Source organism: Tenrec ecaudatus, chromosome 6, assembly GCF_050624435.1.
Source record: "Tenrec ecaudatus isolate mTenEca1 chromosome 6, mTenEca1.hap1, whole genome shotgun sequence".
NCBI classification, from domain to species: domain Eukaryota; kingdom Metazoa; phylum Chordata; class Mammalia; order Afrosoricida; family Tenrecidae; genus Tenrec; species Tenrec ecaudatus.
Window position 1 is genome coordinate 28,157,105 of NC_134535.1, and position 72,089 is coordinate 28,229,193.

Consider the following 72,089-nt stretch of genomic DNA (forward strand, 5'->3'; position numbering starts at 1 on the left):
TTCTTTTTTTTAAAAATAAAAAACATCATTGTATTGGTGCCTCATAAAACTTTTATCACAATCCATCCATCCATCCATTGTGCGTCAAGCACACTTGTACATTTGTTGCCATCATCATTGTTTCAAATCTGAAGCACCTACCTTTTGCTTAGACTTATGCTAAGGAAGAAAGACCCCAGACTCAAACATGTTCTGTAGAGAACTTTGTATGGAGCCCGCGACAGCTGTGGAGTAAGTACTGGACTGCTAACTCTAAGGCTCGCCTCTCAGACCCACCAGGTGCTCAAGAGAAAGACGAGGTTATCTGCTTTTGTAAAGATTTACAGGGTTTCAGCTATGCCATAGAATACAAAAGAAACCACAACGAGATATGCTTGGTGGCAGGTCAACCCATCACTGTTATGTGGTAGGCTGCAAGAAACAGGGAAAGAACCATGACTGCACTACATACATATTTGTAGGTTTTAAAAGGTTTCAGGATTGGTTCTAGGGTTTTGATTCGTAATTACATGGTGGTTGGGGCATGAATTATAGTCATGTGACTCTAAATCATAATCACAAGATGGGGACACTATGTTTAGTTAAAATTAGATAACATGTGTCTGATCAGATACTTGGGGTAAATGCCCAGGGAAGCTCCTTAGTTCTTAGAGCATCTTTCTGCACTAGTTAATTTGCTTTCAGTCACACTTGCCTTGAGGGCAAGCTGCCCCTCCCTGGCTTTGCCCCAGACTTGTCTAAGCATAGCCACGTTGCTGGTGTAATGGTCAGCAAGCCTGGGGGAAGTCACATAAAGAACTCAAATGGGGTCTGAACTTGTGTCAAGATTCACAATGGAGTTAGAGCTCTCTGGCAGAATGAAATTTCTTAATAATACCTTTCTATCCGTGTCTCTGTAACTCGTATCAAATGATTGGTGGGACTAAGCATATAGGACATGTGTAACAGGAATCAAGGTCAGTTTTATCTATCACTCCCTGGGCTGTCAGGATGAGCCTTCTTAAAAGGAAGAGAGAGAAATCTCAGCATCATCAGACATGGAGTATGTTTGAGATCTCAGAAGTGTCAAAGACTGAGGCCAGAGACACCAGGGGCTGTGGCATGGAGACCATGGGACAGGCCAAGACCTGAGGTTGAGTCAGGAGACCATGACACAGAGCACTGTTTTGTGGCAGTAGGGAAGCCAGAGGAGGTCAGGTATGGCTTCTGTGCTGTTTTTAGCAGGTGCTCATCGTAGACTGTAACCTTCCATAAACCAAATGCTTTAGAAATTAAACTCTAATGCAGCCTATTGCAGTTAACTTCTTGTCTTATTTCCCCCACTCTATTTATTTCATATCTAGTACCAGATATACTTCCTTGAAGTTCTCCTCTGATCAAGTCATTCTCCCGCTCAAACAACTTCCGTAGCGCCTTGTTGATTATGGAATAGAGTTTGAATGTCTTTGCGTGGCATCCAAGTCCCTTCATGATCTGGACCCAACAGATATTTTCACAGGAATTCTCCATTATGTTTTCCTTTTTATATGTTCGGTGTCTGCATCTTGTATTTCTTAGAGTGTTACTGTTGTGGGGGCTATTGAGTTGATTCCAATGCATAGTGTGTGATGTGCAGAGTAGAATGACCCTGTTGGCTTGGCTGCCATCTTTTACCGTAGTACAGTGCCAGGTCTTTCCTCCCAACTGAAATCCCCTCTAGAAAGAGACTGTGTGGCTGGGACCCAGAAAGTTGTACTGCAAACAGGACTCCCAGGCGATTATGATAAATCAAGAGTTACTGCTGCTGTGAGAGAAAGGAGGGTCTTCAGTCTCAGAAACGCTCCGGCCTAGGAGAGGCCAGGATGCTGCTTATGAGGTAACAGGGATTTGCCGATTTAACACATGCATCAATTGGCCTGTGCTTCTAATTCCTTAAGGCTGTGATTTTCCAGATGTGCTCTAGGGAGCACTCACAGTCCACGCAGGAGGTGAGCAGAACACTGGGCGAAGGGGCTGTTTACCTTCTTTGTCTCCCTTTTCACTAAATAACTTCATTTATCGATTTGATGGCAGTGAATTGAGTTGAGAGCTGAAGATTATTTTAGAAAATGTATTGTTTTGTAAAACAATCATTTTATTGGGGGCTCATACAGCTCTATCACAATCCATCCATTGTGTCAAGCACATTTGTACATTTGTTGCCATCATTATTTTCAAAACATTTTCCTTCTACTTGAGCCCTGGTATCAGCTATGCATTTTCTCCCTTCCCTCTCCCACTCTTCCTCCCTCATGAACCCTTGATAATGTATAAATTATTAATATTTTTTCATGTCATATACTGACTGATGTCTCCCTTCCCCCACTTTTCTGTTGTCTGTCCCCTAGGCAGGGAGTTATATGTAGATCATTGTGATCGGTTCCCCCTATCTCTCTCCATCTTCCCCTTACCCTCCTGGTATCGCTATTCTCATCATTGGCCCTGGGGGTGAGGGGAATGTATTCTGTTAAAAGGTTTTCTAAGTGTCTCTGTTGGGATCTTATTCACCCCTTTCCTCTTGCGTGCAACTTTCAAAATATATGAGAAGTCATGTTAGGTAGCTAGAAACAGGAACCAGGGGTTGTGCCTCTGCATGCCAAGTCCCCTTCCCCCTACTCTCCACACAGGAAGTTGGAAGTCGATAAAGGCTAAAGGGCCTACCCAATTCAGGCTCTTGACCCAGGAAGGAGGTACACCTGGATGAGCCCAAACTAGGCCATGTGGGCTTAATTCAGCCAGTGGGTCAACCAGTACCATCGACGACCACGCCTCCCAGCCAAAGGCCCTAAAGGTCTGAACCTGGAGACCACTGAGCTCTTTCCAGCTGCTCCTCCATGGCCAGCCTTCCGGCTGTGCCACGGTCTCTCTGGCATCAGGCGACCACATGTGGGTGTGTAGTCCCATGAGGCTGCCCGTGTTCCGTAACTGTAAAACCTGAAACTTCTTCTGTCCTTTGTAAAAACTCACTTGGATCGCAAACCAGTGGATCAGGCTTCAGCGTGAATACTGGCTTGTGTGAAGCCAAGAACCGAGGTGTTTCCCACTCGAGAAACCTCACAGTAAGTGTAGCAGACAGATGGCGATTTTAAACAATCAATCAGCCACGCTGATAGTCGCGACTCCCCAGCTTCTTCCGCTTTGTTACTTTTTAGTTTCCTACGTCCTGATGGTGACTCCTCTGGGTGATGGGGGAGATTGTTCTCCAACTGGTCCTCCTCCTTTCTTATTGAGATCACAGCCCTAATGGAAACTGTATCCTTTCAATATCTGCCCGTGATGACAGAGGGAGCTTATCTGACGTGGGACAGAAGAGGCCAAAGAATGAAATCCTCCGCAAGACTGTGCATTCTCTGCTGAAGGGGAATCCCCATTCCATTTCTCCATCGAGTGTGTGCCCTGCTACATGCTCCCTCGTGGCGTCCTGGGTTATGAGGTGGGGCTGCTGCAGTTTGAACCCATCAGGCGCTCCCCGGGAGAAAGAGGAGGCTGTCTGCTAGCGTCAAGATTTACAGTCAGGGAAACCCCGGGGAGCAGTTCTACTCGGTCCTCCAGGGTTGCGCTGAGTCGGAATTGTCTTGATGGCAGTAGCTGTGTTAGGCCCCAGTGCCACTGTAGTGAAAGGGCTCAGCTGCTTGCCACAGGTCGGCAGTTCAACCTACCATCCTCTCTGTGGGAGAAAGATGAGGCAGTTTGCTTCTGTATTAATTCGCCACCTCGAAAAACTTAGGGGGATAATTCTATGCAGTTCCATAGGGCCGGGACTGACTGAACAGCAGCTGTAAAAAGCTTTCCTTGTATCGCTGTGGGTCCGTGAGGGAAGTCTTGTCGCCTGGTGGGGCCGGCACTATGGTCCTCTCTGTGCATTGGCTGCTCTGAGCAGGAATATCGTCCTTAGGGTGTGGTGGGCCAGGAAGTGATCCACTCTCTCTCCTTCCCTCTTCCTTTGCTTCTTTGCGCTCTGATCAGACATGCCCCTCTCTCTGTGCCGTAGCTGCAGTGCTGTCCTCTGAAGTGCATTCTTCTGGGAGGAGAAGGGGGATGTCCATGTAGCTGGGATTGGGGCCGGCCCTGCAGACCTCTCTGTGGTTCCCTGCTTCATGCCGGTATGTAACATTCATGTTTTGGTACACTGGGTAGAAGTGTGGTCCCTCTCTCCCTCTCCTCAGCGGACTCATGGTGTACTTGTCTTTTTGTGCTTGGCTTACTTCACTTAGCATAATTTCCTCCAGTTCTTCCCATGCAGCAATGTGCGTCATGTGTCCATCACTGCTTTTTAGGGATGCAGAGTACTCCATTGTATGTATGCACCACGGTTTTTTAACCCACTCAACTGTTGATGGAAATTTGGGTTGTTTCCAACTCCTTGTGACTGTGAACTGTGCCGCGATAAACAATGGAGCACAGATGTCTGGCCATGCATCGTTTCTTGCCTCTCCTGGGTATATGTCTAGTAGGGGGATCGGTAGGTCATATGGTAGCTTTATTTCCATCTGTTTTAGATATCGCCAAATCAATTTCCACAGTCGCTGTAAATACCTACAGGTCCACCAACAGTGGACAAGAGTTCCTATCTTACCACAGTCCCTCCAACATTTGTTACTTTCTGACTTTTTGAATTGGCCTATCTTTGAGCATGTTAGGTGGTATCTCGTAGTTGTTTTAATTTGCATCTCTTATGGCTAATGATCAGGAACATTTTCTCATATGTTTATTGGCCTTTCAGATTTCTGCCCCGTGAAACTTCTGTTCAGGTCCTTTGCCACTTCCTCATGGGAGGCACAGTGCAGGAATTGTGCCTGATCTGACCCCAACACACTGAGGCAAAATACTTAGGGCGTGCAACAGAGCAGCAAGGGGAGAAGAGCAATGACATCCTGGAAAACACCAAAAATAGACTTTGGGGCCAGGGCATGGTACCCCATCACACTGGACTGGAAAACACTCCTAAAGTCCACAAACAGACCTGGAACTATTTATAGGCTTTTCTTTTTTTGTCGTTGGGTTTTTGTTGTTGTTTTGTTTTACTCTGTCTTGTTTTTGTGCTTATTATTGTCTCTGTATGTCTGTTTAGGTAAAATAGTCAGGATAAACAATCCAGAGGAGAAAACAATGGGACGTATGGTTCTGGGGGGACACAGGAGAGGGGGAGGCGAGGGATAGGAAGCAGGTGTTAACAAACCCAGAGATAAGGGAACAAGTGTTCTAAAATCAATAGCAAGGAGGGAATAGGATGCCTGGTAGGGCTTTATCAAGGGCAATGTAACTGAGAGGAATTACTGAAACCCGAATGAAGACCGAACATGATAGTGAGACAAGAGGAAAGTAAAAGGAAATAGAGGAAAGAACTAGGAGGCACAGGGCATTTATAGAGATCTAAATACAGGCATGTACATATGTAAATATATTTATATATAATGATAGGGAAATAGATTTATGCACATATATATTTATATGTTAAGTATTAAGGTAGCAGACAGACTTGGTCCTCTACTCAAGTACTTCCCCAATGCAAGAACACATTGTTCTAGTAACCTGGAATTCCATGATGCTCAGCTTCCCGACATGATCACTGAAGACAAAATGGGTGCATAAGCAAATGTGGTGAAGAAAGCTGATGGGGCCCAGCTATCAAAATATATAGCGTCTGGGTTCTTAAAGGATTGAAGGTAAACAAGCGGCCATCTAGCTCAGAAGTAATAACAAAGCCCACATGGAAGAAGTGCACCAGCCTGTATGATCATGAGGTGTCGATGGGATCAGGTATCAGGCATCAAACACCCAGAACAAAAAAAAACCAATTTGAATGAGGGGGGGTGTATACTTAAGACTCAAAGCTCATTTGTAGACAATTGTACATCCCCTTACAGAAGGGTCACAAGGAAGTGATGAGTCAGTCAGAGTACAGTATAGCACCAATGAAACATACAAATTTCCTCTAGTTCTTTAATGTCCCCCCCCAATATCATGACCCCAATTCTACCTTATAAATCTGCCTAGACCAGAGTATGTACATGGATACAGATAAGAGCCGGAAACACAGGGAATCCAAGACAGATAAATCCCTCAGGACCAATAATGAGAGTAGTGATACCAGGTGGGGAAGGGGAAGGTTGGAGGAGAAAGGGGGAACGAATCACAATCTACATATAGCCCCCTCCCAAGGGGGTGGACAGCAGAAAAGTGGGTAAAGGGAGATATCGGTCAGCGTAAGACATGAAAAATTTTTAAATAAATTATCAAGAGTTCATGAGGGAGGAACAGTGGGAGAGGGAGGGGAGAAAATGAAGAGCTGATACCCAGGGCTCAAGTAGAAAGGAAATGTTTTGAAAATGATGATGGCAACAAATGTACAAATGTGCTTGACACTATGCATGTAGGTATGGATTGTGATAATGATTTAAAAAAAGATAAAGAAAAAAAACTTTCCTTTTGCACTTGGTATGTGAATCTGTTATAGATTACCAGAGATCACACAGTATGCTCAGATAAAAACATTTAAATACTTTAATATATTGGCAATATAAAAATGTTCTCATTTTGAACAATATGAAACTTTCTTATTAAATTCACTGACAGAAACTGTAGGCCAATAATCAAATCTTTTTCCTTTTATAAGTTATAGTCCAAAGAAATGGAAGCTCGTACCAACTCCCCATCTGCTCACTCTGTTAGAGGGCAGAAGGTTCTCTCTTGACAATTGGGTGGAGTCAGGTTCCATGGGAACACATCTCGGTGGAGTTATGCAACCTTTAACTGCCATATATTTCCACATGTAATGTGTCATATAAATAACATGCATAGTTTGCACAGGAAACCAGAGCATGAAGTGCTTGTGTGGTTTGTAGAAATGGTGTAACATGTATTATGTGCTTAAAAATTGTGGGAAATATACACTAAATTGCAAGAGCCATCACTGTAGTCCTGAGAAGAAGGAGAATCTTCTTCATGTCCATATTTTGAAAGGAGAGGTCATTACATAGGCTCTCTCACCATTGCCACATGGTCAGGTCAGACTGTGCCCTATTTCCATCTGGCCAGTGACTAAGAAAGGTTTTCATATATTTTAGATAAGTGAAAAAAAATCAAGAGCATGATATGTGGGGAATGCATGAAAATTGTGTGTAATTCAATTTTGAAGTCCATACATAAAGTTTTGTTGGCGTGTAGCCATGCCCATTTGCTTATTTTTTTGAGTTTTTATTGATAGATAACCATTTTATTGACATATATTTCACATCTCATAAAATCAATGGTTTAAATATATTAAAAAGAGTTGTGCAACCATGACCACCATCATCAATATCGGAACACTGCATCCTATCTCCCTAAGCCCCCTGTCATAAACTCAGGAGGCGATGGCTCTGGTTGCTGTCTCCATAGGCATACGTGCCTGTTCATTTCTGTGTTGTCTATAGCTGTATTGCAAATGTTGTCTATGGCTTCTCTCTCACACTGGAGGGGAGCACTGAAAAGAGCACAGCAACAGATACAGAAAGGCCCCGAAACCCGAATACTTCACTGGCTGGCCCTTCACAGAAAAAGATCACTACGGCTGGCCTCTGAGTTCTGCCTCTTCAGCAGATCCCTAATTAAAAAAAAACAACCAACTGTCCATTGCCTCTGATGTGTTTCCAGGGGCCTGACAAAACTCAATACTTTAGTAGACTCTTCTGCAGATCTTGCTTTTCTTCAGTTTTTATATATTTTTTCTTCCGGCCTTGATGAACTTGATACTCCAGAGCAACCACTTCTTTTAGCTACATTTAAAAAAAGGTTTTATTAGCACTTCATCCACATGGTATATAATTCAAGAATTCAATCTTACCAAGAAGAGTTGTACAAGTGGCACCAGTCAATTCTAGAACATTTTCTTCTTTCTCGTAGTCATTGTTATTCAAGTAATATTTTTTCTTAATTGTGGCAAAAAATATATACACCTGCACATTCTCCAATTCCACAGACACTATATCTTTTAATAGCTGGGCACCATGAACTTTTTTCACATTTGCTTATGTACCTATTTTGTCTTCAGCGATCCTGTCAGGAAGGTAGGTTTAAGCTTATATTTTGAGACCCTGTCTTCTGCTCTTTCTATATGATATATAAAATGTACAAGAAAAATTCAAGTCAGAAATGTGTTAAAAAACAAAATGAACACATGCTTAGAACTAGGACAAAAATGCAAAGCAGTAAATGGTGTTGATGCCAGAGGTTCAGGCCAGATTCAGAAGAGGATGTGGAAAAAGGCATATCATTGCTGATGTCAGATGGATCTTGGTTCAAAGCAGAGAATACCAGAAAGGTGTTTACTTGTGTTTTATTTTCTATGTCAAGGCATTTGACTTGGTGGATCATAGCAAACTGTGGATAACCTTGAGAAGAATGAGAACTCCAGAACACTTCATTGTGCTCATGGATCAAGAGGTGGTTGTGGGACTTGAACAAGGAAATACTGTATAGTTTAAAATCATGAAAGATATATGCCAGGGTTGTATACTCTCATTATGTTTATTCAGTTTGTATGTTGAGTTAATACTTAGAAAAATTGGTTTATTTGAAGAAGAACGTAGCATTAGAATTTGAAGAAATCTTACTAGCAACATATGATGTACTTGTACAGAGGACACAGCTTTGCTGGCTGAAAGTGAGGAGAACTTGAAGCATTTGCTGTGAAGACCAGGGACTGGATTCTTCCATGTGGATTATAACTCAATGTACAGAAGACCAGAATCCTCACAAGTAGACCAATAGGTAACATCATAATAAATGGAGAAAAGATTGAAGTTTTAAGTATTTTGCCCTTGGATCCACAATGCTCATGAAAGCAGCAGTCAAGAGACCCAGAGACAAGCTGTGATAGGTAAATCTTCGGCACAAGACCTCTTCAGAGAATTGAAAAGCAAGCATGGTACATTAAGGACAAAGGTACCTGGCTGACCCAAGCCAGAGTACTTTCAGTTACCTCATCTGCATGTGAAAATAGAACATTGAATAAAGAACACCGAAGAATTGATGTATTTAAATTGTGGTGCTGGACAAGAGTATTGTGGGTACCATGGACTGCTAAAAGGACAAACCAATCTATGTTGGAAGAACTACAACCTGAGTGCTCCTTAGAGGCAAATATGATGAGACTTTATCTTACATACTGTGGCCATGTTGGTGGGAGAGACCAGTCCCTGGAGAAGGACATCATGTTCGGTAAAGTAGAAGGGCAGTAAAAAAGAGGAAGACCCAGAATTGACACAGTGGCTGCAGCAATGAGCTCACGTGTGGGAGCAATTGCGAGGATGGTCCAGGACCGGCAGGGTTTCATTCTGTTGGGCATAGGGTCGTTATGGTTTGGAACCAATTTGGTGGCACCTAACAATGGCACTGCCCTCCAAATTTCTTATCTGGTGTTTTGAGTTGCTGCTTTCAACTTGATCCTGTATAGATAGTTCTTAAAACTACACGTTGTTCAAGGTAGACAGTCTTGACTAATTAAGCTAAATTATTCTTTGCCATTGGAACTGACTGTAGAAGCAATTATAAATACTGCTTGATGTGATTCAGCTGTGGAATGGTCTGATATGTTAAAGACTTCCCAATAAAATCGTTTTGGGAAAAATAAAGACTTCGGGGATAGTTTTGCCTTAAGATTTCAACGTGATCTCAGGGCAATAGTTTTGGAGGTTCATCCAGTCTCTATGGCTGGAGAAATGTTGGATTCTCTGGGAATTTTAAGGTCTTCTATATTTCCCCTACTTTTGATGAGGGTTCTTTTATAGAATCTTCAATCAAGATGCTTAACAGTAGTAGTTGGGTCTCATGACAACGGAGGTTGTTGTTTATAAAAGCAGTTGGTTACATTCTATAAACTCCTCCTGTTCCCCACTCTCCTTCTTCCTCTGTTGCTCCTGGTAACAGAAACACACTGTATTCTGTATGGCTACTGGTGCACTACTTAAAAAAAAATCATTTTATTAGGGGCTCATACAACTCTTATCCCAATCCATGCATACATCAGTTGTGTAAAGCACATTTGTACATTCATTACCCTCATTATTCTCAAAACATTTGCTCCCTACCTAAGGCCCTGGCATGAGCTCCTCATTTTATCCCTCCCTCCCCCTTACCCCTCTATCATGAACCCTTGATAATTTATAACTTATTATTTGGTCATATCTTGCCCTCTCCGACGTCTCCCTTCACCCACTTTTCTGTTGTCCGTCCCCCAGGGAGGAGGTCGCATGTAGATCCTTGTAATCGGTTCCTCCTTTCCAAAGCACCTTCCCTCTTCCCTCCCAGGATTGCCGCTCACACCACTGGTCCTGAAGGGATCATCCACTCTGGATTCCCTGCGTTTCCAGTTCGTATCTGTACCAGTGTACATCCTCTGGTTTAGCGAGATTTTGTAAGGTAGAATTGGGATCATGATAGTGGGGGAGAAGGAAGCATTTAGGAGCTAGAGGAAAGTTGTATGTTTCATCGTTTCTATATCACACCTGACTGGCTCATCTCCTCCCTGAGACCCTTCTGTAAGGGGATGTCCAGTGACCTATAAATGGGCTTTGGGTCTTTACTCTGCACTTCCCCCTTCATTCACTATGGTAAGATTTTTTGTTCTGATGATGCCTTATACCTGATCCCTTTGACACCTCGTGATCACATAGGCTGGTGTGCTTCTTCCATGTGGGCTTTGTTGCTCCTGAGCTAGATGGCTGCTTGTTATCCTTTCAAAGAAGCAACTTTTAGCAGTATTAATTTTCCATTGTTTTCTTATTTTCCCTCTACTGACTAACACAACCTCCTGTGAGTTTCTCAGGAGAAAGGCTGTAAAGTTGTACGGCCTTGGATACCCACAGGGGCAGCTCAGCCTCGATTTTTAGAATTTTTTTTCTTTTGCTATTAGTAGGGTTGTCCTGCTGACTCTGCTCTAGTTGTTGTAAATTTTGCGCCAGCATATCAATCATGAGTCTCTCTTCCTTTCTCAGGTGTGCATGTATTGCTATGAAACTTCCTCTTATGACTGCCTTTGCTGTGTCCCATAAGTTTTGGTACGTCGTGTGCTCATTCTTGTTGATTACTAGGAATTTCCTAATTTAATCTCTGATCTGCACCAGTATGCACTCCTTTTGCAGTAGAGAGTTATTCAACCTCCAATTGTTTGCTCTTGTTTTCTTTGTCTTTCTTTTGTTGATTTTAAGCCTTATGGCACAGTCGTAAGAGAGAGAGAGGTCTGTATGATTTCAATGTGCTTAAATTTATGTAGATTCGCCTTATACACCAGCATGTGGTCTATCTTCAAATATGTGCTATATGGGCTTGAAAAGAATACGAATTTCTTTTGTATTTGGATGAAAAGCTCTGTAAATGTCTATCAGGTCAAATTGTCTAATTGTGGTGTTTAGATCTCTAGCCTCCTTGTTGAGTTTCTTTCCCTGTGATCGATCTTTCTCAGAGAGTGGTGTCTTGAAGTCACCACTATAATTGTTGAGGCTGTGATTTATTTTTTAATCTTTTGGAGTGTTTGGTTGACTTATTCAGCAAGTATCTCATTCAGGGAATATATGGTTACAATGCTTAGTGGTTCTTTGTCTACCATTATATGAGCATTATATAGTGTCCCTCCTTATCTCTTTTTATGGTTTGCACTTTGAGGTCACTTTTATCTGAGATTAGTATTGCAACTCCTGCTTTTTTTGAATTACTGTTTACTTGGTAGGTCCTTCTCCAGCCTTTGATTCTCAGCCTATTTTTGTCTGTAGCCTTGAGATGTGTGTCCTGTAGGCAGCAGATTGATGGGTTGTGTTTTCTAAGCCAGTCTGCTAGTCTCAGTCTTTTAATGCCTGAGTTCAGGCCATTGATATTCAGGGTTATTATCTCCATCTGTGGACTCTGTGATGTCATCTTATACCTTTTGTGTTGGGAGTTTTCCTACTTTCCTTTCTCACAATTATATGAGTTTTTGGTCTGATGATGCCTGATACCTGATCCCTTTGACACCTTGTGATCGCACAGGATGGTGTGCTTCTTTCATATGGGCTTTTTGTGGTGCACCACTTTTGAAAACATTTATTCCACTCAGTGGAGGAACCTGAAATAATGCATGTTACACTCAAACACTCACAAAGATGGGGAGATAGGAAAGAAATATGACTGAATTGTAGTGATTCACAATCTTGAAGCATTTTAGAATTTCATTTCATAGGATGTTTTTCTGAAAGTTTGATATTGGTTTTTTCCCTTCTCTTTTTAAAAACAAAGAGGTTTATGATGCAACTGTACTGACTTTTAAGTGCTCAGATTTGTCTAAGCAATAGTGAGCATTGAAACACTGCTCCAGTGGAAGTCCTCTCATGGGAACACCCCAGAAACTCACTGCCATGGCCTCAATGCTGATCACAGCGAGCTGCCCCTGTGGGTATCCAAGGCCATACAACTTTACATTCTTTCTCCTGAGCAACTCATAGGAGGTTGTGTTAGTCTGGGTACTTTAGAGAAACAAAGCCACAGAAACTCATGTATAAGAGAGAGTTTTATATAAAGGTTAAGTGAGCATCAAGAGAACATCCCAACCCAGTGCTGCCCAAGCCCACAAATTCAACATTAACCCGTTATTCCATATATCCGACACTAATTCACAAAGTCCTCCTCCATCTCACAAAACAGATGCAATGACACCAGGAGGAAAGCTGAGTCAGTGAATGTGTAAGCATCTCAGTGCTGGCAGGGGTCTCCACACGGGTACTCCAGCACCCAGAGCTGCATCCTGGTAGGTCCGTGTGGCTTCTCCTTGGGGATGTCTTTCAGGTAGTGAGCCTTGCCAGCCAAAGCAGGGAACTAGCTAAGGCATCTACACCCTGGTCTAACCATCAGAAAGCAAGAGACCCGAGAACTAGAAAGGCGAGGCTTACTGAGCCATTTATCCCCCTGCCCTTCAATTGACCCTGCAGGTGTGTATCCGCCAGGTTAGCATAATAAACTACCTCAGGTTCATATGGCTGACTTTGTAGTTAGCAGTCACAGGAGCGATTGGGTGGGCAGTGCAGGACTGAGCAGCATTTCCTTCTGTTGTGCATCAGTGGTTATGGGTTGAAACAGACTCAATGGCACCTAACAACAGCAGCAACAAGTCCACTACCAGAGATTCCCAAATTTATTTGGCCTAGCACCCCATTTCTAGAAAAAGATCCCCTACTGAATGTCCCCCGGGCTTTTGAAGGCTTTTGTGCTACAGCCCATCATCCAGCATCGAGTGGGGGTGTCTGCTTTGGCAGCCCCCCTGGATCATTAGTTTACATTTTTACATGAGAACATAAAATAGTTTGAGTTAGATTTTAAAGAAGCCTAAGACAATTCCAGATGACAGTCCTTTTACGTACAGACAAAAAGGGTAACTTCTCCCGCTCTCAGTCTCGAGTTTGGTGACTAGCTACAATGTCTCCTAGAACTCACGTGGCTTCTTAGGGAAGTGACGAGGGTACACTTTGGGACTGGGATCAACTTGGAAGTAACAACAACTTGGGACTCAGTTCCCCCCACAAAACAGTCAGGACAGTTTTTTCCTCACCCTGTCCTGCTGGGTCCTTCTTTGACTAGTTAAGAACTCGGCTCTGGGAGTCAGCAAACCCACAGCAGTCATCTCGGGCTGCTCTCTCCTGATACTGTTGTGCCATCTGTCTCAATATCAACCCCTTTTCAGAAAAAAATGACTCATTGCCTCCCTGACATTTAAAAAACAGTTGTACTATAGCCCGTCATCTAGGATAAAGTGTAGGTGTCTGCTTTGGCAGCCCCCTTGGATCACCCACACCCCTCTAAGACCAGGAGGTCTGGTAAGACTGAGCCATCCATTTGTTAGGGTTCCGTACACCAAAGCCTGATTTACATGGTGACACATGCAAAGGGTGCCTTGTCTTTTCTTTACATCATCAACAAACTACCTAATTCCATTGGGGCCTATAAACATCTTGTCTGCATATAGATGCCCCACCCCCACCCCACAGTCATTTGTTGGGGGGTTATAAAGACTATGGCTAAAAGCCAGATTAAGTAGTTTGTTGCGCTGTAGCTACTTACTTTTCGAAATTAAATATATAGAAAGACTTGGGATGTGTTTCTTTAACCAATCCTGCTGAGTTTCCTAAGTACTTTCCTCTACCTGAATAGTTGAATATATTCCTTTTGGATTATGATAACTGTTTTAAATGGTATGATTTCCTCAAGCGATCCTATGCTAGTTTTAGACTCTGACTCAAAAAGCAAACTGCTGTTGAATACTTTTGATTTGATTTGAAAGGACTATCTTTTAAGTAGCTTCCTATATGTCCCTGGGCACATTTGAAAAAAATTCTCATGGTGGTGCCTTAGTGCTGATTGTTTCATTCAGAATAACAACTTTACTCTAAAATGTAAAGCATTATCAAAATAAAGTATTAATAACTTAAGGAGGATGCCTCTACTTTTAAAGTCTGTGTGCTCACTGATAAGTAAAATATGCATTTAGCCGGATGATAATTCCCAGGGGCAAAATTAAGTGGACAATTAAGAAGGAAAGGAGTCTCGTTGACACAAGAGGTCCCATATTGGTCAATCTGGAGAACTGAAAGCGATCTGAAGGCAACCCAATTGTATGTTTTGAAGTATTTGCCACGGGGCATTTTATAATTTAAATTAAGAATTATTTAGACCTGTTTTGAGTTGCCAACGCACAGAAAAGGGCGTGGTGAAAAGGGAAAGAAAAAGGAAGATTTTTCATCCTGGGTCCCACAGTAGCTCATTGATTCAGAGAGAAATGAACTCTGTAGTCATTATAAAAGCAGATTTGTAGAACTGAAAATGAAAAAAATATATTACACTTGCATTCCTGCTATCCCACAATCAATCTGTTCTCATTACTCAACGTTTAGATTCCTTTGATTCCACTCGCTGTGTGGAATCCATCTGTTGGCATAGTGTTTGCAGGGGCTGCTCCCTCCAAGGCCCGCAGTTTGAAACCACCAGCTGCTCTTCAGGGGAAAGCCTAGGTTTTCTGCTCCCATCGGGGATCTCCCAGGGGCGGTGCAAAAATTGCAGTCTCAGAAACCCCCAGGGGAGGGGTGGTCTGGTCTTAGAGGTGCTCTGAGATGGAAGAGACTCCGTATGGGGCAGTGAGTTTTTTTAAAATGTGGAACATTGTTCATTTAGCCATTTCTAAGTGGTAAGGCATACAGATTAATCTTGTTTTTGATACTATAAAAATTGTGCAAATCTGTATGCACCCAGGTTGGTTTTTTTTTAAAGTCTAGAGATATTTTTTGGGTCTAATCCTTAGAAATAGAATTCTTGGAAGAAAGGACATGATATTTTGCTAATTCATTCTCTCTTGTGTTGTTGGTGCCATGAAGTCAGTTCTGACTCCTAGCACAACAGAACGATCACTGCCCGGTCCCGCACCATCCTCACGATCGTTCCTTGGCCTGCGCCCATTACTGTAGCCACCGTGTCAATCAATTCAATTCCCAGGAAGCCTTCTTCTCCTTCGCTGCCCGTCCACTTTACCAAATGTGATCTCCCTCTGCAGGGACTCATCTCTCCTGACAACATGTCCAAAGTATGTAAGATGAAGTTTTGCCATCCTCGCCTTTAAGGAGCAGTCTGGCCCTACTTCTTCAAAGACAGATCAGTCTGTCCTTTTTCCAGCCCATAGTACTTTCAACATTCTTCTCTGGTACCCAAATCAAATGTATCGATTCTTCTCCAGTGTTCTTATTTAATGCCCAACTTTCACATGCATATGACGCAATGAAAAATACCTTGGTGTGCCAGTCTGGGTTGACTACAGAAATAAATCCAGACACACTCATATATGTGTAAGAGAGAGCTACATATCAAAGAGCAATTGTATATTAAGAAACCATACCAGCCCAGTCCAAATCAAGTCCATAAGTGCAATATTAGCCCTTTGGTTCAATGCTAGTCTATAAATTCCTCTTCAGACTTACACAGCACATGCAATGATGTCAAAATCAGGAAGATAAGAGATTGGTGGGTGAAAAGTCTTGTGGATACAATGGCAGTGGAAGCCTCTCAAAGCTGATTTGGGTCTCCAAACGTCTCCTCCAGCTCTCTGAGTGTGGCTCTTCAATAGGAAGGTGAAGTAGAGAGAGAGGAAGTTCCCGGAATCCTCATGAGAAGACCATGCCCACAAGGAGGCATCATCAGGCTGTGACCTGGTTGGCAGGCTAGATTTCACCCCTACTGTTGAAGGCCATTAAGACTCAGCCTTGAAACAGCTGAGAAGTCTCATGACCTATGTGTCAGTGTTTGCTGATGTCTTCTGTGACTTTACATTTTGAACAGATGTTAAGAACAAGGACAAGAAAGTATGCAAGGTCTGGGAAAAACAGGTTGTTTAATTTTCTCAAGGATGTCTGGCTTGGCAAAAGATGGAGTTGTTATGTGTGTCAAATGTGCTTGCTTCACAATGAGATACTTAATCGCGGGTTGTTTCTGCATGGATATAAGGAGTGTGTAGAATGAACTCAGGTGCTTCAGTCCATCAGACTGTTGCCTTTCCAGTACTTTCTGTCTCTCTTTTTCCCCTTAATCCTCACTCCCCCTTTCAGGACTGTTCGACTCGTCGGCTGGCTCCGACATCCTACAGTTATTTATCAGGTTGACATGAAATTATGTAATTATGTAAATTCCACACTTGACTTGAGTCAGGTCCTCAAAGTAATATTCTTGCTTTTCAACACTCCAAAGCGGTTTTGTGCAGAAGATTTACCTAATGCAACTTTTTAAAGTATGTTTTTTTAAACTAATTTTATTAGGGGCTCATATAATTAAAGTGTGTTTAATATTCTTTCACAATCCATTATATCTCCATTTAGTCTGTGCAGGTACAAATACACTACTTCATCTGTATGAACATTTTGATTTGAAATTAAATTATTGTAAAATGGCACCTCACTGCCATTTGAATGATTATTTCTTTGCTTATTAATGAAGTTGACCTTTCCCCCACATTTGTGTTTACTAATTATCATTTCTATTTGGTGATGTGAAATGTTTATGTCATATACACCAACGTCTCACTTGGCAACTGTCTCCTTATCCAACATTGCACATTTACATAAGTTAAATATACTACTAGTCTACTCTTTATTATTAAAGAGAAGATAAAATGTTTTGTGTATTTATGCTACAATGTACATGAAAAACAGGTCCTCAGGATTGTTTTATTGCCCATTATGTTATTGATTTTATTTTATTTATTTTCTATATTTAGGGTCTTTGTATGGTTCTTTTCTTCAGCATCCTCCTATTCTTTCCTTTTCTCTGGGTCCCTCCTCCTCCCTTTTCTGTGTGTTATTTTAAATGATTGCTCTTTCTCAAATACAACAGGCTGGCAGCAATTCCTGTGTGGATACCAGCTGGAGACCTTCTTTGAAAGGAGACTCATTAAGATAAAAAGGAATTCTTCTGCATACCATTTATTTTTAACAGGAAATTACCCTAAGCCTGCTAGTCAACTAAGGTCTAACTGATAAACATTCCCTGTTTTCAAAGTTGTTTTTGCTTCAAAAAGTTGTCCAGTTATTTGAACTAGAAATCCACTTAGCAACAGTATAAAATTGGTGGTCAGGATTCCTGGGTCAGCCCACCCAAACTCTATAATACAGATAAAATGTTTTTATAGTTACTAAAAATAGTTAGCAATATCTCAAATAATAATACTCTCACAGAAGAAATTTAATGAGTAAATACCTAAAAGTAGAAAATTATTTTACAATGAGGTGAGTTATGATCCTTGAGGGAATGCAAACTTGTTTAGACAATTAGGAGGGACATGGGACTTTTTATACATTGGTCATGATTAAGGTAATGATTAGTTTGAGAGGAGAACAGCTATTCTCAGCTCAAAAATGATATAAATAGAGAGGAGATTTTCCCAAATAAGGCAACTGCCTGGATGTAGGAGAGGATGGAGAGGGAGAAGCTACTAATGAGGACATGCAGATCCTCATGAGGGTCAGACCCTGGGAAGTAAATTGGCAGAGTGTGGAGTGAAAAAGGAATTGAAGCTGGGACAATTTGTAGAAGGCTATGAAGGACAGTGGGAGTCAAAAATCCATCTGCAGATTTCCGATTCAGATTTAGGCGGTAGCAGATCCCTTCTGTATATGATACCAGGTCTGTTGACCTCCCTATTGACCCATTCTGAATTTGCTCTAGGTTAGAATATCTTTTGACAGACATTTTTTTTTCTGTTTTTTTAAAAAAAATTGCTCTTGGTCTTTTCTTTCTTCCTTTTTGTTTTGTTTGTTATTGTTTCTGATATGTTTCCCAGTTTATAGAGGACAGAAGGCGCAGATGTACAGAGACAATAACTGATGTAATCACAGGAATGTGGCGAGGTTGAGGGAACTGGAGAGTTAATAATGAATAGGGGAGAGGGGAGGGAGCACTAGAACTGATTGTGAATACGCATATGCAACTCTTTAAAAGCATCCTAACTACGGAAGTGTATCATGTGAATTTTATATCAATAAAACTATTGAAAAACAAAACAAAACAAAAAGAACATTCTCAAGAGAACCCCGTGGTGGAGCTGTGTAATCAACCACACATGAGTCAGAAGTAACTGGTAGTGTTTGGGGCTTTGTTTTTTATTTTGGTTTTGTGGGCAAATATCTAAGAAAGCAATTTCTGGATCATGAAATGAGATTAAATTTAGCTGTGTGAAAAACTGCCAAAAAAAGGAAAAAGGAATTGGGGCTAGGAAATAGTGCTGAGCTTAGAGGGAAATGCAAACAATGGCCCAGTGGGAGAAGAGTCTGCATGTGCTGTTTCTCTTGTACCTTCTGCCTGGTCAGGGTTGTCTCTCTGTCCTTCTACTATATCCTCAAGTACGCTAAGAAGTAGTGACTTATCCAATAAGCAAGGTATACTCGGGCTGATTTGTGCTTATTTAGTAATCTGCAGTGAATCATTTTATTTATTTATTTACATCAGAGATTCGGCTTCTAGGTATAGTTGGCATCTGTGTCTCTCCCACCTCCACAGTCCCTTCCTATAGAATCACTACCTCTTTTCAAATCTACCATCCCTGGCAGGGTGAAGCACCGGATAAGGAAGGTAAGCATGGCCTTATTTGTGCTTGCTTACCAATCTGTAGTGGAAAGTACATAACACATGTGAAACTGTTCATTGCGGATTGGTAAGCAAGCCCACGTTAAACTGTATTTAGCTTGCTTATTGGGTAATTTTTCCCTACTCCCAGAGCACTTCAGAATTTTTTCAAAAGTGGATATTCTTTTGTTTGTTTGTACCAATATTTGGGTGTCATGCAGAGACATCAGTACTATAATGACCACATGCAGCAAAATCGCAGAATACAAATATTGAAATAAGGAGCCAGTTAGGGGTTATAGTGAAAACTGAGCAGAAGGGCGGAGGAAAACAATACAGCTCATCATCGCTTAGGCCTCCCGCCTGAAGTTGTTTCCTTAGAAGACTCCAATACAAATAAGCCTTCCTCACACTTCTTTGCCCTTTCAGTTCTTCTTCTTGAGGCTACATCCTGAAGATATCCAAGGTAGTATTACGAATAGTTATTTACAGCGAGGGACATCTTTTTTCCTGCTGTCCAGAGCAGCCAAGGTAAACGGTCAGGAGGCTATGATCAAATGTTGGTTAAATGCCAACCACACTCCTTGCCTTCCCTCCCCCAAATCTAAACAGTAGGAACAAGGAAAAGCAGGCTATGAAGGCAGAGTGTTCTAAGACAAACAGTCCTATAAAGAAGGAGGCAATACAGTCACTGCCCAGGTTGACATGGGCTGTAGGTCTGTCTCCCCATGTCTCCCCGTATCTCCCCATATCCCCGGGGTGCATGCTTACTGAGTCTTTTAGAACCAAAGTTCTGCCTCCAGATCACTTGCAGAACTTGGCTGGAACTGTTCTGGAACAGGTGGGGCTGGGCTTAATTGTTTGAAGATTGGTGATACCTAGCATGGGTGCACCACATCTGGCTAGTCTGCACCTGACGTTTCCCGGCTTGGTGGCTCAAAGCCTGGCTGTTCCCGCTCTGGTTGCTCCAAGCCTGGCGATTCCAACTCTTATTGTTCCAGGTCTTCAGCTCTGGTTAGTCCGGTCTGATTGCCGCACATTGGAAGGTTTCCAGAGGGAAGGCATTGCTGGTGACAGGAAACACGGAGATCCAGATTGTCTGTAGGGCAGAGACCTTCTGAGTCACACCATGGTTATTCTTTGACCAGTGGGTGGTTTTCTGCTGCCTCTTACATTTCCTTCTCTGGTTCTGGAGCCAAGCCTTAACCTGTTTATAGATAAAATTCAGGACTTTGGAAAGTTCTTGTGTCTGCCGGAGGCCGAGTTATTTCTGTCTCTGAAATCCGTCTTTGAGTCCACACAGCTGGGTCTGAGAGAACCTGGTACTGGCCTTCTATTCTTGTTCTGGCCTCTACTTCTTAACTACATTTTATCGAATTGGGCAGTTGTACTTTGATATGGGTCAAAGAATCAGGCTCATATGCATGTGGAAGTTGGACATTTAATAAAGAAGACTGAAGAAGAATCGATGCATTTGAAATTATGGTGCTGATGGAGACTATGAAATACCATGCATGGCCCAAAAAACAAACAAATCTGTCTTGGAAGAGACACAGCCCGAGTGCTCCTTAGAGGCAAGGAGGGTGAGACTTTGGATATGCTATCAGGAGGGGCCAGTGCCTGGGAAAAGACATCATGATTGGTGAAGTGGAGGGCAGTGACAAAGAGAAAGGGCCTGGACAAGATGGAGTGACGTCGTGGCTGCAACAATGGGCTCCATCATATGAACAATTGTGAGGCTGGCACAGCACCAGGTGCTATTTCATTTTGTTGCACAAAGGGCTGTATGAGTTGGAACTCACTCGACAGCCCCTAACAACAACAACAACAACAACAACAACAACATGCCTGAGAATATAATCCAATTTTGGAGGGCATTCGCTACTATTCCAATGGACAGGATGAAAGTGGCATAAAGGCCTGACTTTAGTAGAAGATGTGAACCAAGTGAGCAACCTTTCCTGCGGGGCATTTTCAGATTCTACCTTCGTTTCCTTGGGAGTTCTGTAAGACTACTTTATTAAAAGGTGTGACTTAGACACCGTTCTTCGCTTTTCTTGGTGGGATATAAATGCTTGTACCTATACAGTCCTTGCACACATCACATCACCTGGAAAGCCATATCTCTATTTCCTGACTGAGTTTGGTAGAAGCAGAATTTTTGGCTTCTGGCTCTGAACCCTGCATTTGACTCACCTCTCCCTGATCTTGGGGTTTTGAATTGAAGAGTACCCCCACTGTGTGAGACATTTCCTTAAAGTTTCATGAGTTTCTCTGGGACTTTGCAGTGAATCACAGAAACCAGGAGTGTCGGGGAGTATATTCAGGAAAGAGTGGAGGAGAAAAGGAAAGAGTAATATGTTAAAAGGGCTGGATATTTGGGACAGCTTCAATCTCCAGCTACTTGTGACAGCCTGGTATTAATTTTTCTAAAAGAAATTTTTACCAAACCAACCAACCAACCAACCAAAAAAACCCCCCCAACAACAAACAAAAAGAAATTATTACCAAAGAAGCTACCTAGTTTTTTCAGATTCAAAATATTTTTGTTCTTTTTGTTTTATCTGTTGGAGATGTACAAGGGGGCTTGAAAAAGTTTATGGAAAAATGAAAGTAAAAAATAATGAAAAACTAACACAAATTTCTTAATGCCCCTTTGTACCGTACATAGAACTCTAAATAAAAATAGCTGCCAGAAAGAATGAAATCTCCCAATGATGCAATTGTTGCTTAATAATATTCTGATTACCCCAAATTTGAGCAAGTTCATGGGATTGTGTAACCTCATCTTTTTAAAAAAATTATTTTATTGGGGGCTTGTACAACTCTTATCACAATCCATAGTATCAAGCACATTTGTACATTTGTTACCATCATCATTCTCAAAACATTTTCTTTCTACTTAAGCCTTTGGTGTCAACTCCTCATTTCCCCCCTCCCTTTCCCCTCTCTCCCTCATGAACCCTTGATAATTTATAAATTATTTATTGTTTTTTCATGTCTTACACTGTCCAATGTCTCCCTTCACCCACTTTTCTGTTGTCCATTTGCCAGGATGGGGGTTATATGTAGACAATTGTGATTGGTTCCCCATTTCTCCCCCACCTTCCCCCTGCCCTCCTGGTATCACTACTATCATTATTGGTCCTGAAATGCTTATCTGTCCTGGATTCCCTGAAGGGTTTATCTGTCCTGTGTTTCCAGTTCCTATCTGTACCAGTATACATCCTCTGGTCTAGCCAGATTTGTAAGGTAAAACTGGGATCATGATAGAAGAAGGTTGTATGTTTCATCGATGCTATACTGCACCCTGACTGGCTTGTCTCCTCCCTTTATGTAAGGGGATGTCCAGTTGCCTACAGATGGGCTTTGGGTCTCCACTTTGCACTCCCTCTCATTCACAATGATATGTTTTTTTTTGTTCTTTGATCCCTGATACCTGATTCTATTGACACCTTTTGATTACATAGGCTGGTGTGCTTCTTCCATGTGGACTTTGTTGCTTCTCAGCTAGATGGCTGCTTGTTTATCTTCAAGACTTTAAGACCTCAGATGCTATATCTTTTGATAGCCAGGCACCATCACCTTTCTTCACCACATTTGCTTATGTACCTGCTTTTTCTTCAGGGATCATGTTGGGAAGGTGGGCATGAGGGAGTACTTGAGTGGAGGCCCAATGTCCATCTATTACCTTAATACTAAACCTATAAATATATGCACATAGATCTATTTCCCCATTGTCATATATAAATGTATTTACATGTGTACATGCCTATATTTAGACCTCTATAAATTCCCTTTGCCTCCTAGTTCGTTCCTCTATTTTCTTTTACTTTCCTCTTGTCTCACTATCATCTTCAGCCTTCATTTGGGTTTCAATAATTCATCTCAGTAACCTCATCGTACAATCAATAAGTTACAACAGAGAAGAGGGATTTTGAAATGAGATTGCTTTATTGCCACATAGCTGGAATTCTTTTAATACCTAAATATCTTAGATTGCCTAAGCTATCGATACAACTAACTGATAGGACTTCAATTCCAACACACCTGTTCCTCACTTATCAACATGGTTAGGGCTCAGAGAATAGGTTGTTATGTGATAAGTGGTGTTATGTTCAAAAAGAGAATGATCATCTCAGATCACAAACTGGAGGATGACTACATCATTATCCACTGCCAAATCATAGCATGACATAACTGCCAACCCACGGAGAATCATGGCTCAGCCACGTGGATGCACGACCTTAACTGTTACAGCCAGCACGACACCGACTTCTACCACACTGTTCATGTGCAAAATAGTCAGGCAGCAATATTTTTACTGCTGTTACAAATGGGAAATGTTGGTTAACGAAACAGTTGAAGTGTGAGGTGTTGGTATATTTTCTTTTGTTGATCCAGGTACTTGACAGGGCCTAAGTCCCAATTCTGGCTCAGAAAGTAAAGTCACTGTAGGGATTGGGCGGGAGACTCCTAGCTGACCTTCTCAAGTCCACTGTTCTCTTCTTCTCATGCATTTGTGTTTTTTTAAAAAAAACAACACCTCAAAACAGAACATGCTGTGTTCTAATGCATAGTTCTAGACATTCTAAAGATCTCCACTGCATTTTGCAAAAAGTCCAAACTTCTTTTTTTCCAGTTTTAAGGACCTTGTCCTACCTGGTTAACTTTGTCTCTCCTGCTTCAGCCACGTGGCTCGGATCTTTGTTAAGTGTTCTCCTCGTCCCCCTCCCCCTATATCTTTCACGCTTCCCTCTGGGGTGCTTTTCCTCTTTTCCTCACTTACGGAAAGCAAACCCCCCTGTGAAACAGCATCGCTCGCAGTTCATTCTCACAGTCGCTCTACAGTGCAGGTGCCACTTTGCTCTCAGTTTACGCTTACCCTCTCCTGCAGGAAGCTGGACTGCTCCTACTCTGAAATTGCTTTGAGAACCAATTGTACCTACTTCCGGAGGCTTTCATTTCACCTTCAAGTACTTTAGATTTCCTTCATCCACGTAAATTCTGTGTCCTCAGCCAATCGACAGGCTTGGAAGGTCTGGGGTGATTTTGGACATAGGATTGGGGTGCAGGTATCTGCTGATTCATGGGGGATAACATGGAAGCTAAAGGCAGGGTCTGACTCCAACTCTCTGGGTTTCAATTCCAGCCCTACTGTTTATACTTAAAAAAAAAAAACTAAGTCAATTGACTCAAAATCTGTCTCAGTTTTTTCTTTCACAAAATGAAAATGGTAGTGTCTACCTCTCGGGGTTATTGTGGGAATTAAAAAATTAATAATAATTTAAAAATGTTCATGAAGGACTGGCTATGTGACAAGCATTGTTCTAATGACTTGTTTAATCTTTGCAAAACCCTTTGAGATAGACAATTCTCCCCACTGAAGCTCTGAGCAAACAGAGTCCAGAGAAGTACAACATCACACGGCTAGCAGAGCCAGGATTCAGATTCAGATCTAAGTAGGATTCAGGATTCAGATCCGAGCAGTATGACTCCAGGATCCATGCTTTGGACCACTACACCTCCCCAAATCGTTTATTTTTTTAAATTAACAGGTTTTCATTAGAGTGGACGACCTGGCAGGGTGTTTAGAATGGAATGAGAGCAAAGAGGGAAGGGTGAGGGGAGATGGGAAGACAGAGGAGCGAATAGCCAGAAGTAAGAAAGGGAGCGCCCGCCTGAGAGAGGAAGAGACAGAGGGATGGACAGGCAGTCACAGGAGAATCCGAGAGAGTGCGAACAGAGGAATCCTGCGTTAATAAACATTGGGGACAGAAATAAATGATCATGTCTAAAAGGAGCCCAGGCTTCCTCCCGATTGGCTGTGGCACCGGCAGAATGGTCCTAAATCTTTCTTAGCTCCCAATGGCTGGACTAGCACAGTATGTTCTTGGTCCATGCTAGGTATTATTCTTTTTGTTTTTTTTTTAGTTTAAATGCATTTTATTTTAGACAACCTACACGACATTTTTTTTCCTTAAAAAAAAAAAAAGCCTCCGCTCCAAATAAATCAGGGTCAAAAGTAAATGAAGAGCTCACGATGATATCAGTTCCGTTTGCTAAGTCCTGGTGTCGTGTGGATGAACAGCAGCCAGTCGGGATGAGGTATCGGTCGTGAGTTGCCCACTGTGTTAACATTTCTCCATCTCTAAGCCATTCTTAAAGAAGATCATATACGGGGTGACACCATCTTCACGGTAGTCCAGCAGAGCAACCATGCCATCTGGATTCATGTTCTCACCAATAAAGAACTGGTAGTTTTTGAAATTTGCAAGGATGTTCTTGATTTGTTCTGCAGCACCTGTCATAAAAGGCTTTACTCTTTCTGGTTTCTGTTCTTCAAGTTTGCCTTTGATTCGTTTCATGTCGTCTTTGATGTACTTCTTTTTTTAAAAATTTTATTTTAACAATTTATTGGGGCTGATACAATTCTTTTCACAGTTCATACATATACATACTTGATGTACTTCTTGTAGGCTTTTGTGAAGCTGGTTTCCTGCAAGTGATGCTTCATGACAATATCAACACCAGTGACCACGGTGCTTTCTGCTGCATCACCATCGGGACCTTCAGCTGAGGCGTTACCCCCAATGAGGGAGTCATCGATGGCACCTTCGGTCCTACTGACCATCTTCCCCTCCACTTCCAGACACAGCCCGTCTGCGATCTCCCGGATCTTGTAGATGTCGGAGAACATCTCATCATGGCTGATGAGGTCCCGGTAGATGATCATGATGGCGGCTGAAGGGAGACAGTGGCGGTGCTAGCTTAGCAGGAGCCCGGAGCTCTGAGCGAGCCGCAGTGCGGCCGGAGCGGCGTTCGAGGGGGAGGGGGGAGCGGGCGGAAAGGCGGTAGGTATTATTCTTAGTGGGATATCATCCAAGCCTTCAGCGTTCTTGGAGACAAGGTTAGCACGTTAACAGAAGTGAATGACAAAGTAGACGACTGAGCAATGCGGAGCCACCGACAAAGGGAGTCCCGTGGAAAGCTTTTCAGGCTTCATGGTGTTGAAGGCACTAAAGTGCTCATTTTGTCTGTGGTGATCTTCTGGGGACCAGGTGACGAGATGTCACTGGGCAACCACAAACAATGGCTGCAGGATAAGGACTAGAAAGGTCCAGCTGATCCTTCAATGCTGGCACAAAAGGGGCAGGGACTCCGACATGTGCAATATCTGAGGGGATCTGGCTGTCAGACAGTTTTCCACCCCCCCCACCCCTCCCCCCCCCCCCCCCGCCCTGCCTCGGTGCTAGAAGCCATGGTGAAGCCAGCATCTCTCTGTGTGTACATCGACTCTCTTCTTCTAAGAAAAATAGGGGTCTTCCTCCTGCTCCTCTTTGCCTTTCCCCTTCTCCTCCCTTCCTCCTGCTCTTGGTTAGCCCGTCACAGCACGCACGCCTTGTCTCACGGACTCCAGCTGTCACCCTCACAACCCTGCTGCTAGACATGTTGGGCCAAGTCACCATGTCTCTGCAAGTCAGTGAGGTATGTGACCAGCCCGGCACTATGCCTAAAAATCCAGAGATGCTTATCATCCACTCTCTTTAGTTATAATTTTGAGACAAAACAAAGCTTCCATTGAAATGACTATTGCTAAGAGCCCCCAATAAAAGTATTTAATAATAAAAAAGAATAATAAAAGAGCAAAAGTAGATTGTTAAAAAATCAATAAAGTTCAACTCCCTGTTTTGTTTTTAAGTTTTCCTTCAAATCAATAAAGTTCTGGTTCATTAAAAAAAAGAAGTAAAGAAAGGACTATGGCATAGAGAAATCTCCAGGCAGCATCCTCTCAACCAAAGGCTTCGGGAGGTGGCTTTCCCTTGTGGTTCTCTGTATGTGTCTATGATTTCATTGTGTCTGCGCACATCTGTGAGGCAGTGTCCTGGCTCTGAAAGCATCCTAGATGAGATTCCATGGTGTTATTGAATGGGCAGGCTTTAGGTGCTGTACCAGGAGGGAAACGCTTCATTCTTTCTCACCACTGCCTTCAAATAGACTCCATCCCAGGCTTCTGGATGGTACTCCAGGCAGAGCCCTTTGTTTTTCTGGACACCGGGCAGTAGAACAATTTCATTTGTTAAAGATTCTAGCCCAATCATATACTCCACAAATACAATGTTCTCCATCCGTCTTCAGTGAGTAGTGACTTGGTTTGAAAAGCTTGTAAATGGCCATTTAAGGCACAACTATTGCTTTACTCCCAGTTGAGCCAAAGAATGAATGAAGAAAAAAATTTAAAATGTGTGGAAACAGTCCAAAGTATTAATGGATGAGGTGAACCTCCACCTCTATGACCTTGAACCATATAGAAGAACTCTATGGTGCCTGGCTATCATTGCCAACTGCTCAGAAAGGGATCACAATAGGGCATCATGGGTAGACTGGGTGGGAAAAAATGTGGAACAAAACTCCAAATCATAAAAGTAACTCAGGCTTTCTGGTCTGCCAGAGATTGGTGAAACCCTTCACACTATGGCCCCAAGACACCCTTCAGGTCTGGAACTTAAGTCAACTCCTATGGCTCAACTCCAGCCAAACAATAGACAGATGTACCAGGTGAACACTGGGAGGTTTGTCCTCTTTAGAAGAGGGGTGCTCACACTTTTTCAGCACGTGAGCTACTTATAAAGTGATCAAGTCAAAATGATCTACCAACTACCAAAAATGCAAAACATATATTTATTTATTACATTTATTCATAAATGTATTGAGAATTCTTCATATGAACAATGTATGTTTATGTACCTCATGAGTCCATATTGCACAACACAACACAACACAATTTAACTATGTCTATTTACGTCATTACCTGAGTTGACTCTGATGACTTGCACTGAATGGAATGAGCCAGGGATGCCTAGTCCGGACAGTAGCTGCTGACAGCCAGCCTCAAGCACACTTCCAAATGATCATCAGTCATGGTGGAAGGGTATTTAGATTTAATGAGCCATATGTGGGAAAAGGCTGACTCACATACATAAGTAGAGCCGAATAATGCAGTCAAGGAGGAAGCACATTTCCTCATGTTTAGGTACTTTCCCTCTGTGAGTAAGTTCCAGAATTGTTCATGTCCTCTGGGATTCGGCTGAAAGTCGGCATGAAAGTGAGACGTTTATGTCTTCTTAATTGGTCCAGCTCCCCCACTCATTTTAATAACCTTTCTTACGTTTAAGAGAAAAAAACAACCAAGATCTAAAAATTGGCGATAACTTAGCCTGTCAGTTTTGCTGTACTTAGCGCAGTTGTCTGTGCATGCACTTGACACCTAAGATTGCATCTGATTGGCTGCGCTGTACATCAGTTAAGCGGTTGGATTGATGATAGGCTTACCTCTATTATTTTTAATGCCATCCGATCTACCCACACTACATTTGCGATCGACTAGTAGATAGGGCTACACGTATTAAGCACCCCTGCTTTAGAACAATCAACTATATGAGATCAAAAGGGACGTATCTGTCCAGGAGCAATCTCAGATGGCAGGAAGGACAGGAAAGAAGAAAGAATGTAATTGGCAAACACAAGAATGGAGTGGGAAGATTGTGGCTATGTTGTGGGAGTTCCAATTAGTGACACAAAACAAAATGTGTATGGATGTTGAACAGAAGATCACCTTGCTCTGTCAATTTTCTTCCAAATCACAATACTTCCTACAAACTATAAATCAAAATGTAAACCCCATAAATCCTAGCTCCATTTTAAGAACAATTAGTTCTTACATCATGGCCCTGCTCCATACTCACCCTCAGGAAGGAAACACAGAAGATCTGCATGCTATAGCAAAGTGCGGTGAAGAAATTAGATGGTGACCGACTATCAAAGAAAGCATCTGGGGTCTTAAAGGCTTGTTTCCCAACAAGCAGCCATCCAAGTGCAATGCCAACTAAGTCCACAGGGAAGAAGCACACCAACATCAGTGACTGAGGGGCTGTAATTCACACACTCTGAAGCCAAAGGAGGGCATAGTATCAGAGGCTAAATTGTGAGAGTCTGGTTTGCAGAAGGCTGTGGATGACAGTGGGAGGCCAGAATACATTTGTGAAAGCTACACAGGAAATAAGCCTCTGGTGATTTCTCTCCATCCATAAGAGAGGGCTTACCAAACAGAGTGCATTGGAGAGATGACTAGAGATCAGAATGATAAACTGACGGAACAGTTAAAACCTTGTCAGTTGATACCTGCTCCGATGTATGTTGGGCCTGATCTGGTTTTTAACATTTTCTGTATTTTTTTCTTTGTTCATATTGGGGGTTATCTCTGATGCATTTTGTCATTGGGGGTGACCCTCTTGAACTTTTGTTTTATGTTTTTCAGTCTATGAAACCCAGGATTGATGAACCTATAAGGGCAGTGTATTAGTCTAGGTACCTTAGAGAAACAAATCCACAGGAACTCATGTAAAAGAGAGAGTGTGGGGGGAGGTCAGATGCTCACAGCCATCCTCCCAGTACTCCCTGCTGTTAAAGACAATGGATGCCTGCAGACATCTATTTGGTTCCAGAAGGTGGGGTTTACATCCTACTGCTAATGGTTCCTATGGAGATCTAGGGAATAGGTCAAAGTTAAGCCCCCATCCTAAACCTAGGATCTGCCCATCTTGTCACATGTATAACCCCAATCCCTCCCCTTCCTATTGCGTGTATATTCCTAGACCACTCCCCTCTCATTACTATATTACCCATAGGACAGTCCCTTCCAGTGATGTATGTCCTCATCTGTAATTAGGGGGCTTGCATGTCCCCAGAGAATATAAAAGGCCTGGGCTAGCATTAAATTGCTCTCTCTCCCTCCACGTGGACCATCATGCGGGGCTGAGGTGAGCATGCTACCATGAAAAGTGACTGACTCCATTTATTTCAATACTTCTCTTATATCTCTCATACTCTCTATAACTTTACTATGATCTTTACTTATTATCGCTGTACAATTGCGCCTACCGGACCCGTAATGATGTGTTAGGGGCTTGCTTCCCCTGCCAAGAGAGTTTTATATAAAGGTTAACTGTGCATCAAGAAAACATCCCAACCCAGTGCTGCCCAAGCCCACAAGTCCACCATTCATTTACTCATTAACCCGTATGTCCAACACGTATCCACAAAGTCCTCCTCCACCTCACAAGACACATACAATGATGCTGACTGTAGGAGGAAAGTCGAGTCAGTGAATGTGTAAGCATCTCAGCGCTGGCAGGGGTCTCCACATGGCTGCTCTAACACCCAGGTCTACATCAGGGTAGGTTTATGCTGCTTCTCCTTGGGGATGTCTTGCAGGAAATGAGCCTTGCCCGTTGAAGCAGGAACTGGCTAAGGCAGCTTCAACCTGGTGCAACCATCACAAAGCAAGAGACTCAAGAACTAGAAAGGTGAGGCTCACCGAGCCCTTTATCCCTCTGCCCTTCATTTAACCCCACATGTGTTTATCGGCCAGGTTGGCCCAATAAACTACCTCAGACAGCAAGTAGAATAAGCGTTTCTGGAGGGTTTGGTGGTGGTGGTGGTGGTGTAAAAGGGAAACAGGGAGCTGATGTCGAGGAGTTCACGAAGGAAAGGGATGTTTTGAAACTGATTGTGTAGCAATTGGACAATCCTGCCCAAAGTGATTCAACTACGGAATGATATCTGCATTCATGCTCAATAAAGTGGTTTTGGAAAAAAAATAACCCCCATATCTAATTTGAAGCTCCTCCTTCCGTGCCCCCCCAGAGACTTGGAGTGGGAAGGGAGGGAACATTCTCTTTACCCCCAGCCCTCACTTGCTAGATGACTCTGGATCAGGTAAGGTGGAGGGGCTATAAGTTGAGGGACTTTTTTTGTTAATCTAATTGGTGCTGGTCTTTCAAAAACCCTCTGTGTAACAAATATTCAAATGCTGATTGTTTTCAAAGAGGAGGTTTTTGTTGTTGTTGTTTTTTTGGAGGCTCCTGGTTAGAGAGCGCTGACATTGCACAATTTCCTGACATGGGTGAGGCTCTTCCTTGCTGCCCTCCTATGACCTGCCTTTCCGTACTTAGCAGTTCATGACACATAATCTCTTCTCCCAAGACTGCTTGGCCTTTGGAAGGCAGCATTTTTAGGTGGGGCCTTTTCAAGGAGAACAGCTCGGCAACTCCTGTGGCATCTATTGAGCTCCCAGGCAACAGGACACGTTTGCCTCACTAAACTGGAACTGCAGTGTTGTCTCTCTGCTCTATGGCATGGACCACTCCAGTTGGCCTTTTCTCAGTGAGAAAGGACACCAAGGCACCAAGCTTTGTGCTCTGAAAATCCTGGGACACACCGCTCAGGATTCCTGCAGTAGGCCAAATAATGTCCAAGCTCCAAGTTCCAGAATTTGTAAATATGTTCCTGAACATGGTAAAAGGGATTTTGCAAATGTTATTAAGGTTAGGGACTGTGTTACTCTGGGTAGACTGGAGAAAAAAAATCATAGACACTCATGTGTATGTGTTAGACAGGGTTCTCTAGAGAGACATAACCAGATTGCTAATAATATATATATATATATATATATATATATATATATATATATATATATATATATATATATACACACACACACACAGATAGATATATAACACAAGAAATGAACGGTTAAATTATATACAGATAGATAGATATATAATACAAGAAACAAACAGTTAAGTTATAAAGCAGTACAAATGGCTCAGTGCAACTCACTCCCGTGAGAGAGTTGTGAGACACTGGAAGTCTTTCAAGTCTTGAGGACCACCAGGTAGTCCTCTGCAGAGAGAGTCAGGCTATTTCGGCACAGGCAGCAAACAGCAAGGCAGGTTACCAACCATCAGCCAGGTCACCAACAGTCAGTCCCCAGCACAAGAGATGTAAATTCCAATTCTGTGGTGAAGCAGGTCTTGAAGGAACCTCAAATTATAGTGACACAGTCCACAGGTTAGGTGTCCCACAGGTAGTGTAGCTTGCAAATTGAGATACAGAACAAGCAAGGCAGCTGCACACTGGTCCCATGATCAAAGAGCGAAAGACAAGAAAGGTGAGGCTCGCTGAGCCATTTATCTCTCCGCCCTTCAATTAATCCCACATGTGTTTCGGCCAGGCTGGCACAATAAACTAACTACTTCAGTGTATAAGAAAGAGCTTTATATACAAGATCAGTTGAATATTGAGAAAACATCCCAGCTCAGTCCAGATCAAGTCCATAAGTCCAGTATAAGCCCATATGTTCGATACCAATCTATAAATTCCTTTTAGACTCACAAAACACACGCAATGATGCCGAATGCAAGATAATCACAGGGCAGTGGGTTGGAAGTCTTGTGGATCCAGTGGCATTATAAACATCTCAACACCGGCAAGGGTCTCCACGTGACTCGTCTAGCTCAGGACACTAGCATAGTTCCATGTGTCTCGTCAGCTACAATGTCCCCAGGGAGTGAGCATGTGCCGTACCTTCAGTGAGCCATTTATCTCTGTAGTCCCTCCAAATGAGCTCATCAAGCTGCAACCTGATTGACAGGCTATATTCCACCCCTTCGTTCCGAATCTTCAAGTTGACACCAGAATATGTAACTACCACAGGGACCTAGTAAGGTGAGGAGACCATCCTGGGTTATTTGGTTGGGTCTAATCTAATGATCTAGTAACAGGAGTTCTTAAAAAGGGAGAACTATTCCTAGCTGATGTGTGTGAAAGATAGAGGGCTAGAGAGGCAGATATGTGACTACAGAGAAGGTTGATAGAGACATATGACCGGAGAAAGCCTCCCCTCACGGTGGCTGGCCAGAGATGGAGGAAGGAGACCACACACTAAGGCACGCAGCAACCTCTAGAAGTCTGCAGTTTATAGACAGCCACGAAACAGGGACCTCAATTTTGCAACTTCTCAAAAAAATTCAAAAAGACAAAACAAGAAAACTCACTGCCATCGAGTTGATTCCTGCTCATAGCGTCCGTACAAGACAGAGTAGAACTGCCCTTGCAAGTTTCTGAGACTGTAACTCTTTATAAGAATAGACAGTCTTATCTTTCCCCCGAAGAGCAGCTGGTGGCTTCAAACTGCTGACCTCATGGGGAGCAGTCCAACACTTATCCACTAGTGCCACAGAACTCATGGTTCCTACAACTGAAAAGAACTGAATGCTGCCAACAGCCAAAAAAGGACGCGTGAGCTGGATCTTTCTCTGCTGAAGCTTCTCCTGGCTCCCGTCCAGGGGAGGTCAATGCATACTCGGGAAGTAGATGCACACTTTTCTGTACCACTAGGCAGACAGCTTTCCTGGTCAAATCATCACTCTTTCTGATACATAAAATGAAGCCTGGAGCTGGGTGTCTGGGTCCGTGTAGCACCTTGTTTAAGGGCTTTTACTCCTCAGTCACAATGCGGAGGCAGGAAAAGATTTATTTAACACTGTTTGACACATTTTGGAAATCCCATTCTATGTTTCAGTGCCTACACATATAGATTATTTCCCGGTATTTGGGTATTCTTCATTTGATACCTGGATGCCCACTGCTGGACTAGGTCTACTTGCTAGAAATCCTATGATGGATTATCCTATGAGTACCCTATGCATTTCGATGAGCACACCTCTCAGGTTGGATCCTGGGGACTTTGGGTCAAATGACCAGTCTGGGATTAATTCCTGTGACCAGGTCAGTTAGGACATCATGCCTTGTACCTGCGCTTTCCAGAACCCAGGCAGGATCTCTGGTTTGGAAAGGTGGACAGGACTGTAATGATCAGCTGTTTCACGAGTCCTTCCTCCTACCACCAATCCTGAATTATTCCTCCTCAGTGGACTTCCAGGATGTGTGCAGAAGGAGGCCACCACCTCTAGAGTCAGCTTATTCCACCATGAAGGTTCTTTTTGAGGACAGGGGCCAAATCTCATGCATTGTGTCAAAATGAACCCCAGTTCGTAGCAGAAACGCAGTGAATGAGTGAATTAATGCTATTGGAGCAAACACTGGCTTCTCTGTGGCTTCATTAAAATGGCCCTTGGGATGTTTCAGAATGATTTAAATCCCTTCTTGACAGAATGGTCTCTAAATATGTAATTATCCTGTCCTAATTAAGTGTTTCCTTCTCATTTGATATGTCTTCAAGTCCCCAAAGGATATTTCTTTGCATCAACTGCACCTTTTCTATGTTATTTTTATAATTACATGCAAGAAACAGACTCTGGACCTGTGCTATCTTAGACAGAGGCATACGTGGATATGAAGCATGCAAACTGTGGTCGGTCTCACAGGAGCTGTAGGGTGAGTGTAAAACACACACTGGATTTTAAAGATTTAGTATGAAAAACAATGCTATAGCGCAATACTACTTTAAGATGATACTTTTCTGGGTATATGGAATAGTAATTTAAAAACTGCATTTCAAAATTAATGCCACGTCTTTTTACTTCTTTAACTGTATACTCATGCTCATTGCCACTGAGTTCCTGCAGGCTCAGCTCGACCTCTAGGACACAGAACTGCCCCTGTGAGCTTTTGACACTGTTAACTCTTTATGGGAGTAGAAAGCCTCTTGTTTTTACCTCTCCCAAGAGCAAACCTCATCTTTTTTCCAAGGAGCAGCTCATGGTTTCCAACTACGACCTTGTGTTCTAAATGCAACACATAACTCTATGCCAACAGAAGTAATTTCTTTAAGTATAGCTACTAGAAAATTTTAAGTTACTTAAGTGGCTCACATTATGTTTCTACAGTGCTGCTCTAGACTGAACTCCTGAAAGACACATGGGCTGCCCTTGAAACTACCTCTCTTGCCACAGTACGGGAGCATGGAGGGAGAGCCTGTCCTCAAGGCAGGAGCTATTGCTACAGCTGTAGGCTCCGGAACTGATAGATCTACCACCGTCAGGAAGTTGACTACTGAGTTGGAAGGACATCTCTTGAGTTGACTCTCTGTTCTAAATCCAGTCACAGTTGGGTGCATCCTTAACTGCAAACAATTCTGGGAAGAGTGGATTTTGACTTCCCAGACTCTACATAGCCTGAATTTTGAATGTCAGGGAATGGATGGTAGGGAGTCTTTCAACAGACATGGTGTGTCTCAGGCCACGTTGTGTTTCTCAGTGTAGGTCCCCGACTGCTCAGGACATGGAATTTCTCCTAGACTCTGGTACTACAAGAGAGAGCGCTGGTTTTTCAAGGCTATTGTCTTTTCTTTTCTTAAGAGAAGATATTTCAGAAGCTTCTAGCCAGCCACTATTTTCAATTAGAATCCAGTCAATCAAGTTTGTATTTAAAATATATTTGTCTAATATAAGTTATCTTTACATAGACCATAGAAGTTACTTTACTGAACTAGAAGAAAAAACTAGGAGGCAAAGGACATTTATAGAGGCCTAAATACAGGCATGTACATATGTAAATATATTTATATATAATTATAGGGGAATAGATCTATGTACACATATTTATACGTTAAGTATTAAGGTAGCAAATGGACAAGTACCCCCTCAACTCAAGAATACGTTGCTCTAATAACCTGGCATTCTGTGATGCTCTCCTTTTCAACATAATTAATGAAGACAAAATGGGTTCATAAACAAATGTGGTGAAGAAAACTGATGGTGCCTGGCTGTCAAAAGATATAGCATCCGCGATCTTAAAGGCTTGAAGATAACTGAGCCTACATGGAAGAAGCACACCAGCCTGTGTAATCACGAGATGTTGATGGTATCAGGTATCAGGCATCAAAGACCCAGAACAAAAAATCATATCAATGTGAATGAGGGGGAGTGGGAAGTGGAGACCCAAAGCCCATCTGTAGACAATTGGATATTCTCTCACAGAAAGGTCACAAGGAAGAGATGAGCCAGTCAGAGGTCAGTATAGCACTGATGAAACATACAACTTGCCTCTAGTTCTTTAATGCTTCGCCCCCCCACACACACACCCCCACTATCATGACCCAATTCTACCTTACAAATCCAGCTAGACCAGAGCAGGTACACTGGTACAGGTAAGAGCTTGAAACACAGGGAATCTAGGACAGCTAAACCCCTCAGGAACAATAATGAGAGTAGCAATACCAGGAGGGGAAAGGGAACATGGGGGGGAGAAAGGATGAACAAATCAAAATGATTGACTTATAACCCCCTCCCAGGGGGATTAACAACAGAAAAATGGGTGAAGGGAGACAGTGGTTGGTATGATATGAAAAAAAAATTATCAAGGGTTCATGAAGGAGGGAGAGAGGGTTGGGGAGGGAGGGGAAAATGAGCCGACACCAAGGGCTCAAGTAGAAAGAAAATGTTTTGAAAATGATAATGGCAACATATGTACAAATGTGCTTGACACATGGGTGGATGGATGGATTGTGATAAGAGCTATAAGAGCCCCCAATAAAATGATTAAAAAAAACCCAGAAGCTATCTTTACTAAAGATGCCAAACTTCTCTTAGCAGTTCATAATCAACTCACTGCCATCAAATCAATGCTGACTCTTAGCGATCACCAAGCTTATAATTGGCTATGGGAGTAGAAACTCAGTCTTCTTACTGAGGAGCTGTTGGTGGTTTTGAACTGCTGACCAGGTGCATAGCAGCCCAACACATAACCACTATACCACCGGGACTCCATGAGCCTAGATTAGCCTCTTAAATTCACAGAAAATGGCTATTAAACAAGCATAATAAATTAAAACCTATCTTTATAAAAATGAACTAAATAGTAATGTAATCTTGGCCTATGGAATTGGAATATCAAATGTGTAGAATGATACCTGTGATTTTTTTTTCAGGCACCACAGAGAGAAATAGGTAGATCCAGGTCTACAACTAGATATATAACTGTATCTTGTTCAGACAACAATGTCCCATGACTTAAAGTGATGTTATATCAGAAGCAATGGGTGGAAGTGCAAGTGCCCATTCTAAAGGTGGAAGGCTTCCAGGGAGAGTAGAAATAAAATTGTCTTTATTTTAAAACTATCATATGGAAAAGAATTTGGCTTGTGTGTGTGTGTGTGTGTGTGTGCTAAGATAAGAACGAGAAAATTTAAGGAAGCAAAACATGGCTCAGAGCTTTTTAAAAAAGTAGGCACAATTTAGAATGGAGTGGACGTGTCTTCTTGCAAATATTAGAATAACGGGGATTTTTATAGGTGGGATTCTAGGGACATATGGTGATTCACTTGGAAGAGTGGTAACCTCTTCTCTTAAAATGGAATGATTTTTTAAAAAGAAGAGGATATGGAGCTATAAGCACTAAATGTGCTCTGGGATCCTCGATTGGATTCCAGCTAAAAAAGTGGATATGAGGTTGTTAGACGGGGGGCTCTCTCCCCCAAATGCCTGCACTCGCGGAAATCATCTGGCAATAAAGAGATTGCAGGGAAATCAGGCTCACTAATTCGACACCTATGGAAAAATCCAACCTGTGCCCACACACACTGCTAGGCACCAGCAATATTACATCACACAGGCACTCTTAAATTCAGCCAATAAGATCAGCCAATGCCCTCAACCACGCCTCCCCAGCTAGTGGGGATAAAAGCAGGTAGAAGCCCCCTTCTCTCACTTGTCTTATTCAGGTGCTAGCTGCAAACCAGAGAAGCTTCCTGCGGTGGCACGTTGCAGCCTCTCTGGCTCTCTTGGCCCCTGGGGATTTCCTGCTCTTTGTTCTGCACGTGTGGTTTCTGTGCTCCTGTTCTGGTATTCTCTTCCTGTGGTTTTTAGAGCTCTCCTGAAGTGGCCAACTTCAGTCTCCAGCTCCCACATGGTCCCCTCCGTGTTTTGTAGACAGATTAGCATTTACAAGCAGTTGACTTTAAGCAAAGGAGATCACCTTTGATAATGTGGGTGGGACTCCTCCAATCAGCTCAAGGCCTGGGGTTTCCCAGAAAGAAGGAATTTTGCCTCTAGGCTGAGAAATAGACATCTGCTAGTTTGCAGCCTGCCTGATCCCTGCGTTTCCAACAAGTCAGTGTGTCCTGGGAAAATTTCTTAAAATAAATGTACAGATAACTAGATTGATAGAGGTGGGATTGAAATTCCAGGGTGATGCAAATGATCTATTAACACTGGACTGCTAACTGGAAGGTAATGTTAGGTAGCTAGAGGCAGAAGTAAGGGTTGTCCCTCTTCTACTTACCAAAGCCTCCCTCCCCATTACAGGAAGTTGAAAGCTGTTTAAAGCTAGAGGGCACGCATGCAAACGGTCAGGTCTTTTGAGACTGGAAGGAAGCCAGTACACCTGGGTGGGACTCCATACAGGCCAGGTGGGCTTAATTCTGCCAATTGGGTCGACCAATACAGTGACCATGCTTCCAAAGGCGGGGTTGCTGAAAAGCCAGACGTTTTTCTCTCAAGCTCTCTCCCTCTGGATCTGACCCAGCGCTGCTTGGCTGGACTAGGCGTTCCTGCGCATTTGTGCTGCTTCTAACCTTTAGAAAGCTCACTTGGATCACAAACCAGGATTCGGCGTTATCGCGGGAGCCAAGGACCTCGGTTCTCTCTCTCTCTCTCTCTCTCTCTCTCTCTCTCTCTCTCTCTCTCTCTCTCTCTCTCTCTCTCTCTCTCTCTCTCTCTCTCTCTCTCTCTCTCTCTGTCTCTCTCTCTGTCTCTCTGTAATAGAGTTCAACTCTACCCTGAGGCACCCAGAAGGAAAGACCTGGCAGTGAGTGATGCACTTCTGAAAAAACAGCCCTGAAATCTATGTGGAGCTCAGCCCGACATCCATGAACTCACCACGAGTCAGCATTGAATCCATGCCAACTGGCTCATATTTAGAGATAGATGTGCTATTGGTTCTGTAGCTCTGGCGAACCCTAATCGCTCCTCCTTCCCACACCTTGCTGAGGGTGTGTGATGGATGTTGATAATACTGTATCAGTTTTCACTGCCTTTAATAATTCTTGCCTGAATATATTGAGTACCAGTGCCTAGGAATATGTGGGTATTTATCATCCTGGGTCTTAGCTTTAGGACTTAAGAGGAAATTTCAAGACACCATGAAAATCCCATTCCATATCCAGTTACTTAAAATATGCCATGAGGCCTTCCATATGAACCCACGGTCCTCACCCCGCTTCTCTGTAGACTGCACAACGGGAAACAAAGAAACTGTGATTATTGGCAGAGTCTTATGTCTGGGCTGCTGAGATAAGACTTTCTGACAGATTCAAACCACAGACTTTTGCAATAGTGATACAATCACTTCCGGCCCACCCTCAAGTGGAGAACATGCCAGAAAAGCGAACATTCGTGAGGAGGCTCTGGTTTCAGCAAAGTTTCTAGACTAAGGCTGAGTAGGAAAAGTCGAGAGAACTGCTTCAGAATGTCAGCCAACGGAAAGCCGTTGATAATATTATCAGAATATTGTCTGATATTGTGCTGGAAGATGAGGCCCCTAGGTAGGGAGGCACAGACAATACTATTAGGTAGCTAGTTCAAGGGCAGGGGATTGTCCCTCCCATGCTGGCAGAGGGCCCCATAAAGGAGGTTGGGAAGAGATTAGACACCTATGAAGACCCCAAACTGAGCATGCTCAAATTCAAGCCCCTAGCCAGGTGGGAAGTATGCCTGGGCGGCCTAAACTAGACCCAGGCTCATCACATCACCCAGGTGGGCTTAACACAACCAATACCTTCAAGCACACCTCCCCCAGCCAGGGGGTGGGCCAGGATAAAGGCAGGGAACACACACACACACACACACACACACGCACACACGGCTTGCTCTCTTGTGCCAGCTCTCTGGCCCTCCCTATGACTCTCCTGTCCCTGCTCTTGCTGCAGCCTCTCTGGCCCCAGTTCTGCACGAGTGGGCACGCTGTTCCATGAGGTTGCTCGCGTCCAGTTGTGACTTTCTGCACAGCTTCTGTGAGGCTCCGCGCACGTCCCTGAAATACCGGGTACCCTTGGAGACCGTAAAACCTGAAGCTTGTCTTGCGCTTCATAAAAACCCGCTTGGATTACAAAATGGACTTCAGCATGAATTCTTCCATTGTGTGAAGCCCAGAACAGAAGTATGACCCACTCGAGAAACCTTACGATACCAATAATGGATTTGTGCATACCAATATCTTGAGGATCGTGCAGGGGTGGGCAGCACTTCACTCTGTTGTAAATGGGGTCACTATGAGCCCCAGGCCAGCTCATTGGCAACAAACAACTTCAAGCCTTGGGAAGCCATGGCTCCAGGCGGCAAATAGCAGCAGTGTTTTTCAAGCTCCTTTCACGAAGTGAGGAGCCTCACCTTAGCCTGGGGTCACAAGCCAAAAGCTCTTAGGGTATTCATCCTCTGTCACTAGGGGAACAGCTGCTGTGGTCAGCTGTTATGCTCTGAAGTGGCCTCACTGTGTGTTTATAGTGGGAAACTTTATTGGCTTCACTGTCCAGTCTCATTGTTGGCATTGTACTAAGCATGAAGTCACTCTGCCTACTACTTCTCAGCAGCCGAATTACTGCCCACCTACAGCTGTGTCTGGGCTGCAGCCCAGTAGGCTACAACATCAACACCCATTTACTGCTTTTGCATTTTTGTCCTGGCTCTGAGGACCTGCTCATTTTGGTTTTGAACACAGTTCTGACTTGCGTTTTTTTCCATCTAGCATGGAAGCAACAAAGCCCACAGAGAAGAAGCACACCAACCTGCAAGATCACGAGGTGTCCACTGGAAGGGGTATCAGAAATTCAAAAAACATGCAATCGATATGGAAGTAGTGGAGACCCACAGTCCACTAGCAAGGCCATTGGACAGTCCCTCTCAAAAGGGTCACATGGAGGGGATGATAAATCCAGGGTGCAGAACAGCACTGATGAACCACAGAAGCAACCTCTAGTTCTTTCAGATGTCGTTCTCTTATTAGTAAGGTCTTTATGTGTAATACTTCACTAATCATGTTAGATTCGTGTATATTTAGGACTGCGAGGTCCACGGTAGTCAAGATCGATGACCCCCCAGAGGCAGTGACAGCAGTCAGGGTTCCCTGAGGTCATGGGAAGTGGGGTTAATAGTACAGATGGTTGTATAACCCTGCCCAACGGGAATGAACAACAGAACTGTATGTGAATAGCTAGGAAAGGTAGAAAGACAGGGATAAAGGGGGTTTCCTCCATCGAATGCCTAAGCTAAACAAATATTAGGGGTCTGAAAGAAATCAGGCGCACATTAGACACTGATGGGGACAACCCAAAGCTGGGTATGCTCACACCAATGTCACCTAGGCACAGGTGAAGGACAACTTGGGCATGCACACTAGGCACCAGCAACATTACATCACACATGCGCCTGAACTCAACCACTAAGATAGGCCAATACTCTCAACCAAGCCCCTCCCTGCCCCACACCCCGCCCCCATACTTCCGGGCAAGTGGGGATGGGAGGGGATAAATAGCAGACTGAGGGCAGGCCTGTCTCTCTCAGTCAGAGTGGGCGCCAGGACTTGCACTCTCTCCTGCGCTCTTTTTCCAGTTCAGGCACTCTTTGGCTCGGTGGACTCCTCTTAGTGGTCACTTTTCCATGTGCTTTTTTGTGCTCCTTTGAATCGGCCATTTTTGGTCACGAACTTTCCCACGGCCCCCGCCCTGCGGCCTTGCACACTCTCCAGAGGTAGCGTGTACAAACTTACCTTTCCCTCATAAAAGTGACTTGGATTACCACAGTGATTCTGGCCCGTGAATTCTTTCAGTGTTGAGAAGCCAGAACCGGGGAAAACCATTCCAGAGACCAATAGATAGATTGGAATGAGGATGATAGGTCAATAGAAACATTATTTTTATTAAAAAAATGTAAGCTTACAATTTATTTTGATGGGAAGCTTCTGATCCAGAAAGCCAACACATGTATAAAAATGAAGATTCAAGATTAGGAAAGTTACAGGATAAAACAGTTGGTGGAGAATGTCAAAATTCACTAAGTGAAATGTAACCAACTGACTAGTTGTGGGCAGAGTTACAAACCTGAGTAAGTGTTAAAAATAAAACTTTGCCGTCAAAATACAGCACTTAAGAAAAAATGTTCATAGTAGCATATGATGGTGATGCAGTATTATAACTATGATTATAACAAAAACTAGACCTCGGGAGTAAGTGAAGGGAAATAAATGCTATGAAATTAATATCCGATTTAAAAACAAAACTCAGTTGGCAAATGAGGGGGCATGAGAAAAAGAAGAAACAGGTTATTTAGTAATTCATGGTTTCAAGTGGAAATGGACAGCACAGGTACAGACTCCTTAGACAATATTGAAAGTGAGAACACTATCAAGGATTGAGGCCAAAATTGTGCTGAGAACCAAGTTGATGTTCCTAAAGGAATTCACTATTAAATCAGCAAGAGCTCAACCAAAGAAAAACCAAACCAAACCAAACCAGCCTCAGGAAAGCGGTAGTCAGAATGAAATATTCCAGACTGGAAGAAATCTTTGAATTAGAAAACCAGTGCTGTAGAATGGATACATTAAAGCAAGAACCGATTCAGGGTAAAACCAAAGTCATTATATGAGAAAATCTTGGGAAAACTGGAAAAAGATTTAAAGACAGAAAGAAATTAGGAGTGCGACATGAGATCAAATTATAGACATAGATGAGGTTAAGATTTTATATGATATGATAGTGGGACAAGAGGAAAGTAAAAGGAAATAGAGGAAAGAACTAGGAGGCAAAGGGCATTTATAGAGGTCTAAATACAGGCATGTGTCCATATGTAAATATATTTACAGATGATGATGGGGAAATAGAACTATGTGCATATATTTATATGTTTAGTATTAAGGCAGCAGATGGACATTGGGCCTCCATTCAAGTACTCCCTCAATGCAAGAACACTTTGTTCTATTCACCTGGCATTCCATGATGCTCACCTTCCTGACATGATCCCTGAAGACAAAGCAGGTGCATAAGCAAATGTAGTGAAGAAAGCTGATGGTGCCTAACTATCAAAAGACATAGCATCTGGGGTCTTAAAGGCTTGAAGATAAATAAGTGGCCGTCTACCTGAGAAGCAACAAAGCCCACATGGAAGAAGCATACCAGCCTGTGTGATCATGAGGTGTCGATGGGATCAGGTATCAGGCATCAAAGAACAAAATATCATATCATTGTGAATGAGGGGGAGAGCGGAGTGGGGACCAAAAGCCCATCTGTAGGCAACTGGACATCCCCTTACAGAAGGGTCACAGGGAAGATATGAGCCAGTCAGGGTCAGTGTAACAACGATGAAACATACAACTTTCTCTAGTCCTTTAAAGCTTCTCTCCCCGCCCACCCCCCCACTATCATGATCCCAATTCTATGTTACATATCTGGCTAGACCAGAGGATGTACAGTGGTACAGATAGGAACTGAAAACACAGGGAATCCAGGACGGATGAACCCCTCATGACCAGTGGTGAGAGTGGTGATACCTGGAGCGTGGAGGGAAGGTGGGTAGAAAGGGGGAACCGATTACAAGGATTTACCTATAACCTCTTCCCTGGGAGATGAACAACAGAAAAGTGGGTGAAGGGAAACGTCGGACAGCATAAGACATGACAAAATAATAATAATGTATAAATTATCAAGGGTTCATGAGGGAGGGGAGGGCGGGAAGGGAGGAGGAAAATGAGGAACTGATACGAAGGGCTCAAGTGGAAAGGACATGTTTTGAGAATGCTGAGGGCAACACATGTACAGATGTGCTTGACACAATGGATGGGTGGATGGATTGTGATAAGAGTTGTACGAACCCTCAATCAAATAATCTTTCAAAAATGTATCTGATAAAAGTTCTGTAAGAAGAATGGCTGCAGTGCATGTGGATGAAATGATGAAACATGTGGGATTTGTTTGAACACATACTGCCCTAATTTTTACAAATGTGGTATGCCCTAGATGAAGGAACATTAGACAAAATGCTGACTGCAGTTGAAGCTGTGCAAACAGGGCTCATTATACTATCAATATGTTGGCCATTTCTTCTATGCAACTTATCAACTGTCCTCAAAAGAGAGTGTCTGTGACTAATTTACTACCAGGGGCCCTTAGAGCTCTGCTCAGCATTCTGCTCCATTCTATGATTTTTCTATTTTTACACATGCTTGGACATTTCCATAATTAAAAGTTAAAATATTTATAAAAGAATGTTATGCCTGACACTATGCTAATGCATTTGGCAATCTCCTTGACCAAGTATCTAGTTTTCTAAGAAAACACATTACTAAAACTAAATTGGGAAGGGGAAAATCTGAATATGAGCAACTGCCACTGGAGAAATTGAAAAAGAATTACCCCTAGAAGATATTCTAAGATCTGATTATTTTATGTGTGACTTTCTTCAACACACCCAATTTTTATATTCTGTGAACTCTGTAGATACTCATGGCATGATCAGATTCATCTATAGAGCTAGTACAACCTTAACTACTGTTACTAGGAGCTACAGAGTTTGTTTTGACTCATAGCAACCCTGTAAGTAGAACAGAAAGAAACACTGCCCAGTCCTGTCATTCTCATAGTTATTGCTGTGTTTGAACCCATTGTAACAGCCACTGTGCCAACCCATCTTGTACACATAAATGTCTCCCATTTATCTGGATCACCTAGTGTGGCCCTGGTCAGAGTGGTCACTATGTGTTACCAGCTGTCATCTACTTCTAGTCTCTGAGTCCAAACTCACTGGCATCTTGTCTATACTGACTCATAAAAACCACCCTGTGGGTTTCCGGGATTGTAACTGTTTACAGGAGTAGAAAGCCCAGTTTTTCTCCCTCGAAGCTGGTAGTGGTTTCGAACTGTTGACCATGTAAATTGCAGCCCTATGTGTAACCACTATACCACCAGGGTTCCTCCTCTCTGGGTAGCTGCGGTTATTGATGTAGGCCATTAGTTCTGTAGACAGGTTTCCTCTTTGAGTCTTTGATTTCCTCCTTTCCCTTTTGTAGCAGATGAATAGAGACAAATGATGAAGCTTAGATGCCTGCTTGTAAGCTTTTAAGACCCCAGATACTATTTACCAAACTAGGATGTGGAACATAAACTTTATAGTTTATGTTGTGCCAGCTGATGGAGAAGTTCCACAAGACTACGGTCCTAAGCCTTTAAACTTAGTAAACTCACCTCGCAAGGTGTTTGGCTCTGTCTGGAGGTATCCATGTATGTTCCTTCTATGTATGAATATATGCGCAGCACTTTCAAACATCTATATAGATATGCCTACAGAATTATCTGTATAAGCTCATGTATATACATACACATTCCTATGAACATATAGTATGTAACATACCTGTGTAGCCACTCATGTTTTTTTTATGGTTGCTGCTGTTATCATTACATTGTACATATGATAGCATTTTTCAACGACGTCCTTGGTTTTTGTGTAATTTTGAAATTAATCATTATTTTGGGAGCTCTTACAGATATTATAACAATCCATAATTCAATTAGATCAAGCATAATTGTATTGTTGCTGCCACCATCATTTTCAAAACATTTTCTTCTTGAATTCTTTGATATCAGTTCCCCTTTATTCCCTCCCTCCCCTCCCAGGAAGCCTTATTATTGTATTACTATTATTTGCCATAGGGAACAGGTTCCAGAGGCTATCATGGTTGGGGTGAAGGAGGAGTATAGTGGATCCATCAGGGTCCCTTGTCGACCCTGCATATTATGTAGGGTCAGTGTTTGGTGGTACGATGTTTTACTGCCTTGTGGTCTTGTAGGGTGTCAGAGAGGGGGTGAGATTCAGCCTAGGAAGATGTTTTGGTGTCTGGTATGGCTACGAGAGCTGTATTCTTGTGATTGAGTGAGTTATCTTGAGGGAATGCACCTCTGGTGAATCAGGTTAGAGGGGATGTGGGATGGTAGAAAGCTAAGTGGGGGTGGGGTATGGGGTCTCTTCCTGTTGCCCATCTAAGTAGCCTAGGGGGATGGAGAAGACCAGTTTTTGGCTGAGGCCTTGGACTTCAGGTCCTGGTGGCTTTTTTGTTTTGTTATGTTAATGAACCAGGTTTGTGGTGGCTTAGTTTCAAAGTTAGGCAAAGGAACACAGCTGCAGAATGAGTTTTTTTTTTTAAACGGGGCTTGTATGGTGCTCTGGTATTGGGGCTGTGTCACGCTGTCCTCCAGGAAAGGGAGATTAGATTGGCCGAGTGGGTTTGGGGTGCACTGGGTCTGCGATCCCCTGGGTCACTCCCAGCTCACTCCTGCACAGCTCTGCAGCCTGTGCTCCAGGGATCTGCTTTCTGCTGCTAGTAAATATCCTAGTGGCTTTCCCTTGCAGCAAATTAGTGTCGAATTACCTATCATTCCCCACTATGGAAGAGGGTGGCTGATATAGGAGCACAGAGAAATCCCACGACCATCCAGGAAGAAGAGCCACTCCTGGAGCACCTTTGAGTGCTCTCTCTGAAGTGGTGGAGACTAAGACCAGAGTGGCTGTGGAATGGACACTACTGGGACAGAGCCAAGGAGACAGACTGAGACCAAAGGCTGAGGCAAGGAGACTGTGGGCCAGAACAGAGTTACGGCACCAGGCTACGAGACTGCGAGAGACTGTGGGCCAGAACAGAGTTACGGCACCAGGCTGCGAGACTGCGAGAGACTGTGGGCCAGAACAGAGTTACGGCACCAGGCTACGAGACTGCGAGAGACTGTGAGCCAGAACAGAGTTACGGCACCAGGCTACAAGTCTGCGAGAGTCTATGAAACTATAAGGTAGAGCAATGGGCTGACTTCCTGAGCCCCAAAGGCAGAGGCCAAAGGGCCATCTGTGTGGGAAACTGAGAACTTAGAAGACCGTATGCGGACAAATTCTCTACACTCATATTTTAAGAAGTCCGGGAGGCCAAGACTCCTCTGGAGCGTGGCCTTCGTGCTCATGGGTTGGAGATGAATCCCAGCCACATTCTCCTAAGTAAAAATTATTCCCCGCGATGTCCCCATATAAGAATGCCAAATTTAAGGTATGGCTGGCAAACACGTGGTTTCTTAAATGGTAACTACTTGAAGACTGTCTACCATGAAGAACAATCTGACCATCTCACCCTAATTACGGCCCACTTCCGAATTGTTCTTTCAAAGCACGGCATGTTTCCACTCGACATGCTCTTTCCTGGTCAGAACCAGAGGCACAAATTTCTCAGCATCCCTTTTCCTTCCCAAATCTTCCTTTAAAATCCGCTGAACCGAGCTCTGAGACAGTCCAGATAACTTTCCCATCTCTTCACTGGTCTGTCATCGGTCTTGACACAAGTGCATGAATTTTGTCAACATTTTCATCCATTTGGGAAGTTGATGGATGTTCAGAACAAGGTGTGACAGCAATAGACTTTTCACCTGTTTGAAATGAGAAAACCACTCCTACCCTTGACTTCTTCCCATAGCGCAGTCCTTGTAAGCTGTGTTCCACATTATAACAGTTTCTGTGGCATTTTTCCCAAGCAGGAAGCAAAATTTCACAGCCTTACGCTGTTCTTTTAAATTGGCCATTACAAAAAAAGAAGTTCTAGTGAAACTGCTTTTATGAAAAAATTCACTGTGACCAGAGAGAACCTTCCCAGGTAACTCCACTAGATGTACTAACTCAGAGTGAGTTGCTGGATGCTCACTTAGTGGGAAAAATGCATACTATACACACACAAACACACACACACACATATAATCTCACATCAACATCAGAAGCTAGTTGCTTGCAAAAAAAAAGCAACTTCTTGTTTTTGTTTTCAATTGTACTGAAGTCAGTACTGATAGTGTTATGTCACTCACAAGAGCCGCTGAACGCTTCAAGGCCCCCTTTCAGGGATGGAGAAACTGAGTTTGCCAGTGTGGATGACTGGCAGTATTCATTTTTTTAAAAAATTAAATGATCATTTTATTGGGGGATCTTTACAGCTCTTATAACTATCCAGACATCAATTGCATCAAGCATATTCGTACACATTGCCCTCATTATTTTCTAAACACTTACTTACTATTTAAGCCCTTGGTCTCAGCTCCTCTTTTTTCCTTCCCTTCTGTGACCCCTTGATAATGATAAATTATTATTTTCATATCTTACACCATCCACTGTTTTCCTCCCCCCATAGTTTCTGTTGTTTGTCCACCTGTGTGGGTGTGGTTATGTGTCGATCAGTGCCATGGGCTCTCCCTTCCTCCCCTCCTTTCTCCCAGCCTTCTGGTATCACTCTTCCCATTCCTGTTCCTGGATTCCATGTGTCCTGAGCTCTTATCTCTCATCTGTACCTGTGCACATGCTCCGGTCTAGCCAGCAGTGAAAGGCAGGAGTGGGGTCACGATAGTGGGGGCTGAGGAAGCCTCAAGGATTGAAGCATTCTTTCATAATTTGTGACCGATGTTAATCTTGCGAAGATCTGGAATTCTTTTGCAGACAAGGAAAACACTTCCTGTGGTTCAGAGGCATCCCCAGACCCTGGCAAAAGAGGCTTTGTCTTGAAGGCAGCTACCCAGTTAATTTTTTTATAAATGTTCATGAAAGTTATCTTTGTCAGTTTTTGGTAACTTTCTATAAGAAAGACATTTGAATTTATACAAATAGCATTGATATGTATATATGTAGCCATCTCTTCCAGGGAACATCTATTTTTAGGTATTAAAATGGCTTCTTTTTAAAAGTTGCATTTAATTGTATTTAAAATTCCCATATATCATAGCCTGTCCTTATTTTTGTCCTGTTTATGAAATTGCGAAGAAAAAACCTCAACAACAAAAGTATAATCTCTTGTGGCAGTTATGTAATCTCCTGTCAACTTGCAAACGCATAGAGTCTAGCCTGTCAATCAGGTAATAGCCAATGAGGCTTGTGTGTGGGCGTGGCCTTCTCCTGAGGATTCTGGGAACTCCTGTCTTCCTCCCTGGAGGTGGGAGACACTCTGCTTTGTCTTCTTGCTAAAGCCCTGCAACTGGAGGAGCCACGGGGAGACCCATGCCAGCCCTGAGATGCTTCCACCACCACTGGATCCACAAGGCTTTCCACTCACTGGTCTATGATCTTCCTGCTTTCAGCATCATTGCATGGATGTGTGAGTCTAAAGAGGAATTTATGGACTAGTATTGACATAAGGGCTAATATTGAACTTGTGGACTTGATCTGGACTTGGCTGGGATGTTTTCTTCATATACAAATACTCTTTGATATAAAGCTCTTTCTTATACATATATGAGTCTCTCTGGATTTATTTCTCTAGTCAACCTGGTCTAACACAGCCATTATGCTGTTTCAAGGGTTAGTTAGCATATGCGAAAATAAAATAGTATCTGGACACATGGTCATTATTTAATAATTTTTAGCTTTATTATTTGGCTGATGTTTCTCCTCAGTTGAATGGTTCCTACTGCCCTGGGTGGGTAGCATTCCCTCTACAGGAAATTATCAATATCAGCCAGGCATCACTTAAGATGTTTTAGTTGGAAAACAAAAAAAAAGAAAATCAAGCAAACCATACAACAAAACCCAAACTTTATTTGGAATTTATAGTGGTGATGATGACACAGATAGTAATATGATTGAATGATTAAATTATATGGTATGTGAAGTAAATATCAATAAAACTATTTTTAAAAATTCCACAAAACCAAAACTTTACTGCAATCTGATTAATAATAAAGGTCAGTGATCAGATATGATAGAAATATTTAAAACTGGTACAACATGGATCTGGACCAATTAGATTAGGCATCTAAGACATCTTAGAATACATCTGAGCCATGTAAAACTGGGATGGTTATACTAGAGCAGTGGTTTTCAATCTTCCTAATGCCATGATCTTTTAATACAGTTTCTCATGTTGTGGTGACCCCCAACCATTAAATTATTTTTGTTGCTACTTCATAACTGTAATTTTGCTACTGTTATGAATCTGGCACCCCTGTGAAAGGGTTGTTTGACCCCCGAAAGGGCCACGACCCACAGGCTGAGAACCACTGCCCTAGTGTGTATCTGAATATATACATATACAAGGGCTCATGCAATTGAAGACCCCAGAAGCAGCAAGCTCCCTTCAGGCGAAGCTTTATCTGAAATATACAAAATACATATCTTCTTCTTTCTGTTCTTTTTAAAAATTTTAAAACTTTGTGAAATTTATCATAAACTGAAGAGGTCACGTGCCACAATACACTTGCTGAGCTAGAAATCTAGGGCTTTGCTGTGTTGCACTGACAGCAGAGTCCTGAGGTTCACTGGGCCCACGGTATCCTTTGCACTTACTATGATGGCCATGGTGTGTGCTGACGGGCTGGCCTACTTACACTCCCCTTCTAGAGTTCTATTCTGGAACCATTTGTATTCCCAAACAAGCATTAGGACACTCCGGGGAGAGTGTGCATATGGATACTGGGGAGAGAATCAATAAATTTATTTTTAGTGCCAAATATATCATCTATAGATCCAATAAGAAAACCACATGGCATTCTTTTTTATTTTCCACATGGTATTCTTAATGGATTCTTTATAAAGATATTCTTTATAAAACATTTCAAACATTAGATAGTAAAATGCTAATATTACTAAAGAAAAAATGGAAAAAGTACAGGCATTGGAGGAGGAATGCAACTGGCCAGTAAGTATGTAAAAAGGTGAAAACTTTTATGTAAAAAGACAACGACATGAAGATTAAAAACTAGTATGAGAAACCATCTTTTGCTTAAACAAATGACAAAATAAAATAATTCAAGGAGCAGGATTGCCCCAAGTAACCCGTTTGCTTGTCCCCAGTGGTTTGGGCCAAAGACTAACTGGACTTGGGGTCTTGCTCTTCTACCCTTTGGAGGAGTAGGGCCTAAATTTAGTTCGTCAAAGAATCATACCTTCCCCCCACGCCCCCCAACCCCGCCAAGATTACTAGAGAGAGAGAGGCTCCAGGTGCAGGGAAACTGGCCTTCCAAGATCACTCCTATAAATAGCTGGTACTCTCCAACCAGAGTGCTTAACATGCTGATAGGCGCTTTCATGCTTGTTACTTCAGAATAAGACCCAGAGGTGGTGCAGACTCTGGCATAACTCTCCATGGGCTGGAGGCCAGACTAGTTGACAGACCGATCAGCTCTCAGGCGGATCCTGGCTTTATAAATGTCTTCTTCAACCCATACTTTGTGAGGTTGTGGAAATTTAATCCTAACTCTAATTGATTGCATGATGTAATGGTTGATTTTATGTGCAAGCTTGGCTCGCCTATGGTGGCCAGTTAATTGGTCAGACACTCATCTAGATGTTGCTATGGAGGCCTTTGGTAGATGTGATTAACATTGACAATTGGTTTACTTGAAGCAAAGGAGATTACCTTATCAATGTGGGTGGACTTCATCCAAGTGGAAGATCTTTAAAGCCAAGCACTGATGTTTTCCAGAGAAGGAATTCTGCCTCAAGAGCGCAACACATTCACCGGGAAGGGGTTTTCGGCAGGCTGGTCTGCCCTACAGACATGGGACTCAACCACCTCGACCCTGAGACCCTATTTCTTTAACTAAGTCTCTCTTTGTGTATCAGTTTGATTCTGTTTCTTTGGAGAACCCTAAAGGATACTCTTGAAGAGGCTCGGAAGTTTACACAAGAAATGAATGATATTTACACATTCTCCGCAAGAAGGAGATTTGGGTTATGGATATACTCATCCATGGTGCCCTGAAACCACCTCCAACCTTTTGCAGACGCACGTACAATGTGTTCAAGGGGTCATGATATGTTCATTTTCAAAGAGGCGGAAAGATATTAAAAAATGGTCGATTCATTACTATGTCACAAATGTCCTCAAGACTTCATGAAATGCTGAACAGAATACATTCCGTAATGTTTGAATTAAAACAAAAATGAAAAAACGCACCATATACTAATTGATTCCCCTAGAAATTAGACATCTGTGCTGTTATAAGAGTCCTGGTGGGCTGTGCGTTCCTCCTTGGGCTGCTGACAAAAAGGTCAGCAGGTTTGAACCTGACCTCCACTTCCAAGGAGCACGCTGAGGCTTTCTATTCCAACAAAGAGCTGCAGCTTCAGAAACTCACCGGGGCAATGCTGCTTGATCTGTAGGGTCTCTGTGAGGCAGAGTCCACTAGAAGGTCACGGGCTTGTGATAGGTCAAAGGGCCCTGGTGGCATAGTGGGTTATGTGTTGGGCTGCTAACCTGGAGGACAGCAGTTTGAATACCCTAGCCACTCCTCTGACAAAAGACGAGGCTGCTCCTGTGAAGATTTACAGTCTCGGAAACCCGAGGGTCTCTCTGAGTCAGAATGGACTCAATGGCAGTGGGTTTGTTTTGCAAATCTAGGTGAGGAATCCGTAGAACCACAGGAAAGCGGCCACTTTCTGACCAGAGCATGAGAGCGACAGCCCTCACAGGGAAGGCTGAGTAATTCCGCCATCTGGTGGCCAGACAGAAAAATGTCCGATGTCTGAACTACAGGTCTCTGTTCCGAGGAATGGCCACCCCTGTGCTGAAAACTCAACCTTGAAAGTGCATCTGCCGCACAGTGAAAAATGCCTTTGGTATTTTCTGAACTAAATCTTCTGGAATGAGTCCAAGGTCCAACCGACAAATGCAGATTCCATCATCCATGGGCTGCCTGGTGTCATGGAAGGATTTTATGCTATGCGGTCAGTATGTGCCCATCCCCATCAGCTGTTCACAGACAGGCCCATCCACCAGCCCCGGGGTCCAAATGAGGAAGTCTGAAAACACAGAGACTGTTTCCGCTGGAAACGTGAAGCGTGGGTGCCGTCAGTAGAAGCCGGGGCACTTAACTTCTTTCATACTTGTGCTTCAGAACCTAGCCTCAACCCTGCGGGGATGGTTAGTATTATTTTATACGTAAGAAAGAGCATTATACGTGGGAGGGCTTGCTTTACCTGACTTTGGCACATACTATGCAGCCACAGTTCTCAAAACTGCATGGTATTGGTACAATGACAAATACTCAGACCAATGGAAAAGAACTGAAAACCCAGAAATAAAGGCATCAGCATACACACAGCTAATCTTTGACAAGGGCCCCAAAAATATCAAATGGGAAGCAGATGCCCTCTTTAACAAGTGGTGCTGGAAAAAATGGATATCAACATGCAGAAAAATGAAGCAAGACCCTTATCTCACTCCATGCATAAGAATAAACTCAAGGTGGATCACAGACCTTGAAGTTAAACCCCAAACTATTAGGGCCATCAATGAGGGAATTGGGACCAACTTGAGAACTTTGGCTCAGGGAATACACAGGCTATCAGAAATAGGGAAGGACACAAACACAGAGGAGGCACAAATTGACAAATGGGATATACTGAAGATAAAACACTTGTGTACATCTAAAGAATTCACCAAGAGAGTAATAAGAGAGTCCACAGACTGGGAAAACATCTTTAGCAATGACACATCAGACAAAGGCCTTATTACTAAAATCTACAATACTCTGCTAGCTTCCAAAAAGAAAAAAACCAATAGCCCACTTGAAAGGTGGGCAAAGGACTTGAACAGAAGTTTCACAGGCGCAGAAATCCTAATGGCCAACAAACATATGAGAAAATGTTCCCGATCTTTAGCCATAAGAGAAATGCAAATTAAAACAACAATGAGGTACCACCTGACACCCTCAAAGGTAACCCAATTCAAAAAATCAGAAAGCAACAAGTGTTGGAGGGGCTGTGGGGAGACAGGAACTCTCATCCACTGCTGGTGGGCCTGTAAGTACATACAGCCACTATGGAAATCAATCTGGCGATACCTAAAACAGATGGAAATAGAGTTACCATATGACCCAGCAATCCCCCTACTGGGCATATACCCAGAAGAGGCAAGGAACAAACCAAGACCAGACATCTGTGCTCCAATGTTCATTGCGGCACAGTTCACAATTGCAAGGAGTTGGAAGCAACCCAAATTTCCATCAACTGACGATTGGATTAAAAAACTGTGGTATATACATACAATGGAGTACTACGCATCACTAAAAAGCAGTGATGAACGTATGAGGCACATAGCGGCATGGGAAGAACTGGAGGAAATCATGCTAAGCGAGGTAAGTCAGGCACAAAAGGACAAGTACAACATGAGCCCGCTGAGGTAAGAATTAAAAAATTTTTTTAAAAGTAAAAGTGGCATAGGGAAAAAAGCTACTGTATACAAACATTTTAGGGGTGAAGACTGTGTAGTATGGAAGAGATCAGACCAAAAGCAGGGATGTACATGGTAGACAATGGTGGAGGAGGTGGGGAAAGGAAAACAAAAGGATGAATACAAGGAAGAAAAGGGTAGTGGGGTCATGGGGCATTAATCCACCCAAGGGGAGGGTATTGTTTATATCTCCACAGGGAAAGTGGAATCAGACTTCAACCCAGTGTCGCAAGGTGTGAATGCAATATCCCGGCGTGGAGTAGGGAACCAGTGGAGAGGTCTGGGAGGCTGGCCCCAGCACCATAAATTAAGTGGATTCCTGCCCCTCCCCCGAAAAGAATTTGTTCCAAAGGACGACATTGACTCTGCAGCTCCGGGAGATGAACGTATCTGATCAGAGCACACGGGAGAAGATGAAGGGGCAGGAGGAGAGAGTGGAGCACAGCCTGGCCCACCAGGCCGTGATGATGATGTTCCTGAGTATAGCAGCCAGTCCACAGAGAGAACAACATGGCTGGCCCCACTATGAGAAATGATGCCAATCAGTGACTAAGGGCGATACAGGGGACAGCACCGGAGACACAGTGTGGGAATTGCACCTGACCTGATCCCACCACACCGAGGCAAATCCCTGGGGGAGAGCAGCGGAACAGCAAGGGAATGGAGTGGCAAGGTCCCCAGGGAATGCTGAAAGTGGACTTTGGGGCCAGGGCGTGATGCCCCAACAGACTGGACTGGAAAACGCTCCTAAGGGCCAGCAAATGATCCCTGAACTAACTACAAGCTTTTCTCTTGTGAACTGTTTTGTTCTGTTCTTTGTCAGTGGTTTGTTTTTGTTGTTTTGTTGTCTGGTTGCATACTGTTGCTTTGTTTTCCTCTGTCTTGTTTTCGTGCATGTTGTTGTCTCCACAGGTCTGTCTGAATAGGACAGGCTGGATGAACTATCTGGAGGAAAAACAATGGGACCGACAGTTCCGGGGGGGACTTGGGGTGGGGGGGTAGGGGGGGTCAGGGGGGTAAGGAAGTGGTGTTAACAAACCCAGGGACAAGGGAAAAACATGGGACCCCAAATGGTAGAGAAGGGGGAGTGGCAAGCCTGGTGGGAAATGATCAAGGGTAAGGTTGCTTAGAGAAGAGGTATACTCTAGCCCAGGTGGCGACGAAGCATGGTAGTAGGGCAGGAGGAAAGTCAAGGGAGATGGAGGAAAGAGCTAGGAGTCAAAGGGCATTCATGGAGGTCTAGATAAAGACATGTACATGCAAATATATATAGGAGGATGGGGAAATAGATTTATGTGTCTATATTTATAGGTCAAGTATTAAGGTGGCGGAAGGACCTTGGGCCTCTACTCAAACACTCCCTCAATGCATGAATACCTTCTTTTATTAAATTGGAACTCTATGATGCTCACTCTCCCGACACAACGGCTGGAGCCAAAGTGGGTGAACAAGTAAATGTGGTGAAGAAAGCTGATGGTGCCCGGCTATCAAAAGAGATAGTGACTGGGGTCTTAAAGGCTTGAAGATAAACAAGCCGCCATCTAGCTCAGAAGCAACAAAGTCCACATGGAAGAACACACCAGCCTGTGTGATCGAGTGGTCCCGAAGGGATCAGTTACCAGGCATCAAAGAACAAAAAATCATATCATTGACTGCACACCTCCATGATAGGATCGCTGAAGACAAATGGGTGCATAAGCAAATGTGGCGAAGAAAGCTGATGGTGCCTGGCTATCAAAAGAGATAGTGTCTGGGCTCTTAAAGGCTTGAAGGTGAACAAGCGGCCATCTAGCTCAGAAGCAAAAAAGCCCACATGGAAGAAACACACCGGCCAGTGCGATCACGAGGTGCCAAGGTACCAGGTATGAGGCATCATGCAAAAAAAAAAAGGATATAAGTGTGTGTATGTATGTGTATATGTGTGTATATGTATATATGTATATATATACCATATTAAATGAAGGGGGAAGTGCAGAGTGGAGACCAAGGCCCAAGTGTCGGCCAATGGAGATCCTCTCATAGAGGGGTTTAGGAGAGGAGATAGGTTAATTAGGGTGCGAGGTAGTACCAATGAAGAACACAGCTTTCCCCCAGATCCTGGATGCTTCCTCCCCCCAACTACCATGATCCGAATTCTACCTTGCAGGGCTGGATAGGACAGAGGTTGTACACTGGTACATATGAGGGCTGGAGGTACAGGGAATCCAGGGTGGATGATATCTTCAGGATCAAGGGTGTGAGGGACAATGCTGGGAGAGTGGAGGGTGAGTGGGTTGGAAAGGGGGAACTGATTACAAGGATGCACCTGTGACCTCTTCCCTGGGAGAGGGACAGCAGAGAAGGGGGGAAGGGAGACCCCGAATAGGGCAAGATATGACAAAATAACGATGTATAAATTACCAAGGGCACATGAGGGAGGGGGGAAAGGGGAGGGAGGGGAAAAAAAAGAGGACCTGATGCAAGGGGCTTAAGTGGAGAGCAAATGCCTTGAGAATGATTGGGGCAGGGAATGTATGGATGTGCTTTATACAATTGATGTATATATATGTATGGATTGTGGTAAGTGTTGTATGAGTACCTAATAAAATGTAAAAAAAGAAAAGAGGAGAAAAATATGATTAGGGCAAAGACTGTACAGATGTGCTTTATACAATTGATGTATGTATATGTATGAACTGTGATAAGACTTGTATGAGCCCCAATAAATTGTTTAAAAAAAAAGAAGAAAGAGCGTTATAGTATAGTAACTTATAGTAATTTTAAAGTAATTGTATATCACGAAAACATCCCAGCCCAGTCCAACTCCAGTCTACAAGCCCCAAATGAGTCCATAAGTCTCTCTTCAGACTCATGCAGCCCAGTGTGGATAATTTATTAACAATATGTTGTAAAGGAGAAGTGCAATCGAGATGTGCCAGAGAACAGGGGAGCGTCTATTCCCTGAGCAAAGCCCTAACAAAGAGCGTCGAGGTGGGATTTGATAAGCAACTTCATCTAAGCAAAGAAAGACAAATACCTGAGACATTGCTTTGATGACCGTACCTAACTGCATTGCTGGTTAATTCACAAGGGCTCCTTGACTCTTTACCTTCTCAATTAGCTTTATACATGCATCCTCTCATCATTCTCAACCGGAGGAGAGCTCATTTCCCTTTTTCAATCTTTAACTGCTCCTATTTTTACCCTTGCCTCTTTGGAATCAAAGTGTAAACTTGCCTTATACATGAGAGAACAGAAAAAAACAAATACCTTATTTTGAGAAAAAAGAAAAAAGTTTTCCCTCTGCTTTCAGTCAGTTATGCTTTTTTGAACCATCTTCTTGAGTTGAGACACCACACCCTGGCTTGAAAAACTGTTATGAATTATGAAACAAATGCAAACCTGTTCTTTGGCTATTTTGGGCCTGCGCAGGGAGATCAAAGGCACAGGAAGTTTATAAAAGCCCAACAAAGAACAAACAGAATTGCAATGTACGGTGCGTCGGTATCTGGCAAACGTAAGAATGTCTGGCGCTGTAATACTGACACCTCGACACACGAGAAAGCCCCTCCATAAGCAGCATCATGATAAACGGAGAAAAGGTTGAAGTTGTCCAGGGTTTCAGTGAGCAATAAACAAACAATAAGCAACATTGTGATAAGGAGCGGAAAGACTGAAGTTGTCCAGGGTTTCATTTCATTTGGCTCCACAATCAACACCCCTGGGAGCAGCAATCAAGAAATTAAATGACATATTGATTACACTGGGTAAATCTGCTGCAGAAAGACCCTTTTAAAGGAGTAAAAAGCAAAAATGTCACTTTGAGGCCTAAGGCACGTTGACTGAAGCGTTGTCTCATGTGAGAGCTGGGCAGGAAGGAAGGAAGACTGGGAACAACTGATGCCCTTGAGTCACGGGGTTGTCAAGGAAGACTGAACATACCAGGGATTGCCAGAAGAATGGGGAGCCCTGGTGGTACAGCGGGTTACATGTTGGGCTGTGAAGTTCAAGGTCAGCTCATTAAGACTGTCCTAAAGACGTCTTGAAAACTCAAAGGGGGCAGTTTGACTCTGTCCTGTGGGCCACTGTGAGTTGGAAGACACTCAATGGGCCAGAAGGCTGAACAAGATCTCTTGGATGGATGGCTGGAATTGTCCTTAGAATGCTCCTCACACACTTTGGACCTGCTATCAGGAGGAGGCTGTCCTGCTTAGTAGAGAGTCATCGAAAAAGAAGAAAACCCTCAAGAAGCTGAAGTGACCCCGTGGTTGTGCCAATAGGCCCCAACACAACCATGCTTATGACAGGCTGGGGCAGGACCGGCCAGGGTTTGGTTCTGCAGCACAGGGGGTTGCTCTGAGTCCCAATGGACTCAATGGTGCTGAATAACCTTCTTGTTATTGTTGTTAGGTGTTGTTAGGTGTTGAGTTGGTTCCGACCCATTACCAGTTCTCTGCATTTCCACCACTTGTCAAGTTTGTCGTACTGTGGTGGCTTGTGTGTTGCTGAGAAGCTGGAAACTGTGTCAGATGCCAGCAGGGTCACCAAAGTGAACAGGTTTCAGCTGAGTTGCCAGACTAAGAACAGACCACGAAGAGGGGCCTGGCTGCCCACTCTGGATAGTTCTGAAGCAACCACAACATGCTAAGGCACCAATGTCCAGTTTCTAAAGTGCTTTTATGCTCGTTAGTCAAGACCACCCTAAAGAGAAGGGCTAGCCAGGCACTAGTTAAAATTTTTTAATCAGTTTTATTGGCACTTAATCCACATATCACATAAATCAATAGTTCAGTCATATCAAGAATTATACAGTCATCACCACATTCAATTTCAGAACATTTTTTCCTCCCCATGATTAAATCACCTTTAAAATGTGTGTAATCACCTTCAGTTCTAGTGCACCCTCCCCTTCCACCTATATTGTTTGTTTTTTTTAATCATCTTCAGATGTAAGGAATTAATAGAGGTAGGAGAGACTGAGGCAGGCCCAGTTACAACAAACATACAGGGGCAGGGAGGTGGGGAGCTGGTGGCAAATTTGGGTTTGAACTTGCGGGGGGGGGGGGGGGGCGGGGGTAAGAAAGTGAGGATCCTTGAGTCTGGGGTGTGGGGTGCAGCAGGAAGAAGGCCCGGTCTGAGGAGGGCCTGAGGATGGTCCGGTGGGGGGAAGCCACAGGGCCTGCCCCTCGGTGCTGAGGAAAGGCACTTGGCTCAGTCTCCTTCAGCCCACAGCCCACCCGAGGAGATGGGAGTCCCTGAGCCCCTTTCAAGGGCCTGGCAGCCGCTGGCTGACTGAGCTTCTGGAAGAAGCTTTTGGCGAACTCGTAAGTGCTGATCATCATGGCACAGAAAGGGGCGGCCTTGATGATCTGGGCAGAAAGCCTGCAAAGAGCCCTTTGGTGCCCGACTCAACCTGGATCCTCCGCAGCAGCACCCAGGTGGAGTCAACCTGTGGTGGCCTCACTCTCAGAGCCTCCACTGTGCCCAGCGCGACTTGGCGCTGAGTCTTCACCACATCGAAGGGCAGGGTCAGGATGGCTGCCACCGTCCCTGAGATTCTGCCAGCCACAAAGCTGTTGCCCACGGATGTCTGGTCCTTTGGCCTGGGCCCACTCAGCCAGCCCTTCACCAGCTCATAGCTGAACCAATACAGGGCAGTGGGCCCCCAGCCCAGCCACAGGGAGGCCAGCCGCCCCTAGTCACTGCAGCCTGCACAGAGGCGCCCAGCTCCCGATAGGACACATGCTGAGCCTGCCAGCTCCAAGGGGCTGACCACAGTCACGGTGCCCAAGCGGGCCAGAGTGCCAGCCACCATGGGGACATAGAGGTCAGAGGTCAAGGCTCGGTCGCACAGGAAGGTCTTGAATTGGTCATAGGAGGTGAAGCAGATGGCAGTGGCCGGCACTGACAGCACCAGGGGGGGCTGGGAGGCCACTCCGCAGGTCCTGGCGCCCCCGTGCCGCACGATCTTCACAAAGGCATCCGTGGTGCGGGTGAACCGGGTGGGGTCATGAAGCCAGGTGGCACAGGTAGAGGGGCTCCAGGACACCGTTGCAGAGCAGGAGGCACTTCCCTGTGGGTTGGAGAGAGGAGGGCAATTTGGTGCAGGAGACGCTCCAGAGTCTAGAGGGCGGCTTCAGTTCGGTGGCCACCGAGGGGCTCTGGGACTGCAGACGCACCTTCACCACGTCCAGGGGCGTCATGGAGAGAGAGGTGACCACTGCTCCAGCGCCCGAGGCCACCATCTGTTGGAGGGCGCTAATGCCCCCCGGGTCCTGGTCAGCCATCTTGTAGTCTCAATTCTGACGCTAGGCCGGTGCTCGCGCGGAGCCGGGAACCGGGCGTCCGCCCCGCTCAGAGGCCTCTGCATGCTTCCCACCTACATTGTTTACTCCAGAAACCCCTCACCTTTCCTATTCCACCCCTCTCCCGCCCCCCACCATCCTCTACAAACCCTGGCATCAGTTATCTCTATGCATCCACTCTGTCTGTGCTTCACAAACTGGTAAGTCCAACAGAAATCTTAAAGAACAAAAGCAAAATGGAGTGGCAAGAATAAAACAATAGTAATATAAAGATAAAAATACAGTAAGAAAAGACCACCACCAATATTTAAAAATCCAGGAAAGCATCAGACTAGATTGGAAAACATTCCTACAGGTCAGCAAACAGACCTTGAACTATTTACAGGCTTTTTCCCCTCATTGGTTGTTGTTGTTGTTTTGTTGCTCTGTTTTTCTCTGCCTTGTTTCTGTGCATATTATTATCTCTGCATGTCTATTTAGATAAGATAGTCTGGATAAATAAGCTGGAGGAGTAAACAGCTGACCAATGATGGTTTCCGTTTGGTGGGGGGACTTGGGGGAGGTGGGGGAAAGGAAGTAGTGTTAAACCCAGGAACAAGGGAACAAGTGATCCAAAATCAGTGGTGAGGAGGGTGTAAGAGGCCTGGTAAGCTTGATCATGGGCAATGTAACCGAGAGGAATTACTGAAACCCAAATGAAGGCTGAGCATGATAGTGGGATAAGAGGAAAGTAAAAGGAAATAGAGGAAAGAACTAGGAGGCAAAGGGCATTTATAGAGATCTAAATACAGGCATGTAAATATGTAAATATATTTATATATGATGATGAGGAACTAGATCTATGTGCATATATTTATAGGTTTAGTATTAAGGTAGCAGATGGACATTGGGCCTCCACTCAAAGACTCCCTCAATGCAAGAACACTTTGTCTATTAACCTGGCATTCCATGATGCTCACTTTCCTGACACGATTGCTGAAGACAAAGTGGGTGCATAAGCAAATGTGGTGAAGAAAGCTGATGGTGTCCAGCTATAAAAAAATATAGCATCGGGGGTATTAAAGGCTTGAAGATAAACAAGCGGCCATCTCGCTGAGAAGCAAGAAAGCCCACAGGAAGAAGCACACCAGCCTGTGTGATCATGAGTTATCGAAGGGATCAGGTATCAGGTATCAAAGAACAAAAAATCAAATCAATGTAAATGAGGGGGAATGCATATTGGGGATCCAAAGCCCATCTGTAGGCAACTGGACATCCCCTTACAGAAGGGTTTTGGGGAGGAGATGAGCCAGTCAGGGTAAAGTGTAGCAACGATGAAACACACAATTTCCTCTAGTTGTTTAATGCTCCCCCTCTCCCTCCACTATCATGATCCCAATTCTACCTTACAAATCTGGCTAGACCAGAGGATGTACACTAGTACAGATAGGAACTTGAAACACAGGCAATCCAGGACAGATGAACCCCTCAGGACCAGTGGTGAGAATGGCAATGTCGAGAGGGTGGAGGGAAGGCGGGGTAGAAAGGGGGGAACCGATTACAAGGATCTACATATAACCCCCTCCCTGGGGGATGGACAACAGAAAAATGGGTGAAGGGAGACATCGGACAGTGTAAGACATGACAAAAATAATTATAAATTATCAAGGGTTCATGAGGGAAGGAGGCGGGGAGGGAGAGGTAAAAATGAGCTGATACCAAGGGCTCAAGTAGAAAGGAAATGTTTTGAGAATGATGACGGCAACAAATGTACAAATGTGCTTCACACAGTGGATGTATGTATGGATTGTGATAAGAGGTGTACAAGCCTCCAATAAAATGATAAAAAGCCAGGGAAGAAGTTTCTGTCATGGAACAAGCGATAGATTCTTGTACCAAGAACAAATTCTGATTGGGTTTAGAGAGAAGTCAAGTGGGCAGGTGTCAGGTCTGACCCAGCATAATCAAGATGGTAATGATCTACGTTTGACAGTAAGGTTGTTCAGATCTGCCTGCAGCTAGAGGGGATCTGCCAGCGGCTTAACCTGACAAGATACAGTAGCCTGGTAATCGACATGGTCGGATTTCCATGCGAAATGTCAAGAAAATTTTGCGTTAGAGCCCAAGCAAAACGTCGGAATCCTACCTGACTCACGTGATTTTTGTAAACAAAACAGTTGGTGTTTTGGTCACCTGGCATTAGTTGGTGTTGTTAGTACGTGTTGTTTAAACCTTTTGAGGCTCTGTGCCAAGGGTTTTGCTATAATGTTCTTAGTTGTTGTGGCTTTTTGTACTGTTTTTAGATTAAAAAACATGGGTTGTTGATAATTTAGTAAACCCTTTTAGAAAGCAGTTAAGGAATCGCCAACAGCTGACCACATTAGATGGATTTTTTTTAGAGAAAACCAGCCGGTCCTCATGAAAAAGGCAAAGAAGGGAAAAAAAACTCCTGAAAAGCAGCTATCAGTTGATTTGATGGAAGGGGATTCCCCTTGCAAACAACGACTCTCTCTCCATCCCTCCTCTCCACATCCCTCCTCTCCACATCCCTGTCCACAGATCCAGATCCTCATCAGTCTCAAGGTATGGGCCATACTGTAGTTAGAAACTTTTTTTAACATCGTGTTTCTTATTTAAATTATTATTTAACTCTGAACTCAGTTACTTAAAAATTTCCGTATAATGTATAAAAATGTAAGATTAGGGTAAAAACTTAGTGGTCGAGGATGGATTAATCCGCTTTCAGTTATTTCTTATGGAAAAAAATGGATTTGGAACTCGACTGCATCGCATCTCGACGCTCCCTTTTGAACGGATCAGCGTTGAGGTCCGGGGCTCCCACTGTCCTCCACAGCCTCCCACAAATTGGGCGTTCACAATTTTAGCTCTGATACTTCCCCCTTAGTCATATTTGAATTTCATTGGTTAAAAAAAAAACACAACAATTTTTATTTAAGGAAGGAGAACGTGATCTAGGAGAGACTGCTCAGCTTGTGGTAATCCAACCTGTGAACCCCAGGACTGGCATTCGAACCCCACATCCTCGTATTTTTCTGCCTTTCTACAAATCCCACTGGCTTTGGTTAGCTTGGCAAGGTGTCATGTGTCCACATCCTTCGTGTGTAGGGCCTGAGGGTTTTGATTTTGCATTCCTGGGCCCCCTCCAGCTCCACACCCTCCATCTGCATACTGCACATGCTTTCTCTCTGGAAGAACTCCAGCCAGGGAAATGGTTTTGTACTGGTATAACTTACATACCACCACCCCTATTGCCTTTTCTGTCTAGGTTGGGGCATGAAAGATTCCCAAAGGGTGACAGGCATGAGTCCATGTGGCAACCTTGCTTGGGGTGTCAGGGGGAGGGGATGGGTAGTAGAGACCAGTTGCCATCAAGCGATTCCAACTGGTAGCTCGTTGAGAGAAGTGAGGACTTTCCAGCCCCAGACAAGCACAGCTGCCAGGACTTAATCTGAATTGATTTCCTGAGAAGAAAGAGTAGAGCTCAGTCAAATTTTAGTGATTCCACCTGAATGGGATTTTCTCATGTGCCTGGCAAGAGCCATGGTGGATTTAAAATGAAATTAAGCTGTGGACTCCGGGGGACAGCACAGGAAATTACAGCGCATCTGATCAAGAGCCCAACCCAGAGCCTCTGGGACACGGGGAGGGGGCTGCGTTGGCTCCCAGCTTTGAGCCTCCTGCGGGGAGTTGTTTTAGTGCAGAGGCGCGACACAGACTTGTGTCCAATTTTCTGTCTTTTAAAGCACATGGCCTCTCCCAGAGTTAGGTTACTAATCTGTGAATAGAGTAAATCATTGCTTCACAGGTATTTTCTGTGAAATGCCTTTTGTAAGCTATACGGTGCTCTGGAAGTACCGTGTGTTATGATTGTGGTTACTTATAAATTTCCTGCAGGAAAGGGAGATGAGGAAATAGTATAAGCAGTAAGGGAAGGTATTGAAGAAAAAAGAATACTAAGAACCTATTATATTTTAAAGTGAGTCTAGGCCCCCAGAGCCATGCTAACAGCGATATAAATAAGGCTAAACCCAACCCAACCCACTGCGATCGAGTCTGTTCCAACTCAGATGGAACCTAGACAGGCTTTGGGGGACACACTACGTGAGCAGACACAGTCATCCTTTGACCTTCGGATGGAGGGGTTCGAAGCAGCCCAAATGTCTAACCCACAGCGCCACCAGGAATCCTGACAGTTCCAAACTCCCTGTCATGAGTCAACTCTGACTCACAGGGACCCTACAGGACAGGGCAGAACTGCCTTTGTCGGTTTCCAAGACGCTTTCTTTTAAAATATGATTTTATTTTGTTTCCAGTGAAGGTTTAGGCAGATTAACTTGTTCAATGACATTGCTTACATTTTTTTTCAATCCAAGAGAAAGCAGAAACTAATAAAATAATGGGTTAAAAGGGGAAAACATATGTTAAATTTTAACCTAAACATGTCTTCAGTAAGTCACTTAAAGATATACTCTGTGGGCAAAGATTTTCACATCCCTCGTCTGTGGTTAGAAGGTATTCAGTGGAGGCTCATTCCCCATGGGGACACTGTTTTGGGGAGTAGAAAGTCTATCTCCTGAAGAGCAGCTGGTGGTTTCAACTGCCGACCTTGAGGTCAGCAGCTAAACTTGTCACCACTATGCCACCAGGGCTCCCCTAAGAACAGTGAGAGAGATACTTAGGAACCCACGGTTTTTGCATTCTAAGTGGCACATGGACACAGAATAGATGTGGAAGTTGAGGTAGACTGTAGGAAGTATGGACTGATCAGGTGTTTACTGAAGGGTGACCAATCAAAACCCCATGCCTCTGTGTCTTTGCAGACAAAAGCATTGCAAAATGACTGTTATTTGTGACCTTGCGGCTGAAAACATTGAGAGATAACTCAGTTATATAGGCTCTCTTTAGGGCTCTCTAGAATCTTGCATATCCGTGTGATTGTCTTAGAACATAGTGCTTTTATTATTCAAATGTTAAGAAAGTGTGACTAGTTAAGTAACATTTGCATAGATAAGAGTTAAAGAATGTTGATGCTTGTATTGTAACCAATCCCTTGTAAGAAGAGTATAAAAACCAAGCTTCAAATATACTCAGTACTTTAGTCCATCAGACTGTTGTCCTCCCAATCCCATGCTTTGCACATATCTCTTTCTTTTCCTTTCATCCGCACGCCTCAGTTCAGACCCAGCTTGATGCGGGATAGCTGGTCTAATCGCCGGCATAGACAAAAGGAGTTTCTATGCCATCCAAGGTCCTGTGGTCCCGTTACACTTTCACTCTTTCACTCGGAGTATGCGTCAACCCATTTCAGAGAGGAGGGAACCAGAAAACCGAGGTTGGGCCATCAGTCGGCTGAAGGCCACATTGCTAGTGCATGACAGACAGGGTTGGGATGGCTCTGGAGCACGTCCTTGGATGGAAACAAAATGAGCCAATTAATAAGACTGTTTTGCAGTTCTTAGGGCAGTTATGAAAGGGGTGAAGAATGGGAAAGAAAAAGGCATCCCTATAGCTAGGGTAAGGAGCCCTGCTGGTGTAGTGGGTAAGGCGGGGGAGGTCTGCTAACTGGAAGGTCAGCAGTTAGAGACTATCAGCCCCTTCTTGGTAGAAAATGAGGCTTTCTATGCCCATAAAGATTTATAGAAATGCAGGTCTGTCTAAATAAGTTAGGCTGGATGAACAATCTGGAGGAGAAAACAAGGGGACTGACAGTTCCGGGGGTGACGGGGGGGGGGGGGCATGGCGGGGAAAGGTAGTGGTGTGAACAAACCCAGGGACAAGGGAACAGCAAGTGATCAAAATCAGTGGTGAGGAGGGTGTAGGAGGCCTGGTAGGGCATGATCAAGGGTAATGTAACCAAGAGGAATCACTGAAACCCAAATGAAGACTGAGCCATGATAGTGGGACAAGAGGAAAGTCGAAGGAAATAAAGGAAAGAGCTGGGAGGCAAAGAGCATTTACAGAGGTCTAGATAAAGAGATGTACATATGCAAATATATTTATATATGAGGATGCGGACATAGATCTATGTGCATATATTTATAGGTTTAGTATTTAGGTAGCAGAAGGACATTGGGCCTCCACTCAAGTACCCTCTCAATGCAAGAATACTTTCTTCTATTAAATTTTCCCGACACAACCACTGAAGACAAAGCGGGTGAATAAGCAAATGCAACGATGAAAGCTGATGGTGCCGGGCTATCAAAAGATATAGCATCTGGGGTCTTAAAGGCTTGAAGGTAAACCAGTGGCCATCTAGCTCAGAAGCAACAAAGCCCACATGGAAGAACACACCAGCCTGTGTGATCACAAGGTATCAAAGGGATCAGGGATCAGGTATTAGACAGCATCGGAACAAAATATCATTGTGAATGAGGTGGGGAGTGTGGAGTGGAGACCCATAGCCCATTTGTAGGCCACTGGACATCCCCTTACAAAAGGGTCTCGGGGAGTTGAAGAGCCAGTCAGGGTGCGATGTAGCAATGATGAAACATACAACTTTCCTCTACTTCCTAAATGCTTCCTCCTCTCCCACTATCACGATCCCAATTCTACCTGAAAAATCTGGCTAGACCAGAGGATGTACACTGGTACAGATAGGAATTGGAAACAAAGGGAATCCAGAGCAGATGATCCCTTCAGGACCAGTGGTGTGAGTGGTGGTACTGGGAGGGGGGTGGGAGGGTGGGTTGGAAAGGGGAAACTGATTACAAGGATCTACATGTGACCTCCTCCCTGGGAGATGAACAGCAGAAAAGTGGGTGAAGGGAGACGTCGGACAGGGCAAATATGACAAAATAATAATTTATAAATTATCAAGTGTTCATGTGGGAGATGGGAGCAGGGAGGGAGGGGTAAAAATGAGGAACTGATACCAGGGGCTTAAGTGGAGAGCAAATGTTTTGAGAATGATGAGGGCAATGAATGTACAAATGTGCTTGACACAATTGATGTTATGTATGGATTGTGATAAGAGTTGTATGAGCCCCTAATGAAACAATTAAAAAAAGATTTCTAAAAATGAACAGGGCTACCCTGCCCTTTAGGGTTGATATGAGTATCAACTCAATGGTGTTGGGTGAGAGAGTGATGCTAGATTGACCAGCTTGTCTGTGACAGCGATCGTCTCTGCTTTATTTTAGCACTGAGCATGTGTCCTGGGAACCCTTTCAGTCCCACCAGCAGAGTGGCTGACCTTTCTGTAGCTGACAGCTGTCTTTCTTGCCCCCAGCTGGGTCATAGGATACTCGTGGTGAACACACACAATTGTACAGATTATCAACATCAAATGGCTTTTAAAAATGTTGTTGTCATAGAACAAGACAGAAATAAGACTACTTCATATTTAAGCCTTAAGCCTGAACAGATAAACACGCCGCGCAACTAGAAAAATAGCCAAACAACTCCCTCTCCTGGCCAACAGTAGTAACTACTCCTTCTGCGACAATTCAGTTCTGGACTCTCTCAAACTCATAGCGACTCTCGGTGGGTTTCCCAGATTAACTGTTAGGAGAGTAGAAAGCCGGGTCTCTCTCCCACAGAGAGGCTGGTGGTTTCGAAGTGCCGATCATGCGGATCACAGCCTAACTCATAACCACTACGCTACCAGGCTCCTCCCCGCCCCCCCCCCCCCCCCCCCCGCCCTCTTGCTCACGGGATAAAAGTTGAGATGTTCAATCACCAAATTATCCATATTTTGGTACTCTTTAATCTACAACAGACTCTCAACCCCCACTTTCCCCACTTCCTTGGATCCCGTCCCAAGCCACCTAACACAGCACAACTCCTACAGTAATCCTGCCCTAGCACCCTTCTGAGACTCTTCACAGACCCATGGGCGTGAGGCCTCAGTGAGGCCTCAGTTCTCATTGCAGCAGTGATTTGGCTACAGGTGTCTCTGGTGGATCTTTGGCTGAGGGCATCGCAGGGGTTACAGCAAAATCAGTGTGGGAAGAGGGCCAAGTCTTTAACTTGTTATATTGTAACTTTCTGTGTCTGGACAGAGAGTTGCACAGTTAGATGTCCCTTCAAAGCAGAATTGCTTATTAAAGAAAAAAAATAGCATTACTGATTCGTATAATGCTCACTTACATTTTCTGTCTGTCTCACAGCTCACTCAACTTTTATTGTTCCATTCCCCACAGCATTCTCTAGTTGTCTCCCATCCAAATACTGACCAGCCCTGACCCTGCCCAGATTCTGAGATCATCCGAGGTCAGGCGCGTTCATGGTGGTGTGGCCCTAGACAGCGCTCTGCGTTTCTGCTGAGTTCTCTACACAACTCAGATGATGGGATATATGAGGAAAGTCATCAGGTTACAAGGCAGGTGAGAGATGCTCAGAACACCGTCCTTCAGTCAGGATAGTTCCTTTTCTGCAGGCAGGGCTCCCCCTGGCTCTCCGGTCCTTTGGACTGCCCTCTGTCCTGCTTGGGCAATCAATGTTACAAAGCTCAGTTGGAGGTGCTCAGAGATCCCCGCAGGGCATCCCATGAAAGCATTCAGCTCCAGGTCTGTGGGTCAGCCAACCCAGCTTCTGGAATTAAGTGCCCAGAGACAGTCCACTCCTGCCCCAAACACTCAGCTTTACTTGCTCTGCGGGCAGAGAAGTCCAATGTTCTGTCTCATGCTCCGGCTCCCGGTGTCGCTCCAGTAGGTTCAATGCACACAAGTCTCAGGATCCAAAGGATGTGCGCCACGCCTGGCCATTCTCTTGGCGGTAAGCAGAAGCCCCATCCTGCCTCGATGATTGCTGTTTTTACTACCAGCCGGATGGCACATACTCCCTCACAGCTGAGTCATAGAATACAATCAGTATCTCCCCTCCCACCCCTTCTTACGCTGACCCATCAGGAACAATGAAGGAGATTGGGTGGGAGTAACAAAGGCTGGCTAGAAGAGCCATACTAAACGATTCACCGCCCTGAATTACGCCTTGTTCTGAAGTAGGCGCTGCCATTCTTCAGAAGAGGCTGGATGCCAGACGTTTTCCAGGGCCGGCACACAGAGTGACTGAGTTTGACTGTACAGCTCGGCTTGTAGCCACAGAACATACTGTGTTGGGGGAAATCAATGACCTGCTTGCCTTCCAACGAATAAATGAAAACAGAGACTCTTGGAAGGTCTCTTACCCTGGGCCAGGCGCTTTACATGTGTGCCCCCACTTGATCTCGGTAACAACTGCGTATAGTCAGGAATACAGGAGGAAACTGAGGCATGAAGAGATAAGTAGGATGCTGGCGCCAGGCCTGGGCTGACTACAGGGTTTTCCACAGGTTATCAGTCTTTCTTGACAACACTGTGTGTTGCGCCCCCTTTCCTATTGTCTAAGACGGGCATACCACCGAGAAAAGGCGCTGCCTATATTACCCGCTCTTGCTTGTATGCAGTTTTCAGCGATACTAAAACAAGAGGAAAAGTGTGCTTTTTGAGTTGGCGAAAATTCAAGGGGGTATCATTTACCCCCAGTGTACAGATGCAGAACCTGGAGCTGGGAACTGAAGTACTTTCTCAAGGCTACAAGGTGGTCAGGGAGGGGCTTGCCTACCCGTGTCCTGTCTACACAATCTGTGCCCTTTCTTCTGTTCTCTTCTAAATGTGCAGGAAGCCTTTGATCTTTGAATTCCAGGAGGACATGGATTGGCTGTGTTTGACTAGGATGTCCTGGACTGAGCAGAGCTCTTGGGCAAGAGGACACGTTCTGTGCTTTTCAAAGTACACATGTGGGTGGTCAAGTGCTTTCTCTACATCCAGGGTGAACTTTTCGCCTTGGCTTTTTAAGTTGGGTCATAAATTAAATTCTCTGGGCCTCTGGTCAAAGAGCTTGCCTGCCTGACATTATTCTTGTGTGGAAAATTCCTATTTTTCCTAGGTCCCAGCAGGGCTCTCTAGAATGCTCTCTTCATCTCTCTCTGGGCTTGCCTAGTTGTGTCTTCAATCAGGGCTTATCAACCTGCCTTTGCTCGTTTGGATCAGACCATGTCTGACTCCCATTTCTGCAGTTTACTGGCATCTTCCAGGCCCCACTCCCCTGTCCCCTCTGTCTCACATATGGAAAGTCACACAAAGCCACGGTGTCCGCCTTTGATGCTGGTGGGAGAATCACCATAAAAGTCCCCGTCCTTAGTCTAACCCTGCCACTTAACTACAATTAATAACCCAAGCCCGTCTCTTGCCTTGTTCTCACAAGCCATTTTAGACCGTTCCCCGGGGGAAACACTCAATTGTGGGAATACGGACCCCTTTCATACCCTGTTTGTGGATTGTGGCATCTTCAGTCTCAGCAAGTAAACCAGATTTGGGGTAGGAATTCCTTTTGGGTCTGCCCCCAAAGAGAGAACTAGTTAAAATCATTTTTAACACCAGCTGCCCATCCCTTGTCAGGCTCCAGCCATGCCATGCCAGGCACCGGCGTTCCTGGTGAGTCTAGGAGCCACTGTGGCTGGTGCCCAACAGCGGCATGACCAAGGGACCTGTAGGCAGGGCATGCTGGGGTCTGATCTGACATTGCCAAGCTGTGGCCTAAAAATAGATATATATTTTTAAAAAGAAGCTAATAATATTTCTACCTACTTTTACAATGGAGAATGGGGAATGGGGAATGTGCTCAGCTGTCACTGAAAGGATGCTATTTCAAGGACATCAGAAGCACCCTGGAAGAAAGACCTTCCAATCTACTTCCAATCCCCTTCCACCTCCCATTGGCTCCACGCAGCCACTGAGAATCTGAGAGAGCACAGTTCTAGTCTGATATGTCGGGGTGGTTATGTGTTGGAATTGACTTGAGAGGCCCTGACTGATACCTGAGGCATGCTTACCAGACTCCATGTTTAAATTTGCTATTCTACTTTGTTCGAATTCTACTCTGTTCTACTTTGCTATTGTTGTTTTTTGTTTTATATGTTTATCTTTCAATGAAATCTCGGATAGGTCATGCTACAGAGGCAGTCACAAGACTTATAGTTTCTTGGCAGTATGGCAGGGGACGTTGGGAGGGGTGATGGGGAGCTTAGAGCAATGAGTACAAGAAGAAGAAACATTCTGAAACTCTTCTTAATAGGACTGAACTGTCAAAGTGCATGATGCATGCATTATATGCCAATAAGATGATTACACAAGAAGTCTTGAGTGTTGCTGTGATTTCCTCATAAGACAAAGGAGAACTAGCGTGTGGGCTGACTGAGTGCAATTTGACCATCCTGCCTGGATCTGGACCAGTGATGAGGCGGGGAAGTAGGCAGGCAGGCAGGCGAGGGGAGACATTCCATATTGTCCACCAGAATAGGCGAGGCAAAGAGAGCAAGCATGGTCTTGGGATATTGTTTTGGAACACAGCAAGATGGAATGAATAAGTCGGACAGAACAAGAAAAAAGCAAAACAGACTAGCGAGGTTAGAGGGTGGAAACAATGATGAAATTGAAGGGAAAAAAATGGAGGAACAAAGAGAAAAAGGAAAAAAAACGAAAAGAGAAGGAACAACTTGCCGGAGAGGCCAGGTATTTGAGACATGGGAGGGGAAATCAAACAAGGACACTCTGACAGACAACTCGTCCTTGTCCTTAATGTATGTCAAGTTGCCCTCTCTTTGAAACGGCTGAAGCCACCGCTACTAGAGACACACTCCTCACCACTTCACCTGCAATCATTGAAAAGTCGTTAAGT

The 72,089-nt window shown here is 44.0% G+C and overlaps 1 pseudogene; it reads right to left on the reverse strand.

The window, feature by feature from the left end:
- Nucleotides 1-25,564: 25,564 nt before the first annotated feature.
- On the reverse strand, nucleotides 25,565-60,413 carry LOC142451367 (mitochondrial glutathione transporter SLC25A39 pseudogene; annotated as a pseudogene).
- Nucleotides 60,414-72,089: the final 11,676 nt, after the last annotated feature.